Source organism: Rhinolophus sinicus, chromosome 2 (assembly GCF_057876585.1).
Source record: "Rhinolophus sinicus isolate RSI-liver-muscle chromosome 2, RSI-T2T, whole genome shotgun sequence".
In the NCBI taxonomy this organism is placed as follows: domain Eukaryota; kingdom Metazoa; phylum Chordata; class Mammalia; order Chiroptera; family Rhinolophidae; genus Rhinolophus; species Rhinolophus sinicus.
Genome location: NC_142502.1, coordinates 12,269,621 through 12,341,709, shown reverse-complemented (window position 1 = coordinate 12,341,709; position 72,089 = coordinate 12,269,621). Strand labels below are relative to the sequence as shown.

General features: G+C 36.6%; 2 protein-coding genes across 3 annotated transcripts; both read right to left on the bottom strand.

The window, feature by feature from the left end:
- Positions 1–42,530: 42,530 nt before the first annotated feature.
- FBXO5 (F-box protein 5) lies at positions 42,531–53,060 on the bottom strand. The gene is made up of 5 exons (XM_019749236.3): positions 52,923–53,060; positions 46,383–47,085; positions 45,601–45,691; positions 44,517–44,699; positions 42,531–43,390 (listed from the first exon to the last, which is right to left on the bottom strand). The coding sequence occupies exons 1-5, from the start codon at positions 53,023–53,025 to the stop codon at positions 43,139–43,141; spliced, it is 1,332 nt and encodes a 443-aa protein (XP_019604795.3). The 5' UTR covers positions 53,026–53,060; the 3' UTR covers positions 42,531–43,138.
- Positions 53,061–60,200: 7,140 nt separating this feature from the next.
- MTRF1L (mitochondrial translation release factor 1 like) lies at positions 60,201–71,694 on the bottom strand. 2 transcript variants are annotated; one of them, XM_019749261.3, is made up of 7 exons: positions 71,364–71,694; positions 67,642–67,721; positions 65,557–65,740; positions 64,914–65,077; positions 63,317–63,434; positions 61,389–61,525; positions 60,201–60,632 (listed from the first exon to the last, which is right to left on the bottom strand). In XM_019749261.3, exons 1-7 carry the CDS (start codon positions 71,620–71,622, stop codon positions 60,432–60,434), a joined length of 1,143 nt encoding a protein of 380 aa, XP_019604820.3. In that variant the 5' UTR covers positions 71,623–71,694; the 3' UTR covers positions 60,201–60,431. The 2 variants fall into 2 exon arrangements, with proteins under 2 accessions (XP_019604820.3, XP_019604821.1); XM_019749262.3 differs by lacking the exon at positions 71,364–71,694 and having other exon boundaries at positions 65,557–65,715.
- Positions 71,695–72,089: the final 395 nt, after the last annotated feature.

Sequence of the window (72,089 nt, the reverse complement as noted above, 5' to 3'; positions counted from 1 at the left end):
CATTTTTGCCTCTGTCAATAATTATGGAGGCCCTTTCCCAGATGCCATCTGTCCATTAGCATGCAAAGATGTGAATTGCCCTACCTTTCATGAGAAATAACTTACTTAATCAGAATCATATTCAAGTTGGTAAAACAGTTGGCTGTAGGCAGATAAGAACAATTTTTCTGAAGAAAAATTGAGAAAACTGCCTCTAGTACCGGGGCATATTTTATCCCATATCAAGGGGCAAGATAACATTATTTATTCATAAATAGTAGAGGAGTAACCTAGAAGCTCTCCCAAATTATTGGCATATCAACTGATATAGGATATAAGATGAATACCTAAAATGGTCAGTTCATAAATTCTTATAGTTCTACCTGCATAGAAATCATATCCCTCCAGATCCATCTGAAATACCACCTCTGTGAAGGCTTTGCAAATTTCAAAGCATCCTCAGCATAGAAAGGGGCTTTCTCCCCTGAGCCTCAATGGAGGCAACTAAACCAGTCCTGTTGGATTTAGTTTGTAGAATGGCAAATTTAGGATCCATGTCAGGAGCAAACCCTGGAATCCTAAATCCTGGAGGGTGAAAGTTGTGGCTGACCTATCCCTGTACACATACTAGCATAGGACTTGAATATAGTAGGTGCTCAATATTTTAAAAATAAATCAAAGTATATTAAATTTGTGACTTAGCATTACATACAATTGCTTCCTTTTTATGTGACACCCACTAACGAAGTTTCAAATTCTTCAATTTAAAAAATTATTCTAATGGATCTTTTATTGAACAAAATATGAAAAATTTTGTGAGAGTTTCTTTTATTTTTTTATAGTGTTCAAGTAAGGGAAAGGTCATATGCCTGAGGAAAATGCCAATGACAAGTTTTTTAAAAGCTTTGAGTTGCCTCTCTCTTAGGTTTCCCAGGATCTTCATGACAATGAAATGTACACTCTGCTAGCATCATTAGCATTAATAGAATATTGTGGTGGAATTGATTTGACAAATACATTCTAAACTGCCCTTCAGTTCCATTAGAAAAAGAAATGACTTCATAGAACATTGTGGACTATAAAGTAAAATTCAAAAGGTTACTCAGTGAACTGTAAATAATATTGGTATCCCTTTTCCTGAACCAACTCTTGCTTAGAACATGTTATTTATTCACAACGTTGATATTCATAAGACTGTCAGGGGGCAACTTTTGCCTGAATTATTTGCATCAAATACAATGACAAAAGCATTTCATTGTCTTTTTGTTAAAAAGTTGATGCACAGGACATAAATCAAGCAAATCACTGGGTTATCATCATCACTCAAAACTGTTTATATGTGTATGGAATAAATTATTTCATTATTCTAAATGTTTTACAAATATTTAATTCTGGATAGTAAAAAAATTCAATATTTTCAACTTATTCTTTCATTCTTATCCTTTATTCTTATTCTTTCATTCTGACCAGACTTAGGAAAGTAGAAAAGCAATTTTCTTATCCTACTTCAAATAGTCCCACAGGCCTATTTTCTCTAACAAAAACAGTTAAACCCCAATCAGTTAAACCTCTACCTAACAAAGTTAACAAAACAATAGCTAAGGCTATGATATAACGAAGTTTTCTTCACTCTTAGACACATCTTTATTAAGTGAATTGTTCTGTTTGTGAAGTATTGGTCTAGACTCTAAGTCTATTTAGAAAGAAACGTGGGATTTTACCTGAATGAATGGGCTAATTAGATATTAGGTAATACAACAGGAATTATTATAACCAGGGACGCTGGAGACAATAAGTATACCTTTGGAAGGATTTTCTACTTTGTACTGGAGGCAAGGACGCCACAGTGGTGAGAAGAAAAATTACACTCCACTCTTTGTTCTCCTTCTACCAGCCAAAAAAAACATGCAGTAAGAAATAAGGGTGAATAGACGGAAAGAAGGGCTACATGAAGGAAGGATTCTTTACCTTAATGGATTTACTAGTATTCACATAGGGTTAAAACTGTTAAATACATTGCTTGTCTATCAACTAATGTCTAGAATGGATAAGCTTGTTTCATTTGAGACTTTCCTATGTATTATTTAATGCATCTTGGAAAAAGTTGACTATAAATCCTAATTCAACTGTGTTAATAAGGATGATATTGACAAGTCACTGCTGTGGGAACCATGAGTCCTCACGTCTCCATTAAAGTTTTCTTTGTTTCATCTATTGCCAAATGGAAAGACAGAATACATGCAAGATATTCTAGCCCCCCAAAAAAGTTATCTTTAGGAAACAAAGATAAAGAGGAGGAAAATGGAGTTTCCAAAGGAGCATCTGATTAAATGAAAAAAGCTTGGCAGACAGAAGCACAGAGGCTAACATAATGGTTATTTTGATCCAGTGAGAATTGACCACGAGGAGAAAAGGGGTTTACATTGTCACACTTACTCCTATCTCACAAAGTCTAAAGGTTTCTAGGTCACCATGTACCCAGTTTTATCCAAGCAACTTTTAGATGTCACATAACTATATGATTTATATTTTGGCTAAAGTTAATCAAATAAACTAGGACCCTGACCTGCATGTATTCATTCTCCATCGCTTGTTCAATGAGGAAAACGATTTCAGCCTTAGGCAGTCTTAAAAATAACAAGGAACATTTTCACAAGAACCTATACATCAAGTCGGGGAGCAATAACTATTTTCAGATGGCTTTTCTTTCCAACACATGATTACAGTCTTTATGCTTTGATGTTAGACTTTCAAGCTGGCCAGCATTTAAGGGACAAAAAAAAGAAAGGGTACAGTGACTGGTCAGAATGCCACTGATTTGGATGAAAGAATTTTGTATAAACATTTAGTGAACTCAACATATCTAGATAAGAGTATTAGGGATATCCATCTCCAACCTGGAGGGTCACAAGATAAATTGTCCTGAGTGTCAAGATATCCAGGGAAGTACCTCACCAAACTATAGCAAATGATGACATCTGGAAAACTCATTCTCTGCATAATTGGACAAAAAAATAAATAAAGATGGATGACTTAAAAAACAAGTTCTTCCTTTTTTAGTGTCATCCATTCATTATTAATGATTCATTCTTAAACTACTGAGTTTAAGATAAATAACACTTAGATTAAATTATGTAAACTCTAATGTATTTGATTTTAATTATCCATTCATTTATCTTAGTTTGTGGTTAATCTCCTAAAACCTCATTTAGGCATACTCAGAAATGTTTACTCATTTATGAATAAATTGTGCATCTTTAATCTTTTAAACTTTTATCAAAGCTATATGGGCACATATTTAGTCAAACAGTTCTACAAAGTTCAAGCACGTATTTTAAGGAGTCAAGCACATATTTTAGTCAAGTTCTACATGAGTTTCCAAGAAAAACATAGCTGCCTTAGACCCCTCATCTCCACCTCACCCTCTAAGCAACAACTTTAATTCTTTTGGATGCTTACCCTTGTACAACCTATTTAGATTGCCACTCCCTAAGTTTTCAATTTTAGGCATAATCTATGGATTTGGCAATCTGGAAGATGAAATTATTTTTTATTCTCCACCATTATATACTTTGTAGACACACTTCTTATTTCCCCACTTTGTACATCATCATTGCGATTGGTTGACTATTTAGCACTAAGCTGTGTAGTATATACTCTTGTGACTTGTTCAACTTTTTTCCTCCCTGGAGTCTTCTATTGTTTGCTTAGTTTTCTATGTAGTTATAATTAATCTGTCTCCCATATGTCCCCTATTTGTATAACTCTGCTCTCATTAAGTTGAAATATATTTGGTGCACTCTGTTAATTTCATCTTTTGGAGACAACTTTCCTGAAGCGTCCTGATCTAGTCCCATACGAACTCCTCACCCTCTGGGTCTGCTGCACAGGTCATCATCCTGAGAGCGTAAAACCGTAATCCTGCAGACGGCCTGAATGTCTCCTCTATATTTTATATCTCCTTTTTCTTCCCCCTTGGACGTCCTCTTATTTTAGTGGAATATATCTTCCAGTAGTTTCCAGATAAAGAATACATGAACCTTGATTCATTGTTGTCTTGCTAATGAGAAGTTCAATTGCATTTTTCGTCTATCCTTTTAAGCTAAGTTTTTTATTCTTGGAAGTAGTTAGAATATTCTTGTTCTAAATGTTCTGAAATTCCACAGTTATATACTCTCATGGGTCTGTTTCATTTATTTTACAAGGCATCTCTGTGAAACACTTTCCATATGGGAACTTAGGTCATCCAGCTCAGGAAAATTTTCTTGAACTACTTTTGACAATTTTTCTCTTTTGTTTCTTTATTCTCTTTTTTTATTATATGGATGTGGGTCCCACTGGAATAATCCTCTAATTTTTCGTATCCTTTTGCCCCTCGTTTATATACTTTTCTTTTTATCTACTTTCTGGGATATTACTTTATCTTTCAAAATATTTTACTGTTTGTCTTCCTTTTTGCTGTTATATATTTAATTCCCATGAGCTCTTTTTTATTCTCTGACTGCTCTTTGTATAGTATTTCATTCTTGTTCATAGATACATTACCTTTTTTTGTTTATTGTTTTTCCCCCTTCAGTAATAAAAAAAAAAAATCATTTTAGTTTATGTTTTGTTTTTGTTGTTGTTTTTAGCCAGTGGCTTTACCATTGTTTATTTGATTTTGTCTTTCAGGTAGGGTTTCTAAATCAGTCTAGTGAGTCTGAGTTCTCAGGTCATATAGAAAAGTGGAATAAACAGCTGAGTTTTGCACAAGAATGGAGCTCTCATTTACAGACTTCACTCTGAGATCTGTGCTGTGGTGGTGGTAAGTCTTGAGGGGAATCAAAAGTCCCTGCAAGACAACTATGTCACAGACCATTAGCGTTTCAACCAGCAACGGACAGTAACCTTCCAAAGCAGAAGAGAAAAGGGTGCTTCTGCGAGCACAGGAGGCTTAGCAAAACTTTGGCTTGCTTAGCTTCATCAGAGTCCGTTCTAACTTTAACTTCCTTCTTACTAGTGCTCCAATAACTTATTCTTCCAAAAATCTTCTTTCTGCTTGATTTAAACTCTGATTCTTTTACATTTTCTTCATCTCTTCATAATCTATTTCATCTGACAAAATTCTAGGAAGGACATGTTGGCCTACCGGTTCTTTCTCTGCTACTCACTCCCTCCGACAGTGTCTCCCACAAAACACTTTGAAGACAGTTAATTATTTTGTGAAATGCGTCTGTAATAAAGCCATTCAGATCTTTTTATGAGTTTGAATCAAATGCTGAAATTTTCTATTCTGGCCAAACAAATATTTGGTCAGATGGGAGATAAGATAAGTATTTAAAACTCTTAAATAGCTTAATATTTTAAATTTTGTTGTTAATTAATTAGTTCTAATTAATGCTGTTTAATTCCTTCTTTGGGGGAAAATACAGAATTATCAGACACCAGAACCATAATGGAATTCATTCAGCATCTATTACTGTGCTCCTCAAGATTCTACTTGAAAGATCATTCAGAAGGCATGATAGATTGCTTCTTTTGATAAATTGCTTTTTAACTCATGTGTGATAAAATTAAAATTTAATTAGTTTTTAAGTTGCAAGTAACCATTAAATTATTAGTTTAGCTCTAGAGAGATTTACTTTGGTTTATATTATATGGCTTCTGTTGTGATTATTATACTTGGGAAGAAGGACTCATTGAACTGTTTTACTGTTGTATGCTAAGTGCCCAGAGCCATGCCTGCCCCAGACTCATCACTCAATGAATACTTGTGAAAGGAAGGAAGGCAGAAAGATATTTTGCTTTTATGCAGACTTTTTCCCCGAATATGGTGAGCTCTTGCCAGCATAATATTGTGCATAGACTCCTTTTAAGTTTACCAATAGATTTCCGTGTGTACTTTCTAAGAATAATTCTCACAATAACATTTTTTTTATAAAATAGAATATTGATTTACTCTTAAAATATAACTTTCATATGAGCTGGAATTCTTAGATTCAGTCAGGGCATTCTTTTCTCTATAGCAACGTTTACATGGGAAGGGAGAATATGATCAGAAGGTGAGTAAGTAAACCTGGGAAAAAAGCAAGGCGAGTGAACTAGACGGTTTTCACTTTTATTGTCAACCAGCTGGGATAGTAGTTCACCCCTCTCCACTAGAGGGACAGAGCTGCTGAGCAAACATTCAGTTCACAGGCACCTTTGCTCCCAGACTGTGTAGCTCTCAAACCCCTTCTCAATATTCCTGTTTCAAAATTGACACCCCCCCCCACTTCTGCTATCATGCTCTTTAGCTTTGTTCACACCATTGATTAGGCTGCAGTCTAGTAATCTCTTCCACCTTTTGGCCTGGAAGACACTCTTTGTCCTGTGACATTTGCCTATATCTCAGCTCATCCATTGTGTGTTGCCTTTGTTAGAGTAACTCAACATTGTGAAAGGGCCTCACTGCTCCTTCTAAGACCATTGCATTGTAATATCCATGGCAATTTACACCTAAGAATACCTCATTTTAAATATAGTAATACATATTTCAACAAGGACTTATATGCCTGACACTGTGCTGAGCACTTCACATGTATTTTCTCACACCAACATATGCAGCAGGCCGTTATTTATTCTCAGTATAGATGAGAAAACTAAAGCACAGTAAGTTAAAAGGTACTGTCCCAGGGTCACACAGCTGGTAGATTTAGGTGTTAACTTATGTCTTTCTAACTCCAGGCATCTCCTTCATTCTTACATATGTATACACCTTCACACAATGTACAGCTTTTAATTCAGGAATCTCTCTCTAACAATTTATCTAAAGGAAATTATACAGATGGATAGAAAGATTTACTTAGAAATATGTTAACCACAGCATTGTTTTTGAGAGTGAAAAATAAAAAATAAACTAAATGTTCAACAATAAGAAGGTTAAGCAATTTATTATGCCTCATATAATGGAGTACTATATACCTTAAAAGTAATAATTAATCCTATTTTACTGAAATAGGAAGATGTTCAAAATTTTATAATAAGAAAAAATTCAAGTTTAAATCAGTATATGAAGTTGGATCCTTTTTTAGTTATTATCTAACTTTATTGAGCGATAATTACCATATAACATTGTGTAAGTTTAAAGTATACAAAATTATGACTTGATACATGTATATGTTGTGAAAAGATAATCACAGTAAGGTTAGTTAACACTGCCATCACCTCACGTAATTACCTTTTTTGTCTGTGATGAGAACACTTAAGATCTACTCTCTTAGCAACTTTGAAGTATATAATACAGTACCATTAACTATACTCATCATGCTGTACATTACATCCTCAGAACTTATTCATCTTATACCTAGAAATTTGTACCCTTCAATTAACATAGCCCTACTTATCCCACCCCCAGCCTCTGGCAACCACCATTCATTGTAGTGTCTATTTCTATGAATTCAGTTGTTTTAGATTTCACATATAAGTGAGATCATACACTACTGAGTTTTCTCTGACATTTCACTTAGTATAATGCTCTCAAGGTTAATCCATGTGTTTGTAAATGGCATGATTATCTTTTTTATGTCTGGGTTAATATTTTATTACATCTACAAGGTGTGACAATTAAGTTCAGGAACTCATCCTAGAAAAAGTGCCACATACCTCATTGCTGAATATCACTACGGTCACCTTCGAAGGGCTCCCCTTGGGAGACTATGCACCAATGCCAGTGCCCAGTTCACCTTTCAAAGCAATTTTGGAACTCTTTTTCTGGAATGGCCATCAGAGCTCTCATCATATTACTCTTGATGTGCTGAAAATCATCAAAATGTCTTCCTTTCAATATTTCCTTTATATTTGGGTAAAGAAAGAAGTCACTGGGGGCCAGATTAAGTGAGTAGAGAGGATGTTCCAACACAGTTATTTGTTTACTGGCTGAAAACTCCCTCACAGACAGTGCCGTGTGAGCTGGTACATTGTCGTGATGCAAGAGCCACAAGTTGTTAGAGAAAAGTTCAGGTCGTCTAACTTTTTCATGCAGCCTTTTTAACACTTCCAAATAGTAAACTTGGTTAACTGTTTGTCCAGTTGGTATAAATTAATAATGAACAATCCCTCTGATATCAAAAAAGGTTAGCAACATTGTTGCAACAAGTTCATGAACTTAAATGTCAGACCTCGTATATTTTCTTTCTTCGTTCATCCATTGATGGACATTTAGGATGTTTTCATGTCTTGGCTATTTTAAATAATGCTGCCGTGAATGTGGGAGTGCAGAAACCTCTTCGAGATAGTGATTTCATTGCCTTTGAATATATACCCAGAAGTGAGATTGCTGAGTTACATGGTGGTTCTATTTTCAATTTCTCGAATAATCTCCATACTGTTTTCCATAGTGGCTGACCCAATTTATATTCCCACCAGCCCTGCACAAGGGTTCCCTTTTCTCCATATCCTCACAGATACTTATCTTTTTTATGATAACCATTCTAATAGATGTGAGGTGGTATCTCGTTGTGATTTTGATTTGCAGTTCCCTGATAATTAGTGATATTGAGCATCTTGTCATGTACCTGTTGCCCATTTGTATTTGTATGTCTTCTTTGGAAAAAAAAGTTTATTCAGGTCCTTTGCCCACTTTTAAATCAGATTATTTGTGGTATTTTTGCTATTGAGTCATATGAGTTCCTTATATATTTTGGATACCAACATGCCAAACTCTGGTAAAATGCTCCAGCGGCCTTGGGGACTTTCCCAAAGACTGTACATATCACATAGTGGAGGCAGGGAGGTCAACTGTGACACCCTGGAAGGGCAGGCAGTCACCTATGAAGAGGGCTCACAGGGATTTCCTCCACAAATTTTCCCAATAACATGTAAGGTCGAGGTAATGGGGGAAAAAATAAACAGGAAGTAGAAACTGAGATTTAATATAATATATTAACAATTAATATATTGTTTGAACTGAAATTCAAACCTTTTTTAAAGATTTTGTACAGCAGGAGAGAAGGGAGCTGATAGGTTAATGCAGGTTTTTGGAATGGGCTCTGAATTTTTCTAATGGTTGCAGAAATGCAGCAACTGGCTGGTATCTCTAAGGACCATCAAATCCATAACCTTCTCAAAGAGCCGTCTGAGCTCTATGCCTGTTTCCTCCAAGATGCCACAGATTCTGAGTCCCCCTTGGGTTTTGCCTGAACAGGGCTGAACAAAGAAACGCACCTCAGGAGGCACCCCTGACACCAGGGGCAAAGCTAGCAGGGTTATTAGAGCCTCTAGTGAAGAGGAAGAGGAAGAAGGAATGATGAAGCCCCGAGAACCACCAATATTTGTACCACGGCCCTCCCTGTCTTCACCTGGATATTTACTGCCTGGTGCCCTGTCGGGCATTCCATCAGAGTGATTACTAAGACTCACAGTGAATTGAAAACATTAGATGAGACCCATTGCCTGCTGTGCAAAATTGGCATGGTCCAGTGGGTTTATCATGTTTATGACCATAGCGACCCAAATGATTCCCTCTTCATTTCTAACCCTGAAGAGGCCCATTTGACCTTGAGTCCAGAGAATTCTTTTTATAAAATACTCCCCTAATTATAGGGTGGTGCTACCACATTTTATTGGGACTGCTGGAAATAATTCACAAGGCACTAGAAGGCATTGACATAGTTGCTAGATATGGAAGAAATTCTCAACCAGACACCCAGATACACCAGACTTATGCCCCTCTGCCTCCCTTGCCCCAGAAAAGTCCCCCTCGAGAAAATTTCCCCTAACAAAAGAGGCTCCCACTCCCTTTCCAGTAAATCTCTGACCTAATTTTGCTCCTTATGAGTCTATACAGGCAAACCTCTACTGGGAGTTATGAAATCTTGAACCTCCTGGCCACTTGATCTCTGGACAGTCTCTAAACTCAACTGTCTGAGATGAACAGGGAGGCAGTGTTCTTCCCCGATGGCAGTGTCACCATCGTACACCATGCAGCTCACGGGAAGGCCATGCATTCCACCCAGCCTCAGGGACCTCTCCAGTCAAGAAGGGCACTCCCAGCTCAGCCCAGTAGTCAGAATTCATAGCTGTTCATCTAGTCCTTAAGAAGACCATAAAAAGCAGCCTTTCCTAGGTCTACATTTTCACAGACCCCTGGGCTTTCCCTAATGGACTTGCAGTTTGTCTGGCCATTGCATCTGTTTTCAGAAATGAATAATTAACATACAGTCTAAACACAGATGCAGATGACATCTGGGCCATCCATCACTCTACTCTTCTGTGATAGTTTTCAAAATACTATTCTGAATCTTATATCCCACCAGAGTTCCATCTATTTGTGTTACACAATAAAATGTGTAAATAACTGAACAAGAAGCCCAAAGACTTTTTAATATACATCATAGTTAAATTTTGTAACTAGAACTCAATGATCTGATACTACAATGCCACTGCATGGGAAATGACAAACTCCAGATGTGTGGCTCCAAATGGCATATTGGGGGTAAATAAGACTATCTTCAAGATCATGGCAGAAATCATGAAGAATAAGTGCAACCTTGATAATGACCATTTTATTCTCATCAACAGCTGCTTTTGCAACTAGATGCTTCATGTTGACAAAAGACAGCAGGTCCTGGAGTAGTGATAAACAACTCTATATTTATTTTTCCTAGCACACAGAATTAGGGGAAATGACGTAGAAAATCATGAACTTAGCAATTTCCATCGTTTAAATGTCAATACAGTAATAATTATTTTACAAGTTAATGCACAAAATTTAGAAAACAAGATATTAAAAAAAAAAATCGCCCATAATCCCACCAACCACTGACCAATACACTTTCTGTATTTCCTGTACTCTTCTAGGCATAATTAAAATCATTTAGAAAAATGTTTTACTGTGTTTGCACAAATAATCTGGTTCCGAGAAAGTGTGTATGTTGAAAAGGGTAAAGCATGTAAAGTGTTGTTTATAGTTAAATTATGAATGGTAAATGACTCACATTTTAATAAATGAGAATGGATAAACTATACTTTCCATCCACTTAATTCTATTGTGCTTTCTGAATATTAACAACAGGAGGGATGGATTTGAAAGGCTGAACTTGAACATGCCCCTGGGCCTACCCTAGGAGTGTGTGTGTCACGTGCACGAATGTTTCACATAGTGAGGCTCACACAGAGAAGAGACTGAAATACCTGTTGCACTCCACCCTCACTTTTTGTCTTTGTAAGGGCACAAATTCAAAATGCAAGGCTTAATTCTACCTGTTGAAAATAAGAGAAGATACTTCCCCCTCCTCCCTTTTCTTTCAGCATTTACATTAGAAAACATATCATTTTAAGTTCTTTATTAGTCCTTTTGAGATGCATGTGACTATTTTTAAAAGGCTAAGTAAGCCTCTGTCCAGGGTGGACTCTAATCCAATTTGACTGGTGTCCTTATACACAAAGGGAATTTGGACAGACACACACACACACACACACACACACACACACACACACACACAGGGGAAGGGCCATGTGAAGACACAGGGAGAAGATGGCCATGCACAAGTGAAGAGAAAAGCCTCAGCAAACACCAACCCTGCTGACACTTTGATCTCAGACTTGTGGCCTCTGAGAACTCTGAGACCATAAATGTCTGTTGTTTAAGTCACCCAGTCTGTGATACTTTGTTAGAGCAGCCCTAGCTGTAACACAGCAGATTTTGTTTTTAATTCTATTTCTGTAACACCTTCCATTCTTCCTTCCTTCCCTCATTCATTCTTGCCTTTCACAAATGTTTACTGAACATGCAGTATTAGTACACATCATGTTCCAGGCCAGGTTCTAGAGATGCGAAGTCAGCCTTTCTCTCACAGACCAAAGACTCCAGGAAGAGACAAGCAAGAACTGTTTGTCTCCACTCCTCTTGATAAGATCCCAGTTGTGCAAACAAAGCCTTCACATTGGTAAGAAAGAAATTCCTTCCCCTTCAAGAGAATCATCTTTGACCAACTATTCCCCAAACTAGCTGAGCTTCAGTTGACCCATTTAGGTAAAATCCTATAAAAAATTCTGCCATTCTTCCCCAAGTTAGAATGCTTCTTTGGAGGCTTCTCACATCCAGCATTTTAAAATAAAGGATTATGCTAACGACGAACTGGTTTCAAAACAGGTGTTCTGCTTTGTTGTAGAAGAGGATCATGTGTGCTGTATGGCAGTTTTTAAACCTTGTGTTGTTGAATGCTTGATGATAGAAATTAGAACCAATGAGTTAAGAACGAAGTTTTTAAAATGATGTTAGTCAGGGACCCAGGAAGAAACAACTAGCACATTTAAACTTCTTCAAATGAAGCAAAATTTAATGGAATGACTATTTACAGATATGTGGGCAGAGTAAGGAGTTAACTAGCAACAATAAGAAGCCATTACTAACCCAAGGCCCAGAGCCATGGAAAAGGGACTGACAATATTCTGAGTGTGCAGGAACTCAGCTACTACCAGAACTATGAAGCAAGAAGAGGGTGGGGGTTAAACACCCAGGTCTTATTCTCCTCCTACCCTCAGATTTCTTGCCTGTGGATGGAAATAACAGGACTCCAGAAGGCAAGGTTGTACAAATGATGTAGGCTTAAGAGGTGAGTCTCCCACAGCGGAGCATGGCAAAGAGGATCCAAGGGTTGATCTGAGAGGGCAAATGGAAAACACAACACAAGCACTGTCCTAGGTTGGGTTCTTGGCAAACAGAATCTAAAAAAAAGACAGGAGTGGAAGAAGTTAAAAGGAAGGTGCCCCCAAGAACATCACCTGAGTGAGGGAAGCGTGATTGGACAGAGGCAAAGTTGACCTGTGACACAGTTGTAACAAAGGCCTCAGCTGATCTTTCCAAGGGCCCTGAGGCTGAGACAACTCTTCAAAAACATTCTGAATTGAAACAAGTGGCCTGGATTTCTGTACGCAGCTCAGTCATTGGATGCCGCCTGCCTTTGGGGAGAGGGGGCAACCTCAGGTGCGACAGCTCCTGTCAGCCAAGGGCGATTCCCAGGTAGGGGTTTGGCTGTGAGCCATCTGGAAGCAACACCCCTGACCCCTAAGAAATGAGGGCCTGGTCTTGAAAGGGGGATCCAAGCAATACATGACAGTGTCTGTTATAAGCACCTACAAAACAATTCAGAAAACACAGCCGTTTGGGGCACCAGGGAATTGCATTTTCTATCTTAATAGATATAATTTTACTTTAAAAATAATTTCAACTCTATGAAACACCTTGAGTAAGATGATCTCCGTCTCAGTTAAACTGCTTCAATACTAACATGTTTTCCGTGAAGCTGAGCTTTTGGGTATTTGCCAATAACTTCAAAATAAACCTCTAATCAGAACACAGATATCCCACCTCATGAGGACTCTTTCTCCAGGAGGGCAGAGCTATGCACTCTCTCTTTCCACCTCCATTTCAATACTCATTTCCTGTTTTTCAAAATTTCTATTAGACACCACAACTCCTAGTCCATAGTGTGGGAAGAATAGAACGTGATGGGCAGTAGCTCTGTCACATTAGTCCTATGGCTATCTAGAATTATTTGCAATTGAAATAAAATAGGTATATATTAGTTTCAGGTATACAACATAATAATTCTATTTTTATATGTACTACAAAGTGATCACCACAATAAGGCTAGTTACCATCTGTCACCATACAATCGATGCCCTTCACATACTTCGTACTCAGCCCCCTTCCTTCTGATAACCACCAATCTGTTCTCTGTACCTATAAGTTTTGTATTGTTTGTTTATTTGTTTGGTTTTCTAGATTCCACATATAAGTGAAATCGGTTGGTATTTGTCTTTCCTTGTCTGACTTATTTCACTTAGGAATTTTGCCTAGAAGTCAATTATTGACCTCAGAACGCTCACAGATTATGACTGTCTTTCTGAGTTGAGTAGACAGAAATCAAAATTCAGGTAAAGTAGCAGAATTTGAAGGGCTAAATTCTGAAGAGCAGGAGGTAAACAGAAAAAGCACTATAGAAATGTGAATAAAGAACTCAATGAGCTTCAACTGAATACTGAGATGTGCATTTATAATGTGCAACTCCATGAGGTCTGCAAACTGTACAATTAACAAAGAATTGACAGGGAGGAGAACCACTCAAGTTCCCACCAGGCCGAGTGGACAGTCCCAGCCTAATGTTTAAATTATTCAATAGAGATCCTAGAAAGTCCACAACCTACTGGTGGGGGCAAATGATATATATTTTGCTAATTTTTTTTTTTTTTTTTAATTTCTTGAGGTGGTTATTTAGCTCATTATTTTTCAGCTTTCCTTCTTTTCTAATAGAAAGTTAACTATTTCCTCTTGAATATTTCATAAGCTGACATGTGGTGTGTTTGCTATTACTCAGATTAAAACAATGTCAAATTTCTTATGGACTACTTATGAGTGTATTTCTTAATTTTGAAACAAATAGGTTTTCCAGTTATCATTTTGTTATTGATGTCTAAATTAAATGCACTCTGGTGAAAGAACACAATCTGTGTAATTTCAAACTTTTAAAATTTGTTGAGATTTCTGTTATGGACCAGTAGTTTCATAAATATACTATGGGGACTGAAAATAATGTGTCCATTCTACAGTTTTCAGGTGCAGTGTCCACTGGGTCATCATTGTTATTCATGTTCAAACCTCCTCTAACCTTACCATTTCTTTTCTAGACTTGTTCAATCAGTTATATTATTAATAAATACGTTAACATTTATGCTATGTTAAATTTCCCATTGTAAATATGAATTTTGCCAATTCTCCTTGCAATTTTGCCAATGTTTGCTATATAAAGTTTGAGATTATGTTACAAGGTACATTTGAATTTAAAGCAATTGTGCCTTATGGTATATATATATATATATATATATATATATATATATATATATATATATATCATAAAATGGCAATAAGTACAAACCTATCAACAATTACTTTTGATGTAAGTGGATTAAATGCTCCAATCAAAAGATAGGGTAGCTGAATGTATACAAAAAATAAGACCCTTACATATGCTACTTACAAGAGACTCAACTTCAGATTGAAAGACACAAACAGTCTGAAAGTAAAGGCATGGATAAAGATATTTCATGAAAATGGAAACAAACAAAAGCTGCGGTAGCAATACTTATATCAGACCAAATAGACTTTAAAACCAAGGCTATGACAAGAGACAAAGAAGGATGTAGTAATCCAGAAGGATTTAGTAATCCCTCTTCTGGGTATTTATCTGAAGAAACACAAAATGCTACTTCAAGGGGACATGCTCATCCATATGTTCATTAAAGCGTTATTTACAATAGTCAAGATATGAAGGCAACCTGGGAGTCCCTGAGTGAATGGATAAAGAGGTGGTACATGTATGCAATGGAATACTACTCAGCTATGAAAAAGAACGGAATCTTGCTATCTGCGACAACACGGATGGACCTAGAGGGTATTGTGCTTAGCGGAGTAAGTCAGACAGCAAAAGACAACTGTCATGATTTCACTTATAGTTGGAATCTAAATAACAAAATAAACAAACAAAACAAAAACGAACTCAGGTACAGAAATATTTTGATGGTTGCCAGATGGGAGGTGGGTTGAGGCAACCATGTTTCCCTGAAAATAAGACCGGGTCTTATATTAAGTTTTGCTCCAAAAGATGTATTAGGGCTTAGGTTCGGGGGATGTCCTCCTGAAAAATCATGCTAGGGCTTATTTTCCAGTTAGGTCTTAGTTTCGTGGAAACTTGGTAGGTGAAAATGGGAAGGGATTAAGAAGTACAAATTGGTTGTTACAAAGTAGTCATGGGGATGTAGGGTAAAGCATAAGGATTATAGTCAATAATATTGTAATAACTATGTATGGGGTAAAATGTGTACTAGATCTATTGGGGTGATAGATGGGAGGGGGCTTGGGGGCAGGGTGAAAATGTGAAGGGATTAAGAAATACAAATTGGTAGTTATAAAATAGTCATGGAGACACAAAGTATAGGGAATATAATCAATAATGTGGTAGGGAATACAATCAATAATATGGTAATAACTATGTATAGTGCAGGTGGGCACTAGGCAGGGGGATCACTTCTTAAATTATATAAATGTCTAAACTTATACTGCACACCTAAAACTAATATAATACTGTATGTTAGCTATATTTTAATAAAAATCTTTTTAAAAACCCAAGCTACTAAGAATATACAAATTAAGATCATTAGTAAGAAAATTAATGATCTGGACTTGCTCACATAAAAAAAGTTTACTTGATAAATGTTTATTATCGTAAAAAACCATTCAACACTTGTGAAATGTTTGCTTCAAAATTTTTATGAAAAATTACTCCTCAAAGTTCTATAAAATTTGTAAGAACTATTTTGATCAATTGGTTATTAAATAATGTGCACAACCAGATATTGTTTGAATATAAAATATAAGAATATGCATAAAAATTCTCTTAAAACAGCAAGGAAAGTTTAGTTATTACTACTGCTTAACCAGACCAGACAGGATCAAGTTACAGGTTTCAATTTTTCATCCATAGCTCTATCAGCACGGGGGAAAGTAAAAAACATTGACAGGAGCTTAAATCAGAAGATAGGCAACCACTTCCTTCTTTACTTCCATAGTCACAAATAGATCTGGTGGTTCTCTGACTCTTCAAATAATTTAATTACTTGAGTTTAAGTGAGTTAAGAGATTCATCAAGCAGGATTTCAGCCAACTTGTGCATTATGAAATCTAGATTAGCTATTTAAAAGCTCTGTAGAATATATCTTCCTCTAGGCCATTTCAGATTTTTAGCCTTAGATTGATTATTAGACTAGCCTTCTACTTCTCAAATCATAAGAATAAATCACAGGCTTTTATTAAATACTAAGCAGCACAAATAGCAAAAAAAAATCAGCAAGCTCTGAAATGAGGTTGTAAATGTCTGAATAAAAGCAAGAAATATTCAAGTTTTAAAATACTTTTGTCTTTCGATAAATGGATATAATACAGTTTGGACCATGTAAAATTTATAAATGATAGCCTGGTCCATTTAAATTAGTATTTAATATCATCCAATGCATTAGATTTTCCAAAATGTTCTGGCAGTGCATAAAGGATTCCTTTCCCATAAGCAGTTTGGTATAACGGAAAGAAGGAGGGCTTTGAAATCAGACTGCCTAGGTTTGAACCTCTCCCATTTAAAAGCTTGGTTATGTTAACAAGTTACTTAATCTCTTTGAGCCAAAGTAGTTTCATATAAAATGTGGAGATAACAGTGGAATCTATGTCATAAAGTTCTTTCTCATGATTTAAAAAAATAATGTCTGTTAAGTGCCTATGACACATGACAATACATTTAGTCATTATTTCACCTTATGTTTTAGAAGAGGCCAAGTTAACAAAATGAGAGCAAATACCAGGCTTAAAATTATGCTGCACATATTGGTTTTGGGATTATCAATACTCTAAATTTGAAGTTGTGCAAGTATGTGCAAAGGTTTTATATATATATATATATATATATATATATATATATATATATATATACACACACATGCATATATATATAAATATATATTAATACATTCCACTTTTAAACTTTAGGAATGTTATAAGAAAAATACTTAACACAATCTGAACATTAGGTTTTCTAAAAATATCTTAAAATTTCCTTAATTTTTTGGAGTTCAATTATACAATAGTAATTATACTTATAAATGAGTACGTGAACCTAGCAATGGTTTATGTGACATTATTTTTCTAATCCAAACTTTTTATCAATCTTAATGAATCGTAAAATACTCATTTGGTTAACATCATTACATGGGGGACAAAAAAATTAGTGACCTGGTATCTGAGTGCATATATGGATGCAAAACAAGTCCATTGACTTTATCAGGATTTAAGAACTATGCAAGAGTTTTACTCAAGCTTATCTGAGTCAAAAGATACATTGAAAAAAAATAGAAATTAGCCTGCAAAAACTTGAATTATTTAGGCTAGAGAAAACATGACTGATTCAATATTCGCTTCAGTATATTATATTATTATTCTGAGGTGAATTACAATATATCTAAAGACAGTCAATAGGAAAAGCATTTCAATAGAAGTTTATGAAAGTTATGGAAGATATATTAGTTATTGCTACTTCTTAAGCAATGGAAAGATCACTGAGGTTGGTTGTTTGTAATAAAAAATAATAATAATATATTGGTACCATGTTTCTCCGAAAATAAGACCTAGTTGGAACATCAGCTCTAATGCGTCTTTTGGAACAAAAATTAATATAAGACCCGGTCTTATTTTACCATAATATAAGACCGGTTCTTTATAATATAATAAATATAATATAATATAATATAATATAATATAATATAATATATATAATATACCGGGTCTTATATTACTTTTTGCTCCAAAAGACACATTAGAGCTGATGGTCCTGCTAGGTCTTATTTTTGGGAAAACATGGTATAAAAATGAGCCAAAGATGGCCTCTGTGTATTGGTCCCTAGGTTTATTTTTTCGCTGCAGAGTGAGACGTGTTAGGTCAAAAGCTCATAAGCACCAAACTCAAATTTTCACAAATTCAGTTATCCTTAAAATGATACAAAAAGAGTAGATTTTGAACCACCAAGCACCTACCTGTTTTCGCATACCCTGGAAAACCTCACCTAGCGTCTGTCAACCATTGGTAAGGTTGAGTCTTATGGCTGTAAGGCCCCAAGGTGCTATGGTCCTTCTGACCTAGGGAGTCCACACCATGCTGCTGAGTGACATCCCCTACAAGCATATGTCCCTTCTCTGACCCCCTCTCTCCAGGAGCTCCCCTGCCCTCTGCCCATCTTGATGGTGACCTTCTACTATGAGGCACTGCCCATCTCATACAAACTTGTCCCACCACTGCCCTATAAAGCTTGTTGTGTGGGCATATCTTTTTCCTTGATTAGCCCCCAAATCTGTTAAACCCTGACACTCATTATCAGTCTAGAGCTGACAAAAGCTTACTTGCAAGGTGCCTAATTTCTGCTTATAATGGCCTGTCTTTTAGACTGGTGGAGAATTTGAGAAGCCATCCTCTGAAGAAGGGATTGCTGAAGCTACCAGCAAAGTGACTGCTGGGCATTTACAAGAAAACAGTGTAATTAATTGTACGTGCCTCACCTAGAGGCGGAAGGCCCCTGGTGGGTGACAAAAGTGGGTAGCAGTCGTCTGTCCACCTGGGCTACAAAGTATGCTTTTCACTTGCCTATAACTTCTGGGTCTAACTGTCATATCAAATGAGATTATCAAAAAGCTCTCAGCCTGACTATACTTCTTTATTTCCTGCAGGAATGGCTGCATGGAGATACAATATAGAGCTGTAGTACCAGCTATTGTGAAATGTTGATGTAAGAAAAAAACACTATTTAAAAATTTATCTATATTTGTATAATTACACAAGTAGTGCCAATTTTGTTTTTCATCGCCCTCACATAAAAACTACCAGGATAAATTTAATGTCATAAAAATAAGATTATTCTTCTAAGAAAGGCTTATGGTTCTCTTGACTCAATGAGAGCTCAATTATAATAGTTTTCTTTCTTAATCTAGGTTCTCTTTTGATATCTGTCTCCACCCAATGCAGGACTCTTGTTCTTTTATCAGAATTGCAATGATTGTGTGCTCTTATTGCATTTGCCTTTTCTTATTGCATTAGAGCACTTGGCTCTGATCAGCACTGTAGTATTGACTGCATGTGTTGTATTTCATTGCTAGCCTGCCCTAGGCCATGTGCTTCTTGGATACGGACAACGCAGCACACCACACAGAGCTGGGCCAGGCACATAGAAGATATCAGCACATTTTTTATTGACTTGCTTTATGGAATTGTTGTATGCTATCTCAAATCCTTTGTGATAGTAGGCAAAGTAAAATGTACATAGTAATTTCAAGTAAAATACTGTATCAGAAAGAGTGTTAATACCTCTTGACATTGGGATAGAATAAATATTTTACTGTGGTTCTTCTAGGAAAAGATCATTTCTATGCTATTTTTATAAATAAGAATTTCACAAAGAATACGAAATGTTGTCAGTACAGATTCATTCTCTTCACAAAATGTGCTGAAAATCTCTTATGGATAAATCACTATTGGAAGCACTGGAGGAAAATGGTGAATCTGACAGAAGCTTAAAGGATAGTGAGAAAAACAATTTATCATGTCTGGTTTCAATTAATGCGCCTCAACGTTCCTATATGTCTTAGGACTGTGATAACCTAGAAGAACGTTAGTGAATATTTTTATGTCCTTAATATGTCCCTTCACAGAATATCTGTAGGTGCCAAAGGAGGCTTTGAAATAAGTGTCATGCAGGTAAACATACATGGAGGTGGAATAGAAGCACAAATCTAGTTCCTATAATGTTCCTTTAAGAAAATGAAAATTAATTTTGACTGTAAGAGGCCCATGGAACTGGAACCAAAGTTACCATGGGGTCTTAGGTGCTAAGTTGTATAGAAAACTATTCGGGCACCAGGTTTGACTTGCTTCAGAAAGTTGTAGAAAGGTATTAGGGAATTCAGGATTCCAGGGTTCTTGTCTTTAATCCCTCTGTGACCTCAGGACAGTCACTCTTTCTTGGTATTTTATGTGAAGTCCTAGGTAGAGTGGAAGTGATGTAATAAGGACTAATATTTGCTTTATTTAATAACATTTTTCTTTTACACGATTATTTCTCCCTATACAGGAAGTATGGATCCTCTAACATTAAGCTAGTAAAAAAAAAAAAATTACACTGAAAATGAAACAAAAACAATAATTTCGGCTAGTTTAATGATTAGAATTATTTGTAAAGGTAAATTTGATGCCAAAATAATATTTTTTCTTATTTCAAAGAAATAAAAAAACAAAAAAATGGGGACTGCCATCTTGAAATAGTATTGAAACAGGAAGAGATTTAAATAGGCTCACAAGATAGCCAGGTTCTTATGGTCTTTTCAGACACAAACTTTAATAGATTAAGATTACATTGTTTTAGGTTATTGAATTAGTTGGAAAACTAAGTGCTTCTCTGTCCAAATTTAGAATAAGTCATTTTCTATGCAAGAAAACATTTTTTTTTTTTTTAAAAAAAAACAGCATTTTGGTTACTATTGTCAAATGATAGGTGTGAAGCACACTGAAAAACTTTGTTCTCTGCATCTTTACTACAATCTAGTAGCTTCCCACTGAACCTGGAACAAAATGCGAACTCTTAACCGTAGTCTACAAAGCTTGCAGAGACTCAGGCTCAACCATTATGTCTTCCACTCCCTTCTCCATCCATAAGTATTCCTGGGCACTGGGGCCGTCTCGTGTTCCAGGAGTAGACTGAGTTCAGGCCCAATTTAGGGTTTTTGCATGTGCTATTTACCCTGCCCATGACACTTCTCTCCTAGACTTCTCACAGCTGCTTCCTCCCATTACTCAAGTTTCAGTACCGATTTGCAGCCTCAAAAGATCACCGATTTGAAGTACAAACCACCAACCTGGCCTCTTTCCTATTGCCTTATATTGTTTTCCTCATAGTTCTTATTATCTGAAATTCTTATCTTATTAGTTTAATTATTTACTATTTACCCTACTGTAATGTAAGATCTAAGAGACCAGGGATCTTGGCATGTACATTTGTTGCTGTTCAATAAATAATTGTTGAGTGACTGACTGAACACATAGGATTCCATCTTACTTTAAAATATCTCCAAAGAAGGATAACGTTTTAACTGTCTAGTTGAACTAACTGCAAGAAATTTTTTTTTCCTGATATCTATTCAAAAATCCTTACCTTTCAGCTAGTGCTTTTTTTCTTATTTTGTTCTTCTTAGAAAAGATATTACATATTTCAATTTTTTCCCCAGATCAAGTAATTTCAGTTCTTTTAGTCTTCTGTCTTAGATTTTATGAGTTAATATTTTAACAATGTAAATGTCTGGTTCTCCCGTGAAACCTATTCAAGTTCTCTACCTTACTCTATTTAGAAACTTGGGAAAGTAGCCATTACATGAACAATATTCTGACTAGTGTTGAATGTATATGAATTATCCTTTAATACACAAAAGGGGTAAATTGATGGCTATTAGCCATATGTTTCCTTCACCTTTTCCTAATGAAAATTAGAATTTCATTACTATAGGATGCATGCATGTAGAAATATTAAAGTTATATTCCTTATAGTCATAATTTCCTATTTTCATCATTTTTGAAAAGAAATAAAGATGGCTGAATGTTTCCAGACTTCCAATATGTAGCTAAATAACCTTTAAAAATATGAGTAACCATCAACTAATGTTTTCTTCAAATCCTAATTGACAATTAATTCTTTTTTGTTCTTCCTCCTTTATCATGAGTTTCAACAGTATTACATTCAATTTGTTGAGTAGCCTCTGACATCTGGGCTGAACAAATTTAATCAATGACATTTGACATTATAGAGTTGCTCATGACATACCAGACTGCATGTCATCTTTGAAGCACAGTCTCTTAAAGAATCCAAAAGAGATCAGGTCTCCTTTCATAAACACAGTTAGAAAGTTATTTGCTCAGCCTATAGAAAGAATATCATCGTGTAGCAATAAGACCTCTGATAGTAGTCACAGTCCTTCTAATATTAAACACATTGTATAGGAAAGAGTAGAGTTTTATAAGAATGGTAGCTCATTCATCCTGCTATTTTGTCAAAAATGAAAATCTGCCCAGCTTTTTAGCCTTTTAATTTGAGCCTATCATGCTATTATTCCAGAAGAGACATATTAGTCCATAAGTCTGGAGGCAGATTCCAAATTAAGAAATGTGTTCAAGGACAAAAGACCAGTTAAACCATAAATGATGTGAGCCAAGCTCCGAGCAGAGGTAAGGGCGTTTCATAAATACTGGCTTGTATTGTAATTGCTGTCTCGGTCCTCAACGTTATTATCACCACTGCTGTCACCTGTAATGTCTAAGTGTTAGAGGACAAACTACCAACAGAGAGCCAAGGTTTTGGGAAGGCTCAGGAGGTTGGTCCGGTTCATAGTACAATCTCACTGTGTCCTCACATGGTGGAATAGGCAAGGGATCTCTCTGGGGCCTCTTTTATAAGGGCACTAAACTTATGTATGAGGGCTCTGCCCTCATGATCTAATCACCTCCAAAAGGCCCTATCTCCAAATACTATCACATTGGTGATTGATTTCGAATATATGAATTTTGGAGGGACACAAATATTCACGTATCACAGTCTCCCTGATATACGGTAAGGTATGTTGGGGATGTAAAGATGTATAAAACCCATTGTACTTGGTTATTGCTTAAGTCTCTGTTTTCCCCACTAGACTCAGTGCTGTAGGTGCTGTGAGGCCAAGGCCGGTATGTCTTTTTTCAAAAATGATTCCCTTTTGCCTAACAGAGTTTGGCACCCCATATAAAACAAACACCTGAATGAATAAATGATTAATGTGTGATATGACTGGGTTTGCATTTTTCTAACCTTTATTCTGCCAACTTTTTCCCCAGTTCTCTGTATTTTGAAGCCAACTATTTTATGAAAGTTCATGTTCATCAAGTTGAAAGTCATCCTGATAACCAGCCAACCAGCACTCTCTAATACTTATAAATAGAAGGTTTTTTTATGATCCTTATTTTTTAAATTCATTTTAACATAAGGACATTTTTAGACAAAAATAGAGTTACAGTACCTTCTAATAATTAGAAATGTATACTTAAAACTAAGTGTATACTCAATATTCAGAAAGAAAGAAGGAATGTATTTTGGCATATTATTAGCTGTTGCCATCTGTTTTGCATAATGCCTACAGATAATAATTTGTCTATCCACCTATTTATTCTTTTCTAGTTCTGATTTTTTAGTGAGCATATTAAAAATAATAAATAAAATTATTTAGTTAATATATTTTGATATTACAGTACAATCATAAGAGAAAAATCAGGCTAATTAAGAGTACTATGGAATTTTAAAATAAATTTACTATTTTTTCGACTCTAATAATAACTGAGGTCTGAATTATTCAAAGTTATATTATCTTATGATACTATACGTAGATCTTGTTTATGCTTGCATTATTCAATCTGTGTGAATAAACCTGTCATTTTTAATAATATGCTCAATATTTTGACATCATCAACTATTTCCACCTAGTAGTGTTTTGCTCTGAAAGCTATTAAATCAATAGTGTAACACAGCAAAAGATTATACTAAGCATATTTTAAATAAGTTTGAAGAACAATTGGTATAGCACTTAAAATACATAAGATAATCTTGGTATAAAATGAAAACGATAGAAGAAACAAAAAATAGACATTACTTCTCCTAAGTTGACACATAATGCTTATATGTAAGTATGCAAAAGAGAATTAGCAATACATGATGCTAAATCACATTTAAAATATCATTTTATCTGTCTGTCATGTATTTTCCCTTATAATCTCATTAAAAAGCTATCATAAAAAATGTCTGAAGTATACTGAAGAAGCATTTTGGAAAAGCAATAAAAACAATAACTCTATCCACATCATGTATTTGATGAAAGATAGATTACCCTAAATATAATTACTATCTGGGAATAGATACATTATCATTTTCTTCTTATGACTCACTTCTACGTCATAGGTAACCTTAGTTCATTTTTTTTCTTTTTTCATCGGAGATGGCAATCATAGCCCCAGGAGTAGAGCGCAAAGAAACCAATTGTCCTTATAAAGGTCAGTCTTAGTCATAGAGAGACAGACATCTAGTGGGTATAATTTCAGAGGCATCAAGCAAGGTTCTGGTACCTAAAATAATCTTCTCACCAATTCCAAAATTTATTCCACAAGATGTATTATTTTACTCCGGTTAGGGATAAAACTAAAAATATGAGCTCTTCAAAGACATGACACTTTGACTTAAATTTATGGTGATGTTTACCATCAAAGTAAACCCTTCTAGATAGAAGGATTTTGTAGATAGTCAGAGAAGAGAGGGAGAAAGATGCAAAGATGCTAGGTACCCAACATGGTGAAGTTGGTAGGAGGGTATTTAAACCTAAGAGAACAGTCTCAGGAGTCAGATACACCTGGGCTTAAAGCTACTTAGCATCTGTGAATCCCGAGGTAAAACATTTGTAAAATGAGAGTCATAAAAGCACCAACAGGAGAGAGAAGTTGAAGGGGAAGAGGGGGTTAAATGGGCCAAATGAGTTTGTACCATGTAAAATGCTTAACTTAGTGCCTGACACATAGAAAACACTCAATGATGTTAGTTGCCATAATTATTCTCATTTCTGAAAGTAGAACAGAAAATTTCTCATGGCAGATAAATCAGGTATACATGGCTGTATGCTTAGAAAGGTCATGAAAGAAAGTTAATCAGGATAGAGTCCATTAAAAATTGCATCATGCCATGAGACTCTGGTCCTATGATGGTTTGTTCAACTAGTTATTCACCTACTGATACGTACTGCTAGTCACAGAGCCATTCCACAAGTATTCTGGGGAGAAAGAGAAGGTATTTGCTCTGACTCTTCATGTAAACTGGCACAAGGTTTTATTCTTGGGCCAATTCAATTCAATTAAAAGTTATATGCTATAGGATATCAGGCAAAATACACTGGACTTCCATAGAATGATGTTGTCATTAATGAGTGCAAGAATAAAGCTTTTCATTAAATAAATCATAGATGATGGTTAGAATATGGGGAAACAAATCCTTAAACAACATATATAAACAGGATACTGAAAAATGGTAAAAATAATCCACTGTTAGAGATGCCAGTGTATGTGTAACTGATGCGACAGAAGCCCCTCAGAGACCCTACAGGGAGATAGTATCCGTGGGATAAACTGTGACATATAACGAGTAGATTAGCTCAGGAAATAGTCTGTAGAAATTATAGGAAAATGTCCAAATGATAAGAAATTGGATAATTAGGTATTTTCAGCCAAGTCCATTAAAAAGGAACCCTACTTCTCAATAGAGAAAAAGTGTGAATCATGCTCTCACAGCTTAATACCAAACTTAAAATTATCACAAGCACCCCTTAGATAATAATTTGGTTTCTCTAGGTTTTCCTACCTGGGAGGAATGTACTGGTTAAGGAAAAAGAGTATTTAGATAAAAAACAATTTATGTTTTTAATTTATTTTTTACGTGAAGTAAAATTATTCATACCCAACACACCTCAAGAAAACACACGCGCGCGCGCGCGCGCACACACACACACGGGATGCCAAAAAATGTACACACATTTTAAGAGATGTTATCTATGCATTCCTTTTTGAAGTAGAATTGAATTACGGTAGCAATGTGTAGTATGATATTCGCTTAAAAGATGGTGTTAATCAAATGAATGCTAATGTCACCAAGCGACAGGCAGGGAAAAGAAAATGGCAGAAGCACGGTTGTCCTTTGAGGAGTGCAAAACCACTTTGAAGTGGTATTTGAAATTTGAGAACATTGTGGAAGTACGATGACAGTGGAGGCATGAATAAGCAACAGAACCTCCAACACACCTAACAACTGCACACATTCATGATAAGCTTGAGATGCATGGTGCTGTGTGATGTGCACAAGGGAAAATCCAAGAGGCCTTGGGCAGCAATAAGTCTTGCTTCTTCTGCTATGATGTTGGAACAGTTTACATGCTCGCCACAGAAGTCTACCAAACGATATTCACCATACTCAGAAGTGTCTGGACGCTGATGGTAACCACGCTTGTAATTGCAGAAGTCAAATGTGACTTGTATTCATCTTTTGGTATTGGTATATATTGAGTATTACAATTTTAGTACAGTTTTTCCTTTCTTAAAATGTGTATGCATTTTTTGGCACCCGTTCTCTCCATATAAAACACTCCTGAAACCAAATCTGAGCTCAAATATCTATCCACCAGGACTTTGATGGCAGGTAATGGCAAATGCATTATTTAAATATGTTCACCCAGTGAAAACAACCAGAAGACATGTAGAAAATGTTTTAAAATCTGTTTTAAAAAATAACAAGGCAGAGTTCACCCTTCAGACTTCATTTCCGGGAAAAAAGGTCAAAGGTAAAGTTATTAAGGATTTCAAGAGGGAAGCATTAAGCCATTGTGGACATCCTGAGTGCAGAGCACGATGTGACTGCACTGGTCAACACATCTCTGAAGCTGGCCCTGACTACAGAGTCACTTCCAAGGCTAACAATGAATTGAAACCTCCTTGAGGATGGGACTACTTTTTTCCTCAGATTTTTATTCCTTGGGATCACCTACCTCATAATCTGATTTACTTTTTATAAGTATCACTCCTACACTGGGTGAAAATTTAATGGGAGTGGAAGCAGAGAATCCCGGTAAGAAGCCCTTGAAGTGGTCTTGCTGTTAGTGAAAATATTCATTCCACTCTTCTATCGATTTGAGTATCATGAAAAATTTGTCATTAGAAATCCTTTGAAAATGCTTTATCAATCCTCAGAGATCAAATTCCCATGGAATATATTTAACTGGCAAAGAAAATAATAATAATAAATCAGCATATGCCTTTCCTTGTGTTTAATATTCCTTTTACTTGTGGATGTTGAATCATAAAATTAGGACCTTGACTATGATTCCATAATACACTGACTGACACCACCTTCAACTAAAGTAAACTGGGAATATATTTAAATTCAGAAATTATGCTTCATAAATAGTTTTTTGTTGCTAATGACCTAAACTCTTGCTACTAAGGAAATCCTTCAATGTAACTGCATTTCCAAATAGCTTCAATGATCACTAAAACACTGCCCAAGCCCCTTTTAGTTTCTATGGACTCATCATCTATAATAGTATATGAAAGAGAAAGCAAGTGAGCACAGCTGTCTTCACAAACAAGTACAAGTACAAAACTATTTTCAGAGAATAAAGCCCCTGCTTTATAGAAGTAAATATGAAATAGAAGGTTAAAGTCAGTATTTTTCAGGTGAACACAGTGTAGCAGCTGATGATGTCATTTTGCTTCCTTCCCTTTTCTTTTGGTAGAAGGGAAAGAGTCCTCAAGTGAACAATGAGCTAACAATGCTACCATTTTATTTAATTAGATTTTGAAGTAAGGACAAAACTCTTGAGATATAAAATCTATGATTCTGTGTAAATTCATAGAGATTAAAAGGGAAAGAAACACTTCCAGTTTGATTTTGAACTTGGGTAATTTCAGAGATAATCTAATCCAAATATTCTATTTTGCAGATGAGTACATTTTAACTCAGAGAGGTACAAGTGACTTTTCCAAAGATAGTAATCAAGTTACTATTTTAAAAAGAAAGAGCTAAATTTTGTAGATGAGAAACATAACTGTAGGTAATTTAACAAAACACATTTTGTTAATCATTGCTTTATTGTTATTATTCCCAGTTTAAGACAATTTTTAATAGCAGTGGACAATACGGTTATGATTGAATACTAAAAAATTTAGTCCAGTGCTATTACTCTGTGTTACCATTTTAAAAAGTATTTAGAAAGACAAATATCTATTTGTACTATAAGAAATTATTGTTGTATCTACAAACTTTTAAAAATACATAAGAGAGATCCAAGATGGCAGAATAGATAAACACTGTGCCTGCTTCATTTCATAAACGCATTAAAATTACAACTAAAGTATAGAACAATCAACCTGGAGAACCATCTGAAGTCTAGCTGAACAGAAGTTTTATAACTAAGCATATAAAGAAGCTGTATTGAGACTGGTAGGAGGGGCGGAGACACTAAACAGATTGGCCCCAAACCTCCGGGTGGTGGTTGAGAATCGGGAGGGATATCTCAGCTGTGGAGGCTCCCCTCAGAGGAGCGAAGGAAGCTAGCTTCACACCAGGCTCACCAGTCCAGAGTACTGGTGGCAGTAACAGAAGCCCCCACGATATCTGGCTGTGAAAAAAAGTGGGGATTCCACCTGGGTCAGACGGAAGGCTTGGAGAAACCCAGACATCCTCTTAAGAAGCCCACACACAGATTCACTCGCTCACAGGTACTCACCCTGGGTTCTGGCAGAGGGACAGTGACTTGAAGGGTGTCAGAGGCATACGAGGAGGCAGACTGAGGTATGTTGCTTCTGGGCAAGAGCTGGAGGACAGCTGCCATTTTCCCTGTGAGGGGGCCTGTTGTGGTGCAGCCGGCAGGTGGACGCCATATTTCTTGTGTTGAGCCCTCCCCCACAGGGCCAAATCTGAATCTGATTGGTCCAGTGAGTTCCCCTGCTCCACCCCACTAACTCACTGGGAAACTGCCCTACCCCACTCCCCAATGTCTGAAGCACTTTCTCTGTGAGCAGTCAGCCTCACCCGCACTGCACTCTTTAGGTATATAAATGTTGAATAAGTATGGTGTACCCCTGAAACTAATGTAATATTATATGTTGGCTATATTTTTAATAAAAATCTTTAAAATATATATATTAAGAAAATACTACCAATTTTATAAAAACTGTTCACATTTAATGATGTTACATATCATATATATATAACCACTAAGGTGATATTTATAGATATATACATGTATTATATATATGTATATATATACATTGGTGTGTGTATATGTATTATATTGTGCACCAGGAAGAGATTTTTTTTTACAATATATTTCCATGTAACTGAAATCTATGAATATCACTGCAGATTTCCTTGCCTTTTCATAGGCAGAAAAGTTTTATAACCTAACATGAGACATCTGTCACAAAGAATGACAGTTCCATAAATTTTAACTTGGCTATCCGCCTCCACCTTGGATTTAAGAAACACATTTTGTTGATTCATACATATAGTGTGAGGGTAATACTGACAATAAAATGATTTCAGGCTGTATAAACCCACAAATAAAGGAAAATGAAACCTTTCGAACCAGTAATCCATGTAAAATGTCATTTTGTAAAATTGGAGAAACCTGTCCTAAATTGGCATGATGGGTGCAAGTCCCTAAAAAAAATAAATAAATAAATAAACTTTGTAGTTTCTATTTTTTAATGAATTCACATAGAGTTCCTCTTTCCCCTCCCCCCAAAGGAAAAAAAAAAGTACATATATATATATGTATATATATATATACATATATATATACAAAAAGTACATATATATATATATATATGGCAATTTTATGGTGCCTAGCGAAAACTTTCTTTCAGTTCCTTGCTTTTTGAAACAATAACAAGTGATTAATTAGTTAATAGACATCAACATTTTGTTTTCCACAATTACCATACTGACTAGAGCTGTGCTTCTCAAACCTTAATGTGAGTATAAATCACTGGGGATCTTATTAAAATGTTCATTCTGATTCAGTAGGTCTGGATGGAGACTTGGCAAAGGCATTCCACAGACACATGTGAAGCATAAACTGTGAACCAGTCATTGTACCTACCAAGAGTAAATTTAAATGTAAGCAGGCTTTTGAACTTCTTTTTTCTTTATATTTTGCTCATTCCATTTTAGTTATGGAAAGTAGGTTGCAAAATGCCTCAGGGAAAATGTGAGTTAGGAATATTTGCTTAAGACTGCTTGAGAGTAATGAAGTAATTCTTTCCTAAATTAATGTTTTATTTAGCGCCATCTAAATCCTGGGGTAAATCCTCATAAAGTTTTATTAACAGGACTATCGTTTATTCTCCCTGCAAACAGTATAAAAACACAGCCTGGCAGTTCAGTTATGAAAGTCAACCAAAAGTTCATTTTCTTCAACCCTTCAACCTTCTCAACCTTTAAGGTAAGAAAACTCCATGGAAACAAGATGGGTTTTGGATAGGATTTGGGTAGAGACAACATATTCCAGTTACTTGTGTGATCCTAGTCAACTTACCTCAACTCCTTGAGCCTCGTTTTCTCACCTGTAAATATGGATTAATAAAAATTGTCTTATATTCATTTAAAACGTATTTACCGAACACCTGCAATGTGCCAGGCACTGTTCTAGCACTTGAGATGGATCAATGAACAAAATGGACATGGACTTTTCCCTCATATATCTGTTGGGTGGCAATAATGCATTTAAGTAGGGTTTGACACACACCTGATACTCAGGAGTAGTAGTAATTAGCTTTACTTAGTAGCTTTCAGCTCTGGTGCTTTCCAGCCATGTAACTCCTAGTTAAGTAGAATTGTCATTTGCATAAACTTTCATAGCAGTCTCACTTACAGTGTGCTCTCTATAACCCAGGCACATATCTAAGCTTCAGATACATGTTTATATTCATGTAATCCTCACAACAAGCCTACGAGGCAGGTGTTAGTCTCATTTTACAAAAATGAGAAGATACTTAGGAAATTAAGGAATTTTCCAGCCACAGAACTGGTAAATAGCGGAGCTGGGATCTGAACTGTTTGTCTTCAGAGACCCTACTCACTCTTAATCAAGTGCCTGGGAGAAATGACATTAGAACCATTTTAAACAAGTCCAAAAAGTTTCACTTCATGTTGTAAAAAAGTTCTGCACCGCTGTGTATTAGATGGGTTTATTCCGCCCTCTGGTGGAAAACCAAAGAAGGTAAAGAAAAGGAACGTTAGGTGCAATGAAGAGAGAAAGCGGCAAATTTAGTGATATTATGGGGTCTTGAAAAAGTTTTGCAAGCTCATGAAAATGCTGGAAAATCTTCCAGGAACAAGACGTAAGAATCCTGAGTAAGACTCTAAATATAGTCAACATGACGTAGGTCGCTCACACACTGGCTACAGAGTGGCAACAGTGCAAAGGAATCTTAAGATAAAATCTCAAGGGATAAATATCAGATTATAATTTTATTAGAAATAATTTTAACTTAATAAATTTTGCCAGCATGTCCAAAAAACATGATCATGAAGCTATTGTACACAGTCTTCTCAGGAATGAATTCCTAACAGGAAATGTGATATTCCCTTCACTGCAGTGCTAGAATTCTCAGGATTCATGAATTCCTGGGACATGCCCGAAGGGCTGTTTCTGCATTCCCTACTGTTTATCCCCCAAACAAATGCCAGTTTAGAACAAGACCTTATTTCTTTGCTTATCTGTCTACACACTCAAATAGTTAAAGCCCACAGGCTTTAAATGCAAGCTGACTGGTACAACTTGACAAGTGCACGACATATTATAAGTCACCCAACACTGACACTTTCCCTCTGCTCAGGCAGCGAAGGAGGGGTAGGAAGGGTCCGTATGCTTCTCTTCTCTCTTCCTCTCAGTCCCAACATGAGAAGCACCTTGTTCCCTGGAGGTTAGAAGGTTCTCAAAAGACTCTCTATTATCCCCTGTACCTTCAGAAACTATCACCCTCAGCTAGGTTCTTTGGCTAAAGATTCTCCTCTCTGCTTCTCATTGGGTCTGTCAGGGAGATGGTGACAGCATTAGAGATTGCTTTTGTGTTCATCTCTTGAAAATCCAGGACATTATGTAAATATTAATTTGTCTAGAGAAAAAGAACATGATTTAATATGCTCTGGGATTAGAAAACTGATCCTTCAGTAGGCTGACCACTGTCATTACTATATCTACTGTCTTATCTGCCTACAATTCATCCTCTACTCATTTAAAGTACTTCTAATTCATTGCCTGGGATGATAAAATTAGTTCTTAAAAATGCTGAATTTTTCCTTAAAATAACACAATATTCCTTTAAAAAATAGTATAAGTCCTTCAAAATAAAAAAAAAAATAGTTAACTGTTTTCAAGTTAGGTCAAAAGTGCATGTGTTTCTTTGGGTTGTCGCAATCTCTAACATCAATTCTGAGTTTCCTCTTCTGCAACACTATTCATAAGTCTTTAAAACATAATTTTCAATGGACTTTTCCTAAGTCTTGGCATGAAATACATATTTTTTTTTTCCTGTTATGTGAAGAAAATAGGTGATGAATATTACTTTTCTTCACTGTAGTAAAGGAACTTCTGAGGACATAACCATACCCACTCATTTCATTGAATTCACAGTTCAATTCATGCAGTTCAATACTACTCAATTCACAGAATCTACAGAATCCACACAGTGATTTGCTAGTGTTCCTCTCTCACAGCATTTACCACTGCTCCAGAAACCACATAAAGTCTTTGATCAGTTCACCTCTGAGTCAAGCACTGGCCATAGTAGAATATTTTCAGATCATTTGAAAAGGGGGAAAGCCCACATGGACCAGTGAGAAGCAACAGCTTGAGTTTGAAGCTGAACCATGGGTGGATGGTCGGTTGGCTCAGTGGTTGCAGGGCGGTGTTAATAACACCAAGGTCACCGGTTTGATTCCCACATTGGACCAGTGAGCTACTGGTCCACCCTCCACAACTAGATTGAAGAAGAAAACGATTTGACTTGGAGCTGAGCTGCGTCCCCCACAACTAGATTGAAAAACAACAACTTGACATTCTGGAGAAACACACTATTCCCCAATATTCCCCAATTAAAAAAAAAGAAAGAAAGAAAGAAAGAAAGAAAAAAGGGGGAAAGGGAGGGAACCAGAAAAGAGGTAATAATTTTCATCTTCATTCAAGATTTTTTTCAATATTTCCTTTGTGCTGATCAGCTTGTTAGAAATAATTGTTTCCTTAGATTCTATTACCATATTTTACTTACTTTACATTTATTTCACTTTGCTTTCTATTGTAGTTAATTTAGTATTTCTTTTCTCTTTCTCCCTTTGCCCTAGACTTTCTCAACTGGACTTCTTATCTGAGCCGCAGAATACAGAAAACTATGTGAGTGACTATTTTCTTAATTTCCTCAAGGATGGTTCTTAAGTGGTGCCATCCTAGATACCTGGAGAAATGTTAATTAGTTATGTACCTAACAGATGCCTAGGTCATTAAGGCTCTATTCTTTTGTGAAAACCTGGCTGAGGAAGGCTCTACATTGCACAGAGGGTACCAAATAAGTGATTTTTTATAAGCTGATAAATGAATAACCATAAAGTTCTAAGTATGAGCTTTGAAGTCATTTGAGGTTTCATTCTGTCCATATTTTAATACAATTATTTTCTAGTAATATGACTTTTTCTGCTTCTCTGCTGAGGACACTAAGGCTTTAAATTCTCAATAGTAAAGAAAGGTAAGTGATGGAAAATTTAACACCCAGATATTTGTGAGCATTAATATTTTGCTCATAATAAAAAATTACAGCAGCTGCATTTATTTGTGTCAGATACTGCATTAGCACTTTAACTTTATTTTCTAATTTAATCATTTTTAATAATATCAGGTAGGCATTATTACCTTCTTTTTATAAATATGACAACTGAAGCTCATAGGCATTAAAAGCTTGCCCAATGTTAATGATTAGTAAGTGGAAAAGTCAGGATTCCAAACCAGAAATATGTGATGGTAAAGTTATAGCTCTTTCCATTTTGGGACAGTACTACTATCCCACAGGTGTTTTGGACAAATACAAGTTCAGGTTTATCCAGTATATCAGTGTGTAGCCTCTTCTGTTTATGGATAGAGTTATCTTCCACATATTAGCAACAGAGAAAGAATTATATTAACAAAATACAGTAGATGCTTAACCACTAGAGCTTCAAAAAAGGAACGACATGGTTTCCTTCTTCTTCACTTTTGTGTTAACAATCAGCAACTTCTTTTCACTAACTTTATCCATTCTACAAATGTTTTGAAACCAAATGACAAAGTGCAGCTGGGCTCTTGTACTCTTCATTCTCATATATGTCTAATATGTAAAGGGATGTTGAACCAAAAATAAGCCCTAATAACCAAAACCAAAAAAAAAAAGGCATTTGCAAAACAGTATTTTACAAACCTCAAATTATAGGTTCTCTGTGGGCCTTAAAGCTTATTCCTGAGGAAAGTGAGTAGAGAGATGTGGGGACAGAGCCCAGAGAGCAGTTTCAGGTTCTCAGCCTCACGTGGAAAGGTGCTGGCTCGGTTATTAGATGGCCGTCAGCTGTAATCAGATGGCCATCAGTTGTTACCAGTTAGCCATTGGCCACTGATATAACTCCCATGGCTAAGCTAGCAAGCACGGATTGCAGTTAGTAAGTGAGGTAGGTTGGCAAAGAAGTGGATGGTGGATCATGTGGCTCCTGCTTCCTGTGTCTCCAACCCAGCCTCCAGCAAGAATATAGTGGTGTGACTCCCCTATCTATGGCTCCGTGGGTGTTTCATTTTGGCCTCACCATATCCTGCGTTCTTATGTGGGGAGCAGGAGCTGACACCCCGCATGACACCTCACGTGACAAGAGAGGCTTTGAAAAGCATCACAGGATGTTCTACCACTGATGGGGAGGCAAAGCCCAAGTTCAGTGGCAATCTATCAATTTTCAAAGAAGAAGCCAGCCTGAATCTATCCAACTGTTCTTTCATTTAGTCATTCCACAAATATTTATGAAGCATTTTCTGGGTTGTGGGGATACAAGGACCTGACCTATATTGGTAACAGATGTTACCTGTCAGTTGGGAAGTGAGGATGAGGACAGAGGTTAGGTGAAAAGTGAGTTACTGCAAAACCATAAGTGATGAGAGCTGAAAAAAAGTATCCAAGTCCAATTTGATGGCCTCTAGTCCTTCATTTTCTAGTAAACACCCTCTCATCTCCATATCTAAAACTTGACTTATTTGTAGAAAGTATGGATGATCTGGTATTAGGGTACTGTAGTTACATATTTAATTTAATGGGCCAGAAGAGAATCCTCTGGTAGTTATCTGTCGTGTGATCTTAGACCAACGCTGTCCAATACAAATATAATGTGAGCCACATATGTAATTTAAAATTTTCTAGTTGCCACACTAAAAAAGTTATAATAATATAAAGAAATTAAATAGAAATTAACTTTCATGGAATTTTATATAACCCACTATACCCGATATATCATTATTTCAACAAGTAGTGAATAAAAAAATTAATGAGATTTTGCTCCTCTTCATACCAAGTCTTCCACACTCGGTCTGTATTTTGCATTTACAGCACATCTCAACTGAGATTTGGATGAGTCCCATTTCAAATGTTCAGTAGCTGCACGTGGCTACTGCATTGGACAGTGCAGATCTAGACTTTGAATATAAACAATGGATAAAAAATGTTGTTGAAGATAAGCAGGACTTGTGTTGATACCTGAGACCACCAAGTAAATAGTTTATATCTACCTGTTCTAGCTTAACACTGTGCTATAGACTTAATTTTATAATCTAACAACACAAATTCAATAGAAAACAGCACTATTGTTTGATCCACTTTGATATTAAACTTCATGTGAATGAACAAACTGAAAAGTATGGTGTTACAAGAGCACCATCTTGTGGCCTTCTGTTGTTAACATGGTTGAAGCAGAATTTGGGGAAAAAGGGAACATTGTCAATCAATCAGGGTAAGATTATTAAAAATTACTTAATAGAGGACCTATCATGGTTTTCTCTTAAATGCAGTCTTTTTGGCAAGTCCTCAAGCTGTGTAAACAGGGCATGACAAACTTCCCAGCGACCGGACATGTAAATGCTAAGCTCTGGGTACCAGATAACACTCCAACGTGAACCATGTTGAAGGCAAGCTAGCTTCAGTGCTAACATGTGAATGCAGTATTTGCTTTAGTGAAATGTCTGAGGCTGACACTGATAACACCCACAAAAGACCAATTCACGTGAACACTTTGAGATTTTTACAGAAACACTAAAATATAACCCCCACCATCTGTAAGTGACAACAGAACTACTCCAGGCTGCCAAACATGAATTTTTTTTTCATTAGAATAAAGGCCTCAATGAAGCAGCATGTGCAATTAAATGGTCACTCCAACTGATCAGAAATATTAGTTGGTCTCAGCGCTATGATAGGGTAGCCAGGAATGACCCTGTGAGGGTAGATACCTCTTACTGCCTTGGTCAGAGAGGTTGTAAAAATGTCATTTTTGAGACCAGCTCCCAGCTCAGACATTTGACCAGGGTCAGTTTAAGAGCCCTACTGAACATAAGTGATAAGTTCTTGCCACATCATGAACTATGTAAGGAATCTTTTGAGATAGACTTTATTTAGGTTCAATCCATAAAATACATAGGGTCTCTATGGAAGCCATAATACAAAGACAGGTGTTTTAGTAAGCTTTAAGCTAGTACTGTAATTTTCTGTAAAAAACAAATAATTTGTAAAATACCATATATATCACAATAACCATGAAAATGCTAACATCTATGTTGTTCATTCTCCCTCACATAGCTGACTTAAAAGGGTCCATTTTTGTGATCATACCAGTCCCGAACCTATTTTGGCCTGAGAGTGTCAGTTCTTTCATTTAGGGAATATTCTATTGCTGCAAAGTGGCTTATCATCCTGTACCTATGTCAGTATTGATTATGGGCCAAGTAATTACATGTCTCAGGATCCTGGGGAAGACCTCATCTTCTTAATGTTAGTGATCAAAGGATGTACAGAAAGACTTCTGCTCATCTTTCTCTTGCCCAATTCTCCTAGAAGGGTGGGCCCACTTTGTATTAGTTATCTATTACTGCATAACAAATCATCCTTGAACTTGAGGCTTAAGACAACAAACGTTTATTATCTCAGTTTTGAGGTGTCAGGAATTTGGGAGCAGTTTAGTTGGGTGATTCAGGTTATATTCTGGATGTCGGCAGAGACTAAACTTGTCTGAAGCCTTGACTGGAGGGCTTGCTCTCAAGAAGACTCACAGACTTAGCCATTGGCAGGAAGTCTCAGTTCTTTTCCACTTGAAACTTTCCAAAGACCTAAGTTCCTCACCATGTGAACCTCTCACAATTGACCTTTTCCTAATGACTGATCTGAGAGAGGGAAAGAGATAGAAATCACGTCTTTCATAACCTGGTCTCAGAGGTGACACGCCATCACTTTTGTTGTATTTTACTAGCCACATAGAGCAAATTTGATAAATTTGTGGGAGGGGATTACACAAAGGTATAAATACCAAAAGGTTGGGATCATTGGGGGACATTTTAGAAGCTGGTTGACAGTCTCCCCTCTGGCCCCCAATAATCCACATCACTCATATGAAAAATACTTATCCTCTCCCTAAACTCTTGAAAGTTATCCATTATAGATAGCTTCAGCTCAAAATCCAGAATCTTGTTACCAAAATCTGACTCTGGTATAAATGAGTGTTCTTAGGTATGTTCTTGACATTCAATTCTTCAACTATGGTTACTTTCAATCTAAGGACCTGTAAACTAAAGGAAAAATTTATCTGTCCCCCAACACCCAATATACAATGGTGGCACAGGCAGAGAACTGTCCTAAGTTCAGGAACAAGTCAAGGAGTCCTACTGTCATTTGTATTCACCATGGATGTTCTAGCCAGAGCAATTAGACAAGAAAAATAAATAGAAGTCATCCAGATTATAAAAGAAGAATGAAAACCTTCATACATTTGCTGATGGGAATGTAAAATAATGCAGCTGTTGTGAAAAACAGTTTGGCAGTTCCTCAAAAAAATTTAAACGGAGAATTGCCATAAGATTCAGCAATTCCACTCCTAGGTAAATCCAAAGTAATCAAAAACATATATTCAGACAAAAACTTGTATATGAATTTTCATAGAAACATTTTCCATAATAGGTTTCTTTTTTTGGGGGGGGTTGATAAAAATTTGAATTAGATGGTGGTTGGTGATAATTTTTGTGAATATTGGTAATAATTTTTGGTGCAAAATTTTGAATACATTATAAAATACCCTGCACTTTATATTTTAAAATTGTGAATTTTATGTGTGAATGGTATCTCAAAGACATACCACTTGATACATGATACTCTATACTAAAATAAAAAAGATGAAATATATTTTTAGACGTACAAAAGCTGAAAGAAGTAAAGACCAGCATATCTGCATTATAAGAAAAAATAAAGTACTTCTGTCAGATATATATATATACACACACAAATGAATTAAGGGACTAGAAATGGCAACTCTGTGGATAAATGTGTAAGAAAGTTTTCTGATTGTGTAAATCTCTTTGATGATAAACAAAAATAATGTAGTATGAGTATATATTATATATATTAATACATACATATATATATTCTCATTCATTTTACTGATAAGTACATCAGTAATGTACTGATATGTACTGATCTCTCAATAATAGTGCAAGTAGATAGAAATCAGTGAGGATATAGAAGATATGAAAAACACCATTAATCAAATTGACATAATTGACATTTATAAAGCGTTTACACCAAAGGAAGCAAAATTTAATCTTTTCAAAGAAATGAAACACTTACCTAGATAGATTATATTCTGGGCCATAAGATAAATAAATTCAATAATTTGTAAGGATTCCAGGCAAACTAAGTATCTCCTATGACTACAATGAAATTATAAATCAGTAATAGAAAGACATACCACTTGACATGATAAATATGTCAAAAATTCTAATATTGGAAAACTGAATAGCACACAAATATTTTGAAAAATTCTAAAATATTGGAAAACTGAATAACACACTTACAAATGGCCCAGAGAGCAAAGGGAAAATAAAATAGAAAATGGTAAGGCATTTAAAAATGAATGAAATGATCAGAATTTGTAATATGCTGCTAAAACAGAACTTGGAGGGAAACTTACAGCACTAAACACCTATACTAGAAAGGACTATATTAATGACCTCAGCTTCCACCTTAACAATTAAAAAAAGAAGGAGCAAATTAAACCCAAAGAGAAGAAAGTAAACAATTAAACAAAAAAAGAAATAGTAAGGAAAAAATAGAGAAAACCTATGAGATCAAAAATATTATTTGAAAACATCTAAGTGATAAACCTCTCATCATACTCATCAGTAAAAAGAATTAGAAGACACAATTTACCAATATCAAGAATGAGATAAATGGCATCAGTACAAATTCTACAAATATTAAAAGTATACTATTCTTACCAATTGATTTCAATAAATTCAGTACATTAGATTAATGGAAAAATTCCTTTAAAAATATAAACTACTAAAGCTCATTCAAGAGGAAATGGATAATATGAATAGCCCTATATCGATTGAAAAAATTGTATTTTAAATACCCCACATACACACAAAACCACCCCCCCAAAAAAATATATCCCCAGATTCAGATGGCTTCCTTGGAGAATTCTAGCAAACACTAAAGAAAGAAATAATACCAATTCTACACAAACATGAAAAAGTTCAAAAGGAAAGAATATGTCCCAAAGACATTATAGGAAAACTACAGACCAATATTCCTCGTGAATATAAATGCAAAAATTCTTAATATGTAGCAAATTTATTCCAATGATATATAAAAAGGATAATACATCATGACCAAGGGGAATTAGCCTAATCATATATCTAACCGTGAAATTGAAAACTACAAAACTTCTAAGGGAAAGATATGTATGCTCTTAGGCTAGGCAGATTTAGACAACACTCAAGTATGACCCATAAAAGACAAATAATTGATAGTTTGGACTTCATAAAAAATAAACTCTTCCAAAGACAGTGCTAAGACACACCCTAATAAAGCACATGTATCCAGAATGTATACTCTCAAATGTCAGTAGGAAAACAACACACAACACAATCAAATCATTTGAATAAACACTTCACCAAGAAAATGTATGGATGGCAAATATGGAAAGATGCTAAACATCATCAGTCATTAGGGAAATATAAATGAAAACTACAAGATACTACTACATACTTACTAGAATGGCTAACATGAATAAGACTGACTATACCAAGTGCTGACGAGAATGTGAAGTAAATGGAACTCCCATACACTGCAGGTGAGAATATAAAATGGTAGACACTTGGGAATACGTTTTGGTATTTTCTAAAGTTAAACATATATTTACCATATAATCCAACCATTCCACTATTAGTTACTTATCCAAGAGAAATAAAAACATACCACTTACAAAGGCTTGTATACGAGATCAGACAATTAGGTTCGTGACTCATCCTAGAAAAAGTGCTACATACCTTATTGCTGAATATTACTAGTCACCTTTGAAGTACTCCCGTTGGGAAGCTATGCACCAACGCCAGCGCCTAGTTCATCCTTCAAAGCAATTTTGGAACTCTTTTTCTGGAATAGCCATCAGAGCTGTTGGCATGTCACCCTTGATATACTGAATGGCATCAAAATGTCTTCCATTCCATATTTCCTTTATCTCTGGGTAAAGAAGTCATCGGGGGCCAGATCAGGTGAATAGGGAGGGTGTTCCAATAGTTGTTTACTGGCTAAAAACTATGGTCACAGTGCCTTGTGATGGAAGAGCCATAAAATTGTTGGCGAAAAGTTCAGGTCGTCTAACTTTTTCACGCAGCCTTTTCAGCACTTCCAAATAAACTCATTTGTTTGTCCAGTTGGTACAAATTCATAATGAATAATCACTGATAGCAAAAAAAGTTAGCAACATTGTTGCAACAAGTTCGCAAACTTAATTGTCAGACCTCATGTGTTTACAGCACCTTTATTTCTAATAGCAAAATACCGGGAAAAGCCAAATGTCCATTAATAGGTGACTGTAAACTGGTATATCCAACAATATACGGCTTAGTAAAAAGGAATGAAGTACTGGTGCACACAAAATGGATCTCAAGATAACGTCCAGTGAAAGTAGTCAGAGCATATACTTCATGATCCCATTTATACCGTGTTTCCCCCAGAATAAGACCTAGCCCAACTATCAGCTCTAATGAGTCTTTTGGGGCAAAAATTAATATAGGACTCGGTATTTATATTATATTTATTATAGACCCAGTCTTATATTAAAATAAGGGTTTTATATTAATTTTTGCTCTAAAAGACTTATTAGAGCTGATTGTTCCGCTAGGTCTTATTTTCGGGGAAACACGGTCTAAGTTTCTACAAAAAGCAAACTAGTGATGAAAGATCAGTGACTGCCTGGGGAGCTGACAGGAGGGATTAAAAACAGGCAGGAAAAAATTGAGGGATCATGGTTATATTCCTTAATGGTGATGATGGCTTCATGTGTAAATACCAAAACGTCAAATCACACATTTTTAATGTTATTTATTTTGTCAATTTTATCACAATAAAACTGCCTAAAGTCAGTTAATTTTATTGGTTTTACTCGACACACCCACAAATCCATGAGATAAATCTTCTACCTTAGACTTCTGCTGAGATGAAGAACAAAGCCCTTAAACTTCTTTGAGGCCCTGATACTCAGAGGATCTGAGGTCTGCACCTTAAAACTTCTGGCCTTTGGTCTTTATTCAAACTCTTATAATTTCTCCCTATTCATAATGGAAACCAGAATATATTCAAGTTTAGACAGAACCGATTTTTTTAAAAAAAATTGACTGTTTAAGCTCTTACTAGCCCAAATGCTGATTCAAAGATAACATTTTACTCTACATTGTTTTAATTTTTCTAGCACGATTTTTATATTTTGTGGCTATTTAACCCATTAACTGGTTTAGTGATGAATTAATATATGTGTCAGTATTTCTCAAACTATGTTTATGGTCTTGTATTGAATCAATTTGAAATGCTTATTTGAAGACCCAATTCCACAGCTACTAAAATATTGTGAGTTGGGAGAAAACTGGGATTAGAATAGAGCCGGGGAATCAAAACAAGCTCCATTGATTAGACACAGACACACTCAGTGCCGTCACACACTAATGCAGTTCAACAGCTTCCTAAGGAAGCTGTTTCTAGGATTAAAATGTTTATCGAAATAAAAGGTTCCCATTATTTATTAAGTGTAATAATTTTATTCATAACAGGAACAAAATTTTTATATATATAATATATACAAGTCACATTTATTTTCTTAGACACATAAAAATACATATATTTACATATGCACAGAAATATTAAAACAGATATTACAACAAAGAAAAGCAAGATATACACACTGAAAACAAGGTTCAAAAAAGGTATTAAAACATTTAAATTAACAGACACCAGAAGTTGATATTAATTTAGTAAAGCAAATAAAATGTCTTAAATGCTAAGATGGTAAACAAAATTTTTAAGATTGTCTAGGTAAAATTACATGGACTTCCTTTACTGTAAAACTGAATAACTTTACCTCTGAATTACAAATAGCTGACGACTGGTTTTCTTTTTTCTTAAAATATTTAATTTTTCTGATTTATACTAAGAATTTTGAACTTTGTCACATTAAATTGTAAAATATTTTAAGAGGTTGTGTGCATCCTCTACTTACCAGGGAAAAGAAATCCCATGTACTACATTGATATCAACATAAAGTCGAATATCATAATACATTTATTTTTCGTATTAAAACCTAACACTTTCTGACTAACCTTCATAATCAGTTATAACAGATTTAATAATTATAATCGCCGTAAACTCTTCTTGCTTTTCTTAGTACCAGGCAGAGGACCCACTTTATAACTGGCTTTTAGAGGCTTGCCATTCAAACAGTCTTTGGTGGTATGATAATTACACAGACACCTTGTACAATAATCAAACCCACAGCCTTCTCGTTTGCAGGTTGCCCGCTGTAAATAGCAATCATATTTTGCAGGTGAATTACAGCGAATACAAGCTTTGAGGCTTTCATTCTTTTTCAATGTCTTGGCAACCTAGAAGAAGAAAACCCATAAACAAAGTTTAGTAAGGACTGAATGTAATGTAGTTAGGAAAAACAAGAATGGCACCTCTATGCCTTCCCCAATATATGTAAAGCATCAATGTCACAGGAGACAACTCCGGCCCTTAAGGAGCTTACTGTTCAATGGGTGAGAGATAGTATCACTTATGGACTGGTCCAGTAGCAATTTCTTAATGCTGCTTTTAAACATAATCTCTTTTACTTCATGAATGCTACTCACACATCTATGCCTAACTTAAATGTCACTTTTCCTGTGAAGTCTTCCGAGTGTCACTCAAGAGTTTACTGCTCTTCTACCTCTAGTTATATCTTTTTTTAAAGCATCTCCCACATTATATGGCCTTTTTTTTTAATGGAAGCCGTCTTCCGGTCTAGAGTGTTAAGCTTATGAAGGTCACCGTGTTTTCTTATTTATGCAGTATTTGTTAAGATAGCAGATGCTCAATAAATGCTTTTTGAATAAAATTACATTGTGTTAGTCATTATATCATAAACAGTTAGGACAAAAACAAACTTTATTACATACAACTTAATTATTTATTGACCAACACGAGGCAGTCAGCATTATGTCAAAACATGCACTCGTCTGTAAGATTATGGTTTTTAAATTAAGCTTGTAAAAGTAACCACATGTGAGTAGAACTAAACACACATTGCCCAATGATTTGAAGGTATAGGCCTTCAATGTCTGAAAAATGGCCTTTTTCTATTTAGTTCTTTTCCTAGATATTAAAGACAGCAATTGTAAAATATAATATTGAAGTTTTATAAATTTTAAATTCAATGTTTTTCATTATTTCCTTAGTGTTTACAAATTAGATCTCAACAACACTGAAGTGTCATAAACAATGCCAAATGGTATCTATTATTTTCAGCACAGAAAGACATCGCTGTACTTTCCCGATTTATTAGTTGAGTTATAAATGCTTTATTGATTTTCAACGTTTTTGAAAAAATGAAGGTGAGAGAAGATAAGGTCTCCATTAATAACTCCTTAATAGTTCTCATTATGTTTTGATTAAATTGAAAATTTTCCATTTCTTACTCTAAATCCTTTTAACAAATGCCATGTTTCTAATTTATTGATAAAAAATTACCTCAGAGAATTCATTGTGCCGACTGTAAATAGAACCTTTCTGATCACCTGGATTGGATAACTTGGGTCGAGCATCTTTGCTGGGAGGAGTTTGGGCTGCTGATTTTTGAACAGAAGCCAATGCAGTTCTGAACATAACATTTTCTCTGGTTGAAGCATGTGGTGAAAACTTAATGTTCTTTTCCTAATTAAAAAAAAAGTTAATAGGACTTAAAAATATACTCTTGTATTCTCAACAGTCAGGCATTTTTACTGTTTGTACACATAGAAAAGGGCAAATGAGAATATAAAGGATTTATCTCCACATCCAATTTACCTGCACATGCTTACCTGCACAAAACTATTCACATAGGCATTTTAAAGCCTGAGCTATTGACAGAAATTACAAACAAGAAATTGTGAGAAGCACTTTTCATGCTTAAGTCTATGCTTAAGTCTATCGAGCACTTAATACATGATTGATCAGTACTGCAACCAGAACAAAAGATCATTCTTCCCACCACCAGTAGATGGCAACAGTCATGTTTAATTGTCACCTCAGTGTCAGGAATAGATTCAAAAACCTTTTCGGTTAGAAAACCTTCCATTTACGCCAGCTTATCAATAAAGAAATTCAACTTGGAGAATTAAAGCAATACCTGTCTAAAGTTAGTTAATAAGCAGAAGCACCAAAATTTGGACTTAAAGTCTGCCAATTCCCAGGCCTGAAATTTTAGTCATATCCTGAACTTAAAGTTATTTTTTTAAAGTAAATGAATTCCCTTCTATAATAAGAATCCTCAGTATGTTAATAATTTACTGTTTATCTGATAACTGAAAAAATACACAAATGGCAACCAAGATTATGTGAGAACTGAGCAATTTTCCCTTTTTTACTTTTGGAAAGTCCATTTCTAGGAATAAATGACTAAGGTGGAATTGTTTTCCCTTTATCTTTTCTTTAACAAGTTCTAATAAAAGGCTGAAATGCTTTTTGAATATAAAGGATTTCCAGATTACCTGTTATCTACTTTTCCCTCCTACTTCTAAAGATATAGAGCACTAGTTGCTATATTTTAAAATGAAAACATCACGCAACAACTTACAGTAACTCTTTGTATTGCTTTATTGTACAACTGCAATGCTCCCTTATCATCTTCTAGAATCTTCTTCCAAGTTGTGCTCACTTTAGATACACTGTAAATGATTTTAAAGGAAACAATTAAAGCATCACAAAGATCTAAGGTAACTATATTACAGAAACATTAATAGTGCAAAAGAGACATTTTTATTAGCAGAGCTTCTCAAACATGGCTATCCATTAGAATTGCCCAGGGCACTTAAGATTTAAGGATACCTCATGCCTAGTCTTTTGGGTTTAATTGGTCTGAAATAGGGGTCAGGGTTCTGTACTTTTTCTTTTTAAAGCTCCCATCAAGTAATTCTAAGTGTACCCAGGCTCAAGAACCACTCATTTGTACTTCATTTTTTCACAATATTTGTAAACATCAAGTAGCCATCACTGTATATAAAGCACCATGTTAGTGGTAAATGTTGTGGGCAAATTTCAAAGTACTCTAGGACATATTGCTATCAGTAGAAATCAAACTTAAAAAATCCACCTTGTGAACCAAATATAGAACCTGTGATGTTGATTATATCCTTCAAGATAGCCAACAATAAAAATCAATACTTGTATCTACTTTGCTTTAGCTATGTATTTCATAAAGACCAGTATAAACTAACACTTTCAAAGAGTACTTCTCAATTAAACAACAACGCAAAAGACTACCTACTATGTTTTTGCATGAGCTGGTGGTGCTGAGTGAGCCATCTAATGAACACGCTCAGTGTGTTATACTAATACATTTAAAGCAATGATACTTACTTGATTAAGTCCATATCACTGAGCTGCGTTAGAATATTTGCTAAGAGATGTCTGAGGCCCCTTCGAAAGAGTTCACTGAGAATATCCACGCATTCGAGGCCCATTTTCCTGCCAATTATATTCTGTAGTCTAAAATTTACACTATAGTCCTTCAACTTCTCCCAGTCTATTTTAGGATTCCGTTTGGTATTCTTTTTTAATGTTGAACAAACCACTTTTGCAAAATGAAGAGCTGGCAACAAGTTTTTGTTGGGAAATTGATCTGGGCTTTGCGTCTGTAGCAGGCAAGACTGTGGACTGTCAATGTCCAGGGGAAGGCTAGCTTCTTCATGTTCACTGAGGCCACTTTGTTGGGAAAATGAAGAATAGCCACTGTCTTCACAAGGTCCAGCGGTCTCTAGTTCTATTTCATTTGAACCAGTAAGTGATGGTAGCACATGTTGATTTTCCTTGTTATGTAAGGGCTTGCTCTCAGTTTCAAGTTCTACAATCCTGGGGCTCACAATCGGTGACCCAATATCTGATAACTTTTCATAGTCTTTAATGCAATCTTCATAAGAACCTTCCAAACATGGAGAAACGCAGGAAACTAGCCTTCCAATGTCATCATCAGGTTTTACCAGTTTAAGTTCAGAATGAAGATGGTTATAATTAAAATCACATTTCATTTTGACAGAAAGAGTGGAACTTTCTTCTTTGCAACCTACAAAAACAACATATTTACTTAACAGCAAAATCTTCACATATTCTTACATCTTAATTGCTTTGCATTCTCTCAACACTGTATATTGCCTATGTAACTGTAAATTATCCAAGTTTAATTACTGAGATGTGACATGAGAAAATATTACTTAAATTTTATGACAAGTATACATATATCTTATTCCTGAAATGGTATTTCAGAACAGATTGCTTATACATCTGTATAACTGCAACATTTCACTTTTGAAGTCTATACTGATTGAGTAAAAAACAGTAGAAAGGGACTATTTAATAAATACTTGTGCTTAAGGAACAAATAAGGAAATGTGAGGCATCAAGAGTGGGGTCTGAGGTCAGAGATCCTTATAGTAATCAAATACTTCTAGAAGCAGTGTTTATACCCTGGACTTGAAATGACATTTATAGTTAGTTTTGGCTTAAGCATCAAACCATTGACAGTAAATATGGTTAAGACCAATGGGGGAGGGGAATGTCTAAATGTCAAACAGTTTTGATAAAAGTAACAAAAATATGTGTGCATTATTTAAACATTAGCAATTATTATAAACCTTAGAATAATTAACAGGTAGCCAAGAGAAAGGACTAAAAAGCCGATAAATTTAAATACCCATAAATGAAAGTCTACTTGAACTCACAGAGCTCTCATATTTAAGTTTTATTGACAGATGCTCTGGGTGACAGTCAGACATTCAAGGTGTTTGTCTACGCTACTGGATAATAAGCTCAAGCACAGCAATATCTCCCTATATCTTGCCTAATAAGTACTAGAAACTCTGCTCTCTTTAATTACTGAACAAAGATTTCTCATGACTAATTAATGAAAGAACCAGAAGAATACTTCAGATACCAATCAGAAGATATGGAAAATAAGAATGGCATTCCAATCAGCATAAGACCAGATATAAGAATGTGAGGGTGGTAGGGCAGTGCATGTGAATTCCTGTTCAGTTGTCTTAAAAAACTGAAGACAATGGTACTTGCTATTTATGATAAGTAGCATGATGAGGAAAAACAAGTCATGATACTACAAACAAATCATGCAATTATTTCTGGATATTACTCATTAGAATGCAGTTATTGATTCAAATTTGAGCTTCAAAAAAGCCAAAGACTTATTTAGGGTTGTATCACCACCACCATGGCCTTAGAAATCAGTTAAAATATCTTTAAAGCAGATTGTCTGTCTCTGCACTACTGACATTTTGGACCAGATAATTCATTGTTAGGGGCTCTGTCCTGCACATTGTAGGATATTTAGCAGCCTTTACCCATCTGATGCCTTTAGTAACCCCTTTTACCTAGGCAAGACAATAAAAAATATCTCCAGTCACCAGTTATTGCCAAATATTGGCAGTTGGGAGAAGACAGCGGCAGGAAAATCTCCCCCACTACTCAGATGAGAGTCACTGCTTTAAAGAATGATTAGGATTCTGTCAGGCAGTAGAGGTTGGAAGGGTATTCACCAAAGGACAGTGTGAGCAAAAGCACTATTCTGGGAAGGGATATATAGAAATGAGCTTAGAAAACTGCTTAGCATCACTGAAGGCAGAGCATATGAATAGCATTAGATTAGTGCAAAAGTAATTGCAGTGTTTGCAATTGTTTTTAACCTTTTAAACAGAAATTACTTTTGCACCAACCTAAGATGTGCTTCGATTGTACTTGTCATCCACTATCTCCCTACAAGTCAATTACAATTTATCCTGTAAGTAAATGTATATACCAGTCACTATGTTTAGTCTGCCCTTAAATATTGGTAATCTGTCCATATTAATGTTACCATTTTTATTTAGAGCAAAAGCTTTAAGTCAAAATACTAAAGGGCACCTCGATAGGAAGTAACCTTGTAGGTAGAGATTCTCTGTAAGTTCCCAATGACTAATACAGCGAAGACATAGCATGTGTCCCAGATCCCACTAAACCTTGGACTTACCCAAAAGTTTAGGTTTAAGCTAAGAGTTTGGGGCATGAAAAGCAAATAAAGAATATACAAATTCTAATCTCCCAAACTAACCCTAATTAGATCAAATTATTTTGATTGGTTGTCTTCCACTCTGAAAAAGTAAAATATTCCAAGATGGTTTTTATTTTGTCTCAAGTAATGAAGTATGATTTACATATGACCACCTTTAATCCGAGAGAATAAAAAAGTAGAAGCCACCTACAAAGACATACATTTCACTTTGTTTAGCTGCCTAAAGGGAAGAGGCCTGAAACTGTACTTCTGAAACTCATCATTTCAAAGGCATTCTTCTGTTTATCTTTATTTTTTTTAATTTATTAGTTTCAGGTGTACAAAACAATGTAATAGTTAGAAATTTACACCTCTCACAAAGTGATAACCCCCCTTCTGTTTGTCTTTAGGACAGTTACTGGAAGACTATCCTATAGAAGAACGCCTTTCATGCAATTTTACTTGAATATGGACAGTTCTTTAAATTCAGAATGAATAATGACTCAAATACCTTATACTTGTTCAGAAGTTTACAGTTTCCAATTTGTTTCCAAACACTTGGTTCTCACAAGTTTTTGAGGTAGGATGGAGAGGTATTATTACCTTATTTTTCTGAGAACACTTGAAGCTCAGCTAAGTAACTTGCCCAAGATTTTACAGGTAGTTAAGAGATATACATACTCATGGACTTTGGTTATAACACAATACATTATTTTGTTGTTGCTCAAATTGTTCTGGCTTTCCATTGTTAAGTTCATGTACATTTGACATACATCCATTATTTTGTTTTTGGAGTATTCCTTACTTTCTGGCACTATGATGAGATGCTCCAAGCTCATCTTGTATTTTCCCCATTCCAGCCCTAGAATCAGTTATTTCTCCAAGGAACTCTGCTTTTATTGGTTCCAAAATCTGGATGCCGGTTGTAGATTGTTTTAAAATGTGAAATTATGTAATGTACTTTAAAAAAAAATCTCCATAACAAACTGCAAAAATAAACCAGTACCACTTTTATACAACAGGATCCTGAAAGTAGCCGTTTCGTAAAAGGCTAATTCCAGGTCTTTCAACTATTTCAGTGCTTTCCAGTGACCAAGCCAAATATCCCTAAACAATTTGGAAAATGTTTTTATATAATTGAGTTGATATTCAGAAAGGGGAAGAAAATATTGCGTGGTTTCATGACCTTTTGAATCAGACTGATAAGGGTTCAAAGTCTAGTTCTGCTACCTCATTCATTTATCCAATGCCTACTTTGTGACAGGGTGTGGAGAAAGGAAGAAATTAGTCAAGGACGATCTTTTAGAGGTGATATTCTGAGACCTGAAAGCCTTGTGAAAATCTATCTGGTGGGAGAGTTCCAGACAGAGGGAAACACTGGAAGCAAGGACAAGTATTAAGTATTTAAAGAAGTGAAAGTCCTGTAGGACTGCAACTTAGTGAGCTAGGAGGGAAAATGACTGAAAAATAAGGTTGGAAAGGCAGAATGGGATTTTTAAGGTAGGGTGGATTTTATTGTGTAATAGTGTTTGAAGGATTCTAAATAGAGACATTTGGTTTATACTTTAAAACAAATCATTGGTAGCTGTGGAGAACAGATTGTAGGAAGGTACAAGTGGAAGCTAGGAGACTAGTTAGAAGTATGTATCACGAGAGTCCAAAGAGTTTGGTACCTGAGACTTGATGACCATAGTGAAAATGAAGATAAATGAATAGATGTGAGATTTATTTAGGAGATTAAAGTCAAAAATCAAAAGAGCTTCATATGTATTAGATATGGATGATGAAGGAAAGTGGAGTAAAGAATCCAAGAATACCCTGGGGTTAAAGATTTGAACATCTATAGTGTAAAGTGTCATTTGCTGAGTTGGGGAAAACTGAGGAAGTTAACTCTTTCCTCCTCTATAAAATGGGGGTGAGAAAATTAAATTGAACTGAACTCTTGAGAGTCCCTGTCACACATGCTCTAATCACTAGAATCTACAGTATTTTCATCAATTATTCATATGGAAAATCCCTTCATATTCCTTAATATTGTATACTATGAATATTTTAAAAGTAGCAAAAAATACTCTAGACAGAAGTATACATTTCAGAATATTCTTTACTTTTTCCAGGAATCAGATCTAACTTCACCTGAAAACCCTAGCTCAGCCTTTTGACTTTGTGATGTAGAACAGTCAGTCTCTTTCATTTTCTCTAAAATGGAGATATTAATATCCACTTCATGGAGTTGGTAAGTTCAACATAATGCATTTTTCAAACCTCTCATTAATAGTCCGATCATGAAAAAGAAGTTATTATAGTTAAGTGTACAAAGTGTAACCTTCTATTTAACTTTTCAATATAATCTGACACTCCATATTAAATAGACAGTGCTTAAAAATCTTTACAGCTATTCAATGTTAAATAAGTTCTACAATCTCTAATACCTTTAAGATAGCCAGCATGTGCCCAACATTAGGCATGTAGGCATGGCTACTCTTCAAAAATTTAAGAGAGCCCCAAGGCTTGCCGCCATAAACTGCAAATTAGTCATAATCTCTAAGAGAAAAAAAATTTTATAAACTTTAAAAAATATTTGAATGCAATAAATTTTTAAATTTAATTTCCTCAAATTTGTAAACAGGAAAAACATTCAAGAAACTGGATGGTGGTAAAGAGACAACTGGAATTAAACAATCAAAAGACCCCTTCTTAAAGCCATCAAGCTTCAAAATTTCACAGGGAGACTTATGATCCATTACCTTCTAGAAATAGACATGATCTGTTAAGTATTTTTTTTTCTCAAGTCTTCCATATTCTTTTCTAAAGAAATGGGTATCTTCCAGAGATTACCAAATATTCCAATATCACATTGCTAATTTTTAAAATTTGTTAATGTCCGAGTTAAAATAAATGCATTTGGATCTCTTTTAGAGACAGCAACAGAGGATAAAAATAAGCATTTATTCTACTGCTTTTCATTCTATCCAAGTTTGGACTAAAAAACTAGTGCTTCAAGGAGAACAGCCAAAAATAACAACCAATTCTTCAAATTTCACAAAATCAGCTAAAAAAGCCCAAATTCACTGGTCTGTACTGAAAACTGCTTTCCCCCCCATCTGTTCCCAGGCCTTGAGACAGAGTTACTGGGTAAAGGGGAAAAAAGGAGAAATTGAACATTTTTGTTTGGAGGTCCCAAAGTGATTGGTCCGATGGGGGTGGGGGTCCCTCCATTTGGCGGGAGTCGATGGGGGGAAGACCCTAGAAATCCTGAGGGGTCGCTAGGGTGGCCCCTCAGGGCGCGGGCCTTGCTGAGGAGGCGGGAGATAACAGCGAGCTCGATCTCCCGCGCCCGCCAGCAAGGCTGAGGTGGCGAAAAACCGGGGAAACTGACTTCGGATCTGAGGGTGGGGGACAGATACGGAAAAGGGGCGCGGGGAGTGGGGATTAGACAGCTGGCCAGGCTCAGGGGACCGCTGGCTTGCAAGGCCTGCAGAGCTGGAGCCCCAGGGTGGAATGGGGGAGGGGAGGGGGCATTTGGCGCCCATTCCAGCCTTGTGGGGAGAGGTGGATCTTCCAAGCAAAGAAGGACGCCCTAGGAGGCCTCAGCCCGCACCTCCCCGGGAGCTGGCGTCTAGGTTCGGCGTGGCAGGCGGGACACGGGCCAGCCAAACCGCCTCAGCACATCTGGTTCCCTTCCCAGAACGCCAGCCTTCTTTCTCCCGGCCCCAGGGACCGCCGCCGGGGCCCGTCGGAGGCCCAGGGTGGAGCCGCACACGGACTCGGGAAGGTGTTGGGTTCGAGTCGCACGGCCCCTGCCGTTCACCAGACCCCCCTCCTGGAACCCAGCCTCCCATGCTCCCTCTTCTCCCACTCACTGTCCAAGGGGTGAGGGCGCCCGGAGGCTGTCACGGCGCTGTAGGGGCAGCGGCAGGAGTTGGAGCGAGAACGTGGGGAGCAGCTGCAGGGACGCTGGCTCATGCCAGCGAAGTGAGGTCTTCCTCAGGTGAGGGACCAGTTATCACAGCGGTGGAAAGAGGAATCCGCTTCACAGAGTTCTCTCTTCAGAAAGGCGCCAGCTGGTACTTTTAAAATCTTTGAATTTGGTGCCCAAATCCGCACGGTCCAATGGGACGCGTCTCTCGGACGCGCGCTCCAATGGAAAGGCGGTAGGAGGGGGCGCCCTCACCGAAGCCCAATTGGAGGCTGCTGAGGCGGGGCCAGCCGCAAGGCCCAACCTCCTTCCTTCTGACCGGCACCCGGCGTCCGGAAGGATGCTGAAGCCGGGGGCGGGGCCGAAGGAGGGCCTCGGAGCGCGGGGTGGCTGCTGCCCGGCCGCCATGTGGAGGGAGCCTACCACGCATGCGCCCACCCGCCTGGCATCCTTCGGCTGTAGGAATCGGACTTCTGCAAGTTCTGATTTCATCCTGAAGGCAACTCCGGCTTCTGTTTGAAGATCTCCGATGGGTACAAAGGGTAGACGACTTTGTCCGATCATCTCAAATGCGGGAGATTGGTGAGCGGCGACTCTGGTGGTCCGGGAATGCAGACTTTCCGGAAGACGAACCCTCCCCCCAGTCCTACACAGCCCGCCTCTCTAGGATTTAGGCGCGCTCGTCTCTACCTCGTACACTCCTTGTCCAATGCTGTTGCGCACGCGCTTTTGGCGGGCAGCACAGAGTTGGCGGGTTGGCGCTTGCGCACTGGGGTCCCCCGCGTTTAAGAGGGAAGCGAGCGCGGCGGTGGTGCGCGCGTTCCTGGCGCGCGTTTACTTGGTCCTGCAGATGCTGTGGCGGGACACCTGGAACCACGGCTTCCTGGGTCCTTCCGCGTGGGTGAGGGTGGGACGGAGAGGGACATCTTTCTTGTAAGCGTATTTATTATTTTCAACCACAAGTCTATCACAACTGAGTCTTTCCTTGAAGGACCAAATGCAAGGAACAGTAATCCTGCTCCAAAATAAATAAAATTTCCTACCTTGGGAGTTTCAATTCCTACCCCTGTGGCTGGAGGCCCCTGGCTAACGGAATGATTTTCTAGTAATGGAGGAATGGGTGGAAGTATTAATTGTAAAGGTTTCGATGATGGATTGTACCGTACTATTATTAGTTACGCTGAACTTTTCACTCTTTGTGCGCTGAACTGGTGACAATGAATTCCCTGGACTCTGCTGTTGGCCATAGCGCAGTGAAGCCACAGCGTACAAGCTCTAAAAGTCCGAATTCCTGTTTTGCAGTTTTACCTTTTCAATTTTATTTTTGCTTTTCTGTAGCCGCAGGCAGAGTGAATACTTGGCTTATGATAAGCGCTTAGTTAATTCCGTGGCAAGTCCTGGGTGAGGCAGGGCCTGGATCAGGGTGGGTAGGGATTAGGATGAATCCTGCAAGTACTGGGTGGATCCCACCTCTGTCAAATTTTGATAATTGGTTCATATTTTTTTTTGCATTAATTTTTATCTTGTAGAATGTTGCATTAGTCATTTTCTTGATTACTGAAATTTTGGGCACCTCCTTAAATTTTGCACCTTAGTCATGTGTCTCACTTGCCTTAGCCTGCCCTGATGGTAGGTCCTGGAGACACAGTTGAAAAGATTAAAGTTCTGTCCTTCAGGGAGCTTACATTCCAGTGGGAAATGGCCATTAATTTCAGTAAATGAAAGAGGACTGTAAAACAATGTAATTGGGTAGCGACTGGACAGTAGGGCTATCGATTAATGACTGGGTAGTCAGGAAGGCTTTTGAGGTTTTGGACCAAGATCTGAATGTTGAGCCAACATTGCAAAGATCTACTTAATAGGTAGAACGAGGGACCAAGTGCTTGGCTTGTCCAGGGCTTGAAGGATGTTTAGAGTGCACTGAGCAAGGAACACAGTAGGAAAAGAGGTCGTAGAGGTAGAAGCTAGATCCTGTAGGACTTTGTTGGTGTATATGTAGAGTTTCTTTTGATTGCAATGGGTAGCTTTTGGAGGGATTTTTAGCAAGGGAGTGATTTGTTGAATAAATATTGAAACTATAGTAGCTTTTTATCTACTATGTACTTTAGAAATGTTAGCCTTTACTTCTCACGGTAGCTCTAACATTATTTTCATTTTATGATTGTTCTTAGAAGTATAAGTTAATTAATTCCCACAGAACCACACAGCTAGTAAGCAAAAACTCCGACCCATCTGTAGGAGACCATGTACTTTGCTCTATATTATACGAAGGGTTAATAATATTTGCGGGAGGCCTGATTGTTTATAGGACATTTTCACATTACTGTTTGACATTAGAGACCATCTTTATTTACCTCTTTTATTTTTGGATGCAAATATATGAAATTTGAGGGGAGGAGAGGTTCTCACTAAATTAGTTGAGCACCTGCATTGCAACTTTGGATCTTAACCACAGCTTAAAAAGTATTCCCCAGCAGGTATTTATTTCAGAAAAAGGTTAAGATATATTATTGGAAAAATCAAAATTACTGTAGTAATACAGGTAAAATAAAGAGTCAAGCATGTTTTATTGCATGTTGGAGTAGTTTGTCAATCTTTTTCCATTATTTTAAGTTAATATTGATTTTTAACTGCTAAAGCTTTAATTATGATGAAATAGTATTTTTAACTGATAACTTGTTCAGTAGGTTATTGAACACCTGTTAATTTCATTAGTGAGAATCTTAGAAAGGGCCGTTCTGAATTTTACTAGATGTCACGAGATACACCTTTTTTTTTTTTCCTGCAAATCATTATCAATCAGAATTGTTGAGTTTTTAGGTGCAAAATGAAGTACTGAGAGAATTGTCCTCATTCTTTCAAGAAATTCTAATTGCCTAAAACTTTTAAGACATCGAGAAGTGTATGAAAAATAAGTGGTACATGGTTACTTGCCCTTGTGCTCACTATCTGGGCCTGCCAACTAATAGACATAAAATGCTCAGTAATTAATTTTTGAGTCATCATGGGGCTTAAGGGGGAGGAGATAAGGTGTATAAAATATAACTATAATGGAACACTGGGTAGTCAAATACCTCTAGTTACAGTAGGACTTTTTATAGAACAGAGGAGGTAGTTCCGTATGCCAGGATAAGTGAATCATCTATGGGACATGTCTTCTCAACCTCAACACTGTTGATATTTCAGGCCAGATACTTTGTTGTGGGTGGCTGTCCTGTGCATTGTGGGGCATTTAGCAGCATTCTTAGCCTCTAACTCCCCCCTTCTAGTTGTGACAACTATCTCCATTTTTAGATGTCCTTGGAGGGGGAAGGGGGCAAGATTGCCTATAGATGAGAACCACTACTGTACAGGATGTCTTTTGAGGGACTGGAGAAGAGGGAGACCTTCCATGGCATATGGAACAAAATGGGGGGAAGAAGCTTAAATGCAGGTGCTTTATCAGGAAAAATTATGTAATTTTAGGTAGGGGGTGGTTTGTAGAATGGGCTAATATGGAATAATGCTGGATACAGATACAGATGTATTCGATGCACACTTAAATGTTTTATTTGGGAGGCAATGGGAACCTTTTAAGCTGTTGAGCAAAGGAGTGACAAGGAAGGTCAGAGCATTGCTTTTTAGGAAAATGAATCTGGCAGTTATGGATATGTAACCTGAATTAGCGGACAGAAAGGATACAGGGAGGAGTCGGGACTGTTAAAGTAGTTCATGAGAGAATTCTGGACAAGAGTAATGGTAATGGAATCAAAGGATTAGTGTTTTGTAGGAGAGTAGAATTTAGCAATAAACTGCATGTGAGGAAGAGGAAACAAAGGTGGCCACGTTTTAAATTTGAGAGAGGGAGAGAATGGTAGTGCCATTAAAGAAATTTAGATCACACAGTGAGAAATGGCTTGTAGAGGAAATCTGACAAGTTTCGTTTTAAACATAGTGATTATCTGTTTATACAATCTTCAAAATTGCCGTTCTAGTTGAATGAGGTTTGATTGACTGGTGTAGGCCATTTTGAAATTAAGTTTAGTTGTGGTTCTTTCTGAACAATGCACCAGATTTCTAGACTAAAACTTCAGCTGTAACTGCATTTTATACATCTATTTAGTTAATAACTATTATAGCTTGATGTTAGGTCTTGAGACAAGAATGAAGATTACACAATTTTGTCCATTAATGAAATAGTGTGAAAGGTCTAGCAATATGAGTTTATGCTATTTCCTAACCTACCCTTTCCCATTTCCTTATTAAGCACACAATCTTGAGAGTTTATTACCTTGTCATACAGGTATGGTAAAGCAACATGGAATGCCGATGAAGAGCAGTTAATTCTGCTTAGGGACTAAGGTGCCATTTAAGTTGGACCTTGACATCTGTCTGCACAGGTAAATGGAGTGTTTTCTAAGCAGACAAGGCAGCATAAGCAGGTAGGAGTGATGATGCATGGTTTATAATTAAGATAGCTGTGTAGATGCATTGTTAAAAAATTCCAAGGCCCTTAAAAGGTTAGACGTGGGGTCCCAATAGGCTTCATGCAAATTATATTGCTTTACCCTTACCATTTCCTGGGTTCCAAAGATTACATATGGTCATGTAGGAATAACTCATTTAGATTGATGTGTGAAGTGGGAGACAATGTCAGTTCACAGACCAGAATTTGGCAGTTACTCTGCATGTGTTCATGATACACCTACTGATACATATCTTAAATTTATATTGAAATTAGCTAGGCGTTACAATTTTTTTCTAACCAACTATGATGTTCTAATGGGCAATAAGTTTAAAAATGGATCAAAGCTTTTCCACCTTCATTAGTGCAGCTTTCTCACTTTTCTCTTTGTGGCAGGGAGTGAGGGAGTGGAGAGGGTGGAAGGAAATTAAGTCAACTTTTTTACAATCTCTCCCTTATTTAGAATGAATCCAACATTCGAGACCCTTCACAATCTCAGTCCAACTTTTCTAATTATAACCTATTAGAAGAGGCAAAGAAAAATTAATGCTACATTGTAATATTTAATAACCCATAGGTATATCCCTTACATTCAAAAGGGAAACTGAAAGACCCAAGAGGAAATTGATAAAACTGGGAGACACAGATCTGCATTGGGCCTTATGCAGACAACGGGATTAATGAACATGTCTTGCTGTGTATCTTGAGTTGCACAGGCCTCTGAAACTGCCTTCATCAACTGTTCTTGAGAAGGTAGCGTGCCTTGCAAGTGCAGAATATTATAGGGAGAGGGAGTCTCTTCAAATTAAAAGCCTCTGACGTATTAATAACAAATTAATATAAAACCACTCTGAAAATTAGCACAGGCTGGGGCTTTTAAGGAAATATGGCTAATAAAGTTTGCTATAAGGAGGAAACCCATTATACGACAATAATCTAGTTTGGAATTTATGTAGTACATATGCTCATAAGAATTCATTCTGTTAATTTCTAACAAATACAGAAAAGTGCAATTTTGGGAGTTAACTAAGTGTCTCCTAATTCTTTAACATTTTAATCATATAACCTCAGTAGTGAAATTGTTTGCTCTGGAAATCTTACCTTGTAACTACCATACATTTAACATTTATTCATTTTCTACTAGGTAGAGCTGTTATAATTATACTCCTTAGTTTACCATGTTTTTGAAAAATTGACACAGCATTTCCAGCTTTTCTCTTTATGGAATAACTGACGTGTCCTACAGGTTTTTGTTTTGTTTTGTAGTTTAACAGGTTGAATTTATTACTATTCTAGTGCACATATCAAAAAGGAAATTTGGGGTGTCTATTTATCAAACACACTTCTTTATACACTGTGGTTCTCAACATGAAGAGGTCTTTTTACAGCTGTGCAGCTTCAAGCAAACATCCCTGGGCTTTCCTTTCCTTTCAGGCTTAATTCACTGCAGTTAGTCTTCTCAGAAAAGAGCTCATCATAACCAGGATTTCCATGGAAACAGGAGCAAATAATTTCTTTGAAATCGTGTAACACAAAAACATTGATATAAGATTGTTAATGATTCAGCTTTAAGCTCACTTTCAACTGTAAATTCTCAATTCACAAAGGTGAATTCATTTGTCTTATCTGTCAATATTTTGCAGAGAATCTAATGCATCTCAGCGCATCAGAGCATTCAAACCTGACTTGTGTATTTTAATGGCAACAATGCTGTCATTTTCCCCAAAATGGGAAGGGAGTATGTAAAACTTGCTGAGTCTTAAGCTCTAACTTCCAGTTTGTAGGAAATATTGTGACTTGAGGAACAAGTTAAATGACATCATAATTTTGTGTCAACTTGGCTGGACCACAGGCTGCCTAGATATTTAGTTAGAATTACTCTGGGTGTTTCTCGAAGTGTTTTTTTGGATAAGATTAACACTTAAATCAGTGAACCCCGAGTAAAGCAGAATTTATGTAGTCCTCTGTAATGGGATGGGCCTCATCCCGGCAGTCGAAGGCCTAAAAACAGCAAAATGACTGGCCTCCCCTGAGCAAGAGAATTCGCCAGCAGACTGCTTTCAGACTGCAGCCACAGCATTGGCTCTCCTGGCTCTCCAGACTGCTGGCCACACTGCAGATTTTGGACTTGCTAACCTCGGTAATCACATGAGCCAATTCCTCATAATAAATATCTCTCTGTCTCCACACAACCTATTGGTTCTTTCTGTCTGGAGAACACTGATTAATGCAGACACCTACTGATGTTACCCTCTAGCAACTTTTGCTGACACCCTGGTGGGAGGCTTCTTGCTTACCAGTCTCTGAGGATTTCAGGTTCTCTGTTTGCAAGGCCTGACCTGCCAGCTGCAGACCAGTTCTGGACCAGGACAGCCCAGGGAACTTTTCTGTCATCAAGTAGGCTGCAGCCATACCCTCTCTTTAGGCCTGACTCTCCACCTTGGGGGAAAACAAGCCCCTTCTAAGGGTGTTCTTTGCTTCCATACTCTCTCAGTCCTAGTGTATTAGAGTTCTCCCCAACAGCTAATCCCATTATCAGCTAAACATTCTTTATATCAAAATTACCCCCATTCAAATTAATCGTTTCTGTCTCCTGACTAGACCTTGATCAATATAATATTTACTATCATATTTCTACTATTTATGTTTGAAGTGTTTCATAATAGAGTTAAACCAAATTTTTGATCATTCATTAAATATTTTACATACAACAAAGGATGATTTTCCTTTGTCTACCTCTTGTAAGGAAGGGTCCAAAATATACAACCAGAGTCATGGTTATATTGTATGTATGTTTTTTACTAATACATTGAGGGAAGACTTACATAAATTATCTATGTCTTAAAAATATGCATATTATTTCCAACTGTGTTAACTCATATTTTTTAGTATATGTGCTGCTGAAGCGAGCACAACTCATATTTTTTAAGAGAATACCGGTTAATATTTACACACAATGTGATTGTAGTAGAATTTTCATAAGCTATCAGTCTTTAATAACAAATCAATTTAAAGTTTTCGGGAAATAATTTCTACTAAAGATTCATAATCAGCATAATCTTTCAATGACTGTACAAGTTCATCCAGTAGATACTCTCCTTGCATGAAAGTTTCAAGATCATGAAGTGACTTGTTTATTCTGTGATCTGTGACTCGGTTCTGTGGAAAATTGTATGTCCTTATTTTCTCTGACCTTCCTTTAGTTCCAATCTATATATATACAAAAGATACAAAATACAGTTAGATTCAGGGCAACTAAACATACAAATTTAACTTACCTGGAGATTAAGCTCTTGCTTTATAATTGAAATACAATTTAAGAACCAAGTTTTAAACATTGTGAATCCTCAAATAACAATGAGAACATGACAGATAAAAAGGATTATGGGCTTTAAAGTCAGACAGATTAGTAGTATTTGAATGCTCTCTGCCATTTCAGTGCTCTGTGACTTCAGGCAATTTATTTCAACTCTAAACTTTAGTCTCCCCATCTGTAAAATACAGACAAATAAGACCGACTACACAGTGATGTATGCATTACAGCCTGGGACAGAGTTGATACTCAAAGGGCAACTAAATACTATATATAATCTCTGTGAATTCATTTAGTCATCTTTAGTGATGACAAAGTGATGAGTTTCCCATAATACGGAGTTAATAAAAGGGGTTTTCAGTTACAAAATTAAATATCAAACAGGAAGAAAGTTCAGTTTGCTTTCCCTTTTCCATAGTTTTCAGAATGGAGACACCAATATGCCTTTTTTTTAGACATCTGAGAAAAATGCCCTTGGATGTAGAAAACAGAGCAGAGGTGTAAGATTTTTATAAAACAAGTATAGTTCTTGGTTGAGCTACTTGAATTGTTTTCTTATTTTGACAAAAACATTGGAACAACTTTAACACATCCAAACTGGGTTATTTGAAAATATTTATCCTTTAGAAGCACTGTTTTCAATTCAGTTTTACCTGAATCTTTCTAGCACTGTATCTTTTACTTGTTTCTTCTTCTAGGCGCATGCTGTACAGTTTTGCACGTAACTTTTTCATAGCCATCTCTCTATTTTTCAGTTGAGATCTCTCTTGTTGACATTCGGAAACAACACCTAAATAGTGTTATAAGAATTAAAGAGTTTTCATTTTAAAATCTTCATTTATTATCAAAGAGTACTCCTTTTCCTTCTCATCCTTTTTCTTCTTCCTTTACGAGGAGGAAAAAATAGGACTCTAATATAAAAGACTATAAAGTGAACAAATTTTGAGTTTTCTGATAACTCGGTAAGTTAAGTTGGAGCTATAGTGCAAAGTATTTCAGTATTGAAGGCCTACGTACTAAACAATGAGCATTACTCATTTATTATGGATTGCGCTGCCGTACCCTCAGCTAGCAACCATGATTTTTTTCAAAAGTAATAACTGCTCATCATAGAAATAGAAATATTAAAAAAGTTATTCCGTACCAGAGACAATCACTATTAATGTTTTTGAGGATTCCCATCCTTTTTTTCCATTATTTATATACTATGTGTAACACAAGACATCCTTTTAAAGTTTAACATGAGGATTTCCTCATATTTAAAAAAAGAACATCAATACATCACTCCCATCAATCCCTACTGATCAGTGGGAATTATGTCTATTTGTGATCAGTCATTGTAAGGGATTCTTGTATTCTTTCTAGATAACTGAGGTCTGCTATCCATCTGGTCTTTATCACATGAAAATCACTGCAGTAACACTTGTAAAACATATAGTTCTACCTGATAGTATACTGAAGTCTTAAGAAATATTTACATACGAGGTGTGATCAAAATATATGGTGAATGTTTAAAAAATTTATTACAGTAAAAGACACATTGCCTTTAATCCCCCTCAAAATACTCCCTCTCTCTTAGAACACACTTATCCCATTGTTCTTGCCACTTTCTGAAGCAGTTCTGGAAGTCCTCTTTACTGTCTCTATTTCATCCTCCATCATGACAACACTCCGTGTCACACATCACTTCTGGTATGGCAACTTCTGTCGAAAAAGATTACAGTGTGTCCTCAACCACCTTATTCACTGTATCTGGCACCGTGTGACTTTTGGCTCTTCCCCAAAGTTAAAATGACCATAAAAGGTAAATGTTTTGAATTGATTCAGGACATCAAGGCAGCCACGAGAGTACAACTAAAGACACTCATGAAAGAGGACTTCAAGAACTGCTTTAGAAAGTGGCAAGAATAATGGGATAAGTGTGTTCGAAGCAAGGGAGAATAGTTTTGAGGGGGATTAATGGCAATGTGTCTTTTACGGTAAAATATTTTTTTAAAATTTAAACATTCATGTATTTTCTGATCAGACCTCATATAGCTCTGTTGCCTAATTATCTAGAATCAGACCCCTGGAGGTCTGTGGGTGAATTTAATGGGATGAAGCCCTTGAAATTATATGCAAAATCTTACATGTAAGCATATTTCTGGGTAGCAGGTCCAAGCTTTCATTTTCTCAAAGGAGACCATGTCCTTCTCCCTTCAAAAAAAGGCTAAAATCTAGTGATGTAGAGCATCTGCTGATAAAGAACCCATGATAATAACTTCACTGTTAAGATTTTTTTTTTCTTAAATAGTGATAGTACTAAGTATAAACTTCAGAAAGCTACCTGGAAGGACAAGCCACACCTCTTCATAGTCACTAATACAGAAATGCCCTGGGTTTAGATCCCTCTATCTTCCTGGCTTTACAATTATCTTGCAGAGTTTCAGCTAAGGATTCTAAGTAAATCAGGTATCTAATAATAGTCCTTAGTAGTATATATCCCTTTGGTAATTGGGGAGCTATTTCAATGGAAAATTAGTTGAGTCATTCAGAATTTGATTTTTCTTCAATGTTTTATGTTGAGTAAATAAGCACATACCTGTTGGAAGATGAACTATCCGGACAGCACTGTCTGTGGTGTTGACGTGCTGCCCTCCAGCTCCACTGGCTCGTTTAGTGTCAATTCGCAAATCTTTAGGATTAATCACCAGATTAATCTACACATGAGAGGGAAAGTTGGGATTTAAAAAGATTATATGTATGAACTATCCAAAGGCAGAAACTATCCTTTTATACCTACAAATACATGTTATGTATACAATTCATGTAAAATACAGAAGGTTTAATGTTAAGAATCAATAGTAGTTAGAAGGATACCATTTTTTAAACTTTTCTGTTTGGAGAAGTAGCAGATTAAAATACAACAGAACAAAAACAAACCCTAACCCTCAAATACTGGACTTCTATGTAAATTACCCTCTTCTTACCAAATGAATAAAACTTAGTTATTATTAGAACTGTAAATATACAAAATAAAATGAGATTTGTGGAATATTTCTGAGGGCAAAAGTACCTTAGCAGTGGAAAAAACAATGCAAGTTAAAGAACTATGGGAAAGGCTTATTTTGTTTAATTTTAATTAAAGGAGGACTTAAAACATATTTGGAGGCAAAAGAGAGACAAATGGAAGTAGCAAAGCCAGAAAATCAAAGGTAAAGCTCAATCCATAAACACTAGGATCTGATGTTAGGATAATGCTCTGTCCTGGGAGTCACCATGGAAAGCACTGGATTTAAAAAGCTTTGTTTCATGAACAACTACGGACCACTCTGTGACATGTCCACAACGCTGTCGGCAGGACTCTTACCATTCATAGGCCCTCCTTGTCTCCCTGTGTGGCCGGAAAAATTAAATGAGATGATATATAGACCTCAGTCTCCATCTTTTCCGGAAAACTCCCTTCATCCATTTCCATGGAAGATGCTTAAACCAAAGTACTATACCTAGGTCTGGCTCCTGCTAGAGAGTCAAACAGCACATTTCCCCACAATTAATAAAGAGAAGCCCTCAATTAAACTTCTTTCTCCTCAAATCATTCATACTTTACCCTGAAAGACCAGTCAAATATGTTCTATCACGTTTCAGCAGAAGGGCTATAAACAAAACTGAACTTCCCAACTAAATTATTTTACAAATATTATTTAGACAGAACTTGCTTTGTGAGACTAAAATACACTCATTGTGAACTGTAACAATATGTTTCCATTTTAGTGTGATTGGGTTATGAAATAGCTATTCTGTTAAGTAGTCACCTTGTTAAAACAGGATTCTTGCTATTAATTCTGGAACCAGTCACATGAAGCAAAAGTCATTATAAAGGGAATCAGTCTTAAACCCTATTTAAAGTAGGTTAATATTGTTTCTCCTGTAGAGATGGTCTCAAAGCTTAGTGGTGGAGAAAAATGAATAAATAGACAATGCAAGATTACATCATTTGTACATCCTTAATTCTTACCATCTATTACAAAATTGTACTTTTTAGACTGAGACACTATATTCTCAAAATTAACTGAAACTATATGATGAAGCCCAAATGATAAGAAAAGGAGATACTCAATTCAGTAAAGTGAGTGTTACTCTGGGGGCATGCACTGTGCTGAGCCCAGGATCCCACGCAGGGGACTGTGCTGCCTTACCTCCGTCGGCTGGGGTAATATTGCTACAGTCATGGTGCTAGTATGGATGCGGCCTTGCTTCTCTGTCTTTGGCACTCTTTGTACTCGGTGCACACCTCCCTCAAATTTCATGTGTTTGTAGGCTTCTGAACCCCCAATGCTGGCAGATGCATGTCTAAGGCCACCTTGGACATATTGGGAAAATAGAATTATTTTATTACTTTTGCCATTTACAAACAATTGACAATCACTTCTACCATCTTGAAGTATATTGAAAAGAGCTACAAAACCATCTATAGATGTAAAATACATTGAAAACAAGTCTATGATAGCCACTGCTTTAATACTAGATATTCAGTGTTGCAATACTTAGTATCTTTATTGCTTACAATTACTAAACATTAAGCATTTATGGTGTTAATGACTTGATTCAATAACATGTCTAAAAGACCATTTAAAAGACCATTAGTCAATGGTTAGTATTGAAATATACCATTTCAAAACTGGTATACTTGCATTCAAAATTATTAAGTAAATGATGAGCACAAAAATACGCATCCTCACAAATAAATTCTAAAGCCTAGTCATGGTCTTTCCATCCCCTTTTCCTAGGACACACATAGATAAATTAAATCTACCCTTTCCCAAAACAAATTTTACTGACCTATTTCACTTGGAAAATATTCCAGGGTTTCAAAATGCCATCTTTTAAATGCAGCGTATTGCTGATACATATCAAACATCTCTGCTGTGAACAACATTGCTTCCTGACCCCCAACTCCTGCAGTGACCTCCAGGATCAAATCACTTTCATCTGTTTCTTCTGAGGGAACCAAAAGTAAGATAATCTGTAAATAAAAAAATATCACCCCCTCCTATAATTGAGAATTATTTAAAACTTAAAAAAGCGCTAAATGATTACATGCAGGATTTTAAATATTTAATTTACTTAGTTTCTCTAAGCAAATTTAATATTGTGATTACCGTTCAACCATCCTGTCAATTAGAACTATACACGTATAATTTCTAAAACATACCAATGTCACAGCTATATTACAACTGCTGTAAGGTTCAGCTAAAACAGGTTTGTTTCTTTTGGTGTTTCTGTATACTTTACATCCGTTCTCTGTTCAATTAAATATTTGCTGTGAGTAGGACACTATGTTGTGTGTACAATGCAAAAGAAGATTCTAACTCTATCATTTGGAAATTTACAGTCGAGTGTGGCAGGAAGAAAAAAGAATTAAAGGCACCCAAATTATAGTTGTATTTTTTTAAGCTTCTTTAAAGTGGAAGAAAAACTAGCAATTTTGGAACTGAAAAGGCCTTTAGAGAATGATCTGGTCCAATTCCCTCATTTTATATGTCAAGGAAAATGAGGTTAACAGAGGTTAAGTGACTTATTAAAGGGCAAAGTGTTAGTTACTGGCACAGCAGGTATAAGAACTCAAATCCTTGTGCCTAGTTCAGTCTTTCTTCCATTACAGTGATATATTTCACACTTTAGTATGTACTAAGGAAGGGGACATAGATAAAAGCCTCATAGATTAGGTGAGTTAAATAGTAAAAGCTACCAACATTTACTGGTTCTTTAATATATGACAGGCACTCTGCTAAGCACTGTACCTACTTTAATTCTTAAAACAGTCTTGGGAAGGTACTGTTGTTAACAGTTCCACCATAAGATGTGAAAACCACGATAAAGTTTAGGTAAGTAATCTAGTTGCCCAATATCATAAAGCTAGAAAGTAGAAGTGCTAGAATTTGAACCCAAGTCTAACTGAATACTGAAATAATCACACTTTATGGTGGTTGGGAGCTGTAGTTACTACTTTTCCATCTCTATGTGGATACAACATGATCATCATTCAAATCTTGAATTAGCAAATGATAGGATTTAAACTTGTTTGTTAATTACTAGCCAATTCACAGAAACCTTTAATACATATGTCCCTCTATTTCACACACACACACACACACACACACACACACACACACACACACACAAATTAGAAAATGGGTAGAAGGCAAGTTGCATGAGACTTTTCACGCTATAATGGAACTTTCCATCTGGAGTACACGCTGGAGACATTCATTTTTCATGAGTTCCACATTTGGCTAGAGAAGAGACTCTCTAAATTAAGCCACCCCCTTTCTGGGCTTCTTCCTCACCTTACCATGTTCTTTAGCTTATATCACCCGAGGTAACTGCTATAAACTTGTAAGCTCTGCCTTACAGAATTAGCAAAGAATAGTTCTTCAAATTTTGTGTAATGATTACTCTTCATTTAATTCCTATTCGTTCTCCTTCAATTCTCACAGATATAAAACCAAAGCAATACAATTCAGTTCTGAAACTTTTGAGGGCCTACTCTAATAGTGCAAGAGACACAAAGATGAAACAACATTCCTGTTGTCAAACTCACAATCTACCATCACCTCATAATCTCTTCTACTTATTTTCTACCCCCACCCTCATCTCAGAAAGCCAAGAGGGATATAGAATACCAATTATTTCATTGACGTTGGCAAATCCTATTAATGTGACATTCATCCTTGTATCAGAGCAGTATAATCCTTTCAGCATGATACAAAAGGACCACAGGGAGTATGCTTTGTCCTGCTTTAAAGACCGGTTTATAATTCTAAATACTAACAAGTTGGTTAGTAAGTCTTACATTGTTTTGATCAACTTCTAATAAAGTTTATTAAGAATAGAACTAATGCTTTATTTGCACAACTACTGTACCTGATGCTTCAATTGAGCTATTTCTTTTTGACACGAGGTTATTTCATTCTCGGCAAGTTTCCTTAAGTCTTCATTTTCATCTAAGAAACAAAGGCAGAAGGTTAAGTTTGCCTTAGTGTTAAATTGTCAATAGAATTCAAAGTCATAGTTTTATTGTTATTGTAGCTGAAGGGAAAAATAAAATGTCTTTCTTTTCATAATTACCATTAATTAGAAATAGCATCTGATGCATTAGTTTTCATAAGCATGTAGCTTTAAAAAAAAAAACTTCTCTGATGACAGAAGCATAAATAAAATTTAAAAAGAATCTCTAAACAAAAATATAAGCTATTAAACTTTTTCTGTAATTCTACCTTCATGAAATATTCATATTAATAAATATGCTTTTAGTTTTAGACAGTACAACAAATAAATGCACTGAGCTACTCAGACCAGAAGGGGAACAAAAGCTTCCATCAGTTAAACCAAAACTGAATTAAAAAGCAGAAAGTTACTTATTCTTCGTAAACATTAATATGAAGTATCCACCCAAATATTTAGACCCTACCTAATGTTTACAGAATGTTTACATGAAGTACTCCTCTCTCTCGGGCTTTATCCTAATTCTTATTTCATCTTTGAGGTTTCATTTTTACCTTACAAATGTACTTTCTCATTCCTCTATCCTATGGACCACATGCAACCTATGGAAAGGAGAAGGGGACATTTTTAAAGCTATTATAAATTGCGCTCTCTGTTGAAAGATCAAACTCTGAAAAAGTATCAGTTTGTATGTTTGCTCATTTATTAAGAACCAACTATGCTGGGAACTGGGGATGATAATATGTAAAGCAGGATTTTAGATAGTTTTACTTTCTGTTAGGTAGAAGTTAGAAAATGGAGGAGGGATGGGAGGGGTCCATAGTGTTTACAGAAAAACCTCATAAATAATTTTGATTAACTGCCTCTAGCCACGTGTCTGTTTTTGCAAGGGATGAGGAGAGGGGGGCTGGAGCAAGATAGGGATCTTAGTCAACAGACCTCCACCTGGCTTAGGAGGTCACACCCTCCCTTGGAAGAGCTTGCACCACCTTTTCCCACCAAATTATGTACCTCCCTCACCCCACCCAGCAAACTATGTGAGTCCTCAGGACCAGGGGAGGGGGCCTGATAGGGCCTGTGCCTCTCTCGCCCACCTGGGCTAGGCCAGTTCTCTTCTCTGAGCATGTATTATTAATAAACCCTGCTTGCATACTAACCAGCTTGCTGATCTTTGATTCTTCACTGCATTGGCAAGAACAACATTTCCATTTTTCTAGGGGAGAAAAACTCACAAAGAGTAACAACCTAAAACACTATGTGATTAAATACTAAGACAGTAGTAGCATGATTTTTTTTGTTTTAGTTTATTTTGGGGATGGGCACAAAAAGGAAAAAAAAGGATTAATTCAAGGGAGAGATGATAGCAGCAAAATTAAGATAAGCAAATACAGAAAGTGTTGGTGGAAAGGCAGGAAATTATTTTAGCAAGAATTTGGTACAGAGAAATCTGGGTAAATGGAAAATGTGTTGAATCAGAAAAAAAGGAAAAATGAATCGTAGCCCTAGTTCAACACTAAGGATCTCTCAAAGGAACACACCAAACTTCCGTGAGTCTCACTTATCTCAAGAACAAATTGGAAGATTTGAGCTGGATGATAGTTCTAAGTTCTGAAATGCAGTGTTCTGTAAGTCTAAGGAGATTGGAACTAAATTCTGGGGCAATTTAATTTACATAAACTATTAATTAAATTTCAGCCACCAGGGTCCCTGAAGAATACTCCAATTCATCCTCAACACTGATGCCAACATTAATCTTTCTTTAAAAAGATGTCACTTCTCTGCTTAAAAACCTGTGCTAACGTCCCATGGTCTTTACCAGGTTCCTGTCACGGAAGGTTCTTAACTGTCTTCTGGTTTCAAGTTTTTATTACATTATCAACTCCAACGCCTACTCTATGCTCCTGCCATGTATCTCCCAATTTGATACTTTATCCTCACTGGTCACCTGTGCCTTCAATCCCTTCTCTTACACTAGCTGGCAACCTTCTGCCTATCCTTCAAAATCCATTTAAATGCCAGTTTTTACTTTTTATAACACTCTGCTCTTTATTGCAGAAATTAAAACAAAATAAACACCCACTTATATTTTTACTTCCTAAACATCTCTCTTCTTCACTAGGTAGAAGCTCCTAAAAAGTAGTTCCATACTTTTTTTGGTAATTAGTGGTGTCTGACATATATTAAGAACTCAGGAGTTGCTGAATTATATTTTCTATTGTTTTTAAACTGAGTTGCATTTTGCCTGCAACAATTTTCTAACATTCGGTTAAGTTCCCTATAGTTCAGTTTTTTTAAATACTTAACCCTTAAATCCATTTGGACTTCAAACTTGGCTTAAGCTATGAAACCACTTTAATATTTCTCCAAAAGATTTTTCCTTAATTAATCCTATGTTTACACTCTGGGCATCTGCCTTTTCTATTAAATCACCTAATTTAGACTCTCCTTAACTCTCACTTAGACTCCTGCAGTAGCTTCTGTTTTCCACGGCATCTTTATTCTCATTGCAGGTTGACTTCTAGACTACCACAAACCCAGTTTCCTGAGCAACAAAGTTATGTCTAACATTCACTCCCCAATCTAAAAGCTTCTGGAGCCTCCCTTCTGCCAACAAGATAAGATCAACCTTTTTAGATTAGTATTTGACACCCCCCCCCTTACAAAATGTTCCAACCTGCCACTCCCCATCCTCTCCTCTCCCTTGGTTAACACAAAGTACAGTGATTAAAAGCATGAGATTTGGAGTCATTCGGATCCAAAAACTCCATTCCTTAAAAGCTGCATATCCTAAGATGAGTTATTATGCTTCAGGTTGCTCTTCTGTCGCATGAGGCTGATAGTACCTACTTCAGTTTGTTATGTGAACTGGATGAGTTAATACCTAAAGAAAGCTAAGCAAAGTCTGGAGTATGGTAAAGGATCAATAAAAGTGAAACTATTATATCCTTTAAAGGTGGGCCTTTATCCTAGCACAAGACCTTTCCAACAAGTTCTCCTTGCTCTCCTAGGTCTTTATTCACACGTCTGTTCTCACTTTTCAGCGGTATTATAATTAATTCTCTCTCCCCAGATTGTGAACTCTATAGGTGTGCTACTCACTGTGTGGCCAATGGACCACCAGCAGCCTGGCATCCCTGGGAGCTTATAGAAAGGCAGAAACTTAGGACCCTTCCAGATTTGAATGCACACTCATGACTTGGGAAACTTGTCAAAAATACATGTTTCTAAGTCTCAGATTCTGAGTCATATATGTCTGGTTTTATCACGCATCTCTCGACACCATTGCAGGTGGTCCCCTTGCCACACTTTGAGAAACACTGCTCGAAACCCTATCAGGGACAGTGCCTTATTTGTCGTTGGTGAGCTAATGATCTGCCCCTGAATACTCATAACGTGAACTTAAGTTCTGTAAAAGGGGGCGGGGCACTGTGTCATGGGAACACAAAGACTCAAACAGGAGACCATGAGCTCAAAACGCACATGATACTTTGACCTCTGGTCCAAACCAAACAAGGCTGCAATTGAGTAAAGAGCTTCAAACTCGGGAAGAGTGTAGCCACCCGACCAGCTGCTTAGTGGAAAAGGCAAACGAAGAGTCAAGAATCTGCTTTGAATCCCGCTTCCCTGGGCCCTGCCCTTACCATGCAGCAAGTGCTCGGTCTCCTGCAGCTCCTGCTCCTTCTCGCTTAGCAGCTTGGCTACCGCCACCAGCTCAGAACCCCTGAACTGCAACTGGGATTCAGACCCTGCCTGGCGCTCCAGGTAGGTCCGCAAGGGCCCGCCGCGGGCGAACAGCTCCTCCAGCTGCGGGGTACCGCAGCTTACGTATCGGCGAGCCGGGCCAATAGTCCGACGAGTCCAAAAACAGCGAGCAACATTCAACAGAAGGCGGGACCGCATCCCTAAGCCGAGTCTGCGGAGGCTGACTAAAACCGGAAGTTTGGAACAGAGCTAGTCTCGCGATACTGAGCGGAATTTGGAGAGTTCGGCGAGAGCTGGCGAGCTCCGCCCAGTGCACGCGCCAGTTTTAAAGGGCCTCCCGGAAGCCTCGGAGGGAACTTCCGGCCAAGTATTTAAATACCTCAGTCTTCGCAGAGGCCGGAAGTTGAGTGAGCAGATCGGAAAGTGGTGTTGGGGGTGCGGGTCCGGAGACTCGGCTCCTCCAAACGCTGGGTCAGAACGTCTTCTTGAGGTGCCAGGTCGGTGTGTTGGGCCGGAAGGAGAAACCTGCAAGTTCCCACTCTGTTTTCTGAGGTCGAGGGTGGGTTTCCCAAGCACTGAATGAGGATCTCAAGTACCACAATGAAGGGCAGGCTATTATCCGCTACATGGGCTGAGGTCACAGCTAGGAACGTGCCAGTGCCAGC

Excerpts from the sequence above, each read along its gene's own strand:
- MTRF1L (XM_019749261.3), bottom strand. The coding sequence starts at position 71,622 with ATGCGGTCCCGCCTTCTGTTGAATGTTGCTCGCTGTTTTTGGACTCGT. Across the intron at positions 65,741-67,641 it reads TAGCTCAATTGAAGCATCAG|ATTATCTTACTTTTGGTTCC; the intron begins GTACAGTAGTTG and ends TTTTATTTACAG. Across the intron at positions 60,633-61,388 it reads ACAGTGCTAGAAAGATTCAG|ATTGGAACTAAAGGAAGGTC; the intron begins GTAAAACTGAAT and ends GTATATATATAG.
- FBXO5 (XM_019749236.3), bottom strand. The coding sequence starts at position 53,025 with ATGAGCCAGCGTCCCTGCAGCTGCTCCCCACGTTCTCGCTCCAACTCC. Across the intron at positions 47,086-52,922 it reads GCGCCCTCACCCCTTGGACA|GTTGCAAAGAAGAAAGTTCC; the intron begins GTGAGTGGGAGA and ends TTGTTTTTGTAG. Across the intron at positions 44,700-45,600 it reads AAGCAATACAAAGAGTTACT|GAAAAGAACATTAAGTTTTC; the intron begins GTAAGTTGTTGC and ends TTTTTTAATTAG.